The sequence below is a fragment of the Malus sylvestris genome, chromosome 4 (assembly GCF_916048215.2).
Source record: "Malus sylvestris chromosome 4, drMalSylv7.2, whole genome shotgun sequence".
In the NCBI taxonomy this organism is placed as follows: domain Eukaryota; kingdom Viridiplantae; phylum Streptophyta; class Magnoliopsida; order Rosales; family Rosaceae; genus Malus; species Malus sylvestris.
Window position 1 is genome coordinate 10,830,957 of NC_062263.1, and position 72,089 is coordinate 10,903,045.

Consider the following 72,089-nt stretch of genomic DNA (forward strand, 5'->3'; position numbering starts at 1 on the left):
GATAGATTTAGAATAAACAAGAACATCATCAATATAAACAATCGTAAAATGACTATACTGATTAAAAATTTCATTCATAATATTCTGGAATTCAGATGGTGCATTTTTCAAACCAAAAGGCATAACATTCCGTTCATAATGGCCGAAAGGCGTTACAAAAGCAGTTTTATATTTGTCAGATTCATGAACTTGGATTTGCCAAAAACCTGATTTCATATCAAACTTTGAGAAAATAGTTGCTTTACTAAGCCTTTTTATTAAATCTCTTTTGTTGGGAATTGGATATCTAATCCATTCCAAAACTTCATTTAAAGGTTTGTAGTTAATAACTAATCGGGGAGATCCCCTTTCAAGTTCTGCACTCTTCTGAACATAAAATGCAGGACACGACCAAGGTGATTTGCTATTTCGGATAATTCCTTTATTAAGAAGATCTTGTATTTCTGCCTTACAGAAATCCATTACTTTTGGACTCATTTGAATGGGTCTGGCCTTAGTAGGGATTTTTGACTCATTAAATTCCTTGATATAAGGTAATTTAACGATATGTTGTTTGCGGTGCCAAAAGGCATTGGGAATATCAGAACATACTTCTTTAACAAGTTGTTCTTCAAATTTAAAGATTTTTTGAGATATAATCTCTTGTTTGAGTTGTTCTTCAGTTCTTTTGTGATGAATATCATCTTTCAAGAATTGAAGATGCTTAGTCTTATTAGAAATTATGTTTAAGGATCGCGAAGTGCTATCCTTCTGGAGATGCCTAAGTTTTTTTAGGTCTGTTTCCAGGCAGAACTCAAAAATGACTTTCTGTCCTAAGACCTTTGAGGTAATCCTATTATGATGTGTCTTGAAAGGATAGAGGAGTGCTATAAAGGGTAGTCCTAGTATGACAGGGTCAGATAAGTTCTTAATTAGAACAAAAGGTGTTTTAAAACAAACTTCATCTTGGCAAACATGCGCCTTAGGAAGTTCATACTTGATTTCCATTGGAGATTCATTAGCAGCACTAAGGATTTCCTTGGATTTGTGGAAATACCGAGTGGGGATCAGTCCTTCTTGAATACAATTCAAGTCTGCGCCTGAATCAATTAAAGCAATGGTTTCGAAGCGAAAGTCTTCAATTACTATTGTTACTTTAGAATACCATTTTTGGATTCTAATTTTGTGGAGAAGATTCAGAACTAAGCGTTCTGAATGTGTATCAGATTCTGACTCATGGTGACTACTGGAAGAAGAGGAACTGGATAGTTCTTCTTTTAGAGGAGTATTGGCTCTAGTGAGTTGCATACGAATCTCGTAATTATCAGATTTTAGAAGTTTAATTTCTTCTTTTATCTGATTGATTTCTTTTTGGAGGTCACTGACCGTAAGTTCTTTCTTAGGCTTACTAAATTTTGCTAGAGTAGAACTAAGAGAGATTTGTGGTTTTTGAATTTGAGATTGGCTAGTGCCTACTTCTTCTTGAGAAACTAAGTTCTTAAGCTTTTTGAGGTAGAACCTTTTGAGTTCAGTGTCCTCAACATTGCTTATTAGTTATAAGAGTAATTCTTCTTGTTTTTCTTGTTTAGTTAGTACTGATATATTTTTACAACAAGCATCAGGACATCCGAGCTTGATGTTTGGGGTAGAGTGCTTACTAGAGGCAGATTGGTATGAGGATGAAGAGGTGGAACCTAGATCATCTTCAGATGAATGACTACTGTCGGTATTTTGGAGTTCTAGGGCTTGGATAAGTTGAAGCTTTTCTTCCTCAGAAATCTTCAACTGACTTATGGTCTTCTTAACTTTACATTTATTGGCATAGTGGCCTTCTTTGCCACATTTGTAGCATTTTCCCTTATGACTATTGTCTTTAGAATGGAATTTTCCAGAGGATTTTCTCTTTCCTTTCCATCTTTTCTGTTTGGGGTTTTCATAAAATGGGTTTGGTTTGGCATACTTGCCTTTATGATACTTGGAGTAGTTGGTCCGTGGCTTAGAGATCTTAGATCTATTGAAAGTAGTTGATCTCTTTTTAAGATTGGAAGGAGCTATGGGTGGTAAACCATATTGCTCACAGAAGGTTCCTAATTCATATTTGGCGATAGCCTTTTCAGATTGTGCTTGTCTAGATATCTTCATATCTATGCACATTTTTAGGCCTTCTTTTTGGATAGTACTTATGATATGTCCATAAGTAAGATCATTATATGGTATAATACCATCTTCATTAATTAAGGTATTCCTTATTTTGTGTGCAAAAAGGTTTGGTAATCCATTTATAAATTTTTCTTTCCAAAATGGTTGATTACTATCATCTCTAAGCATAACTCTTGACATAAATACATCTTTATACCATCTAAAATCACTTAGGGTTGGACACCTTAAGTTGCTTAGTTGGTCATGGATTCTAGATGTGATGTTGGAAGGGATTCCTATGAAATGTTGTATGATTGTATAAAGTAAAGTATTAACAGCATCTGGGACACCACGTCCTGGATGTTCATCGAAGATAGGTATTCCTTCTTCATCTTGTTTTACTGCATTTCTTATTAGATTTTTGGAGTCTTCAGTGAGATGTTTTTCCCACCAGGAATGAAGCATTCCTGTAAATCCAGAGACAAGGATGTCGACAATTTGAGTCTGACTAAGGTCATGATTAGTGATATAGCTATTTGCTACCATGGAGATGTGTTGGAGTTTGTTTAATAACTCTTGTTCCGATAAACCATCTATATTCCATTCATAGAGTTTATCATATGAGACAGTGAATTGGGATTGGAAATTCCTTTCTTCGAATTGAAGATCAGGAGGTGTTGGTCTGGGATACCAGTTTTTGGTTAAGGATGTAGGATTAGTCCTTTTAGTGTTAAGACGTTTTAATTCTAGACTCTGAAAGGCTTGCTCCATTTGAAAGATGGAATCAATACTTTCATCTTCTGAATCTGGAATTGAGGGAGGTATATTAGAATCATGTGGGTTATTAATCACACGAACTGATTTGTCCTTTTCTAGCTTATGAAGCATTTGTTCTATCTTAATAGATGTTGAGGTTTTTAAAGAGGGTGAGTCTCTAAAACTAGTTAAAGGTATTTCCTTACTAAGCGGTTTAATTGACAAATTGTCAACCTTAGTTTCGATTTTATCCAACTGTTTTCCTATGATATGTAGGCTTTGGTTGGTAAAATTGTTTTGTTCAATAATAGGTTTGACACCTGCATCTTCCTTCGGAAGTTTGAACGGTGAGGCTGGGACCTGCGTATTCGCAGTACTAATAAGTATAGTTTCTTGTGGAGGGTGACTGGAGGAGACAACTATCTTGTCTTCTTTAACCCAATTTTCTTTGGTTATTACCTTTACTTGGTTTTCAGACTCATAATGTTTTTCTACGAAGTCGAAGAAAAATATTTCAAGTCTGTTGGTTTGCATGAAGTCTTTCCATGCCTTATGGATTTCTAATTTCTCTTCAGTAGTATATTTACTTCTGAAGATGTTTCGTCGAGGGACATTTTCTAAGGCTTCGATGTCTCTACAGAGTTTCTTACGATCATACTTAAAAGGTTCTTGTCTGGTTAAAACCAATAGTTGGTGGTGTACTGGTTCTGCATCAAAATCAGAAGCAGTTGGGGATGTTTGTTCTTCCTTAGGAGGAATGGATGGGATATGATAGGTAGGCTGGATTACTTGAGCGTTTGTCTCAAGCGATTGGAGTTTGAAATTTAAAAGGTCATTTATTAATTCTTGTTGGGTGACAGATGAGCCTGTATCTACTGATTTTAATTTCCTATTAGCCAGGGAATTGATTAATTCTTGGTCTCGACCTTGCCTATCGGTTGGCATAGATCCAGAGAAAGAATTCCTATTGGAAGTAAAGGATTTAAGTGATCGATTAGAATCACAGGATTTTCTAGCAGGACGATCAAAATTAATTTTAACCGTACCGTCAAAGTATTGTTCTACATTGTCTAAATTAACTAGACTATTTTGGATGGCTACTGGCCGACTCTCGTTTATCAGACACCAATATGAAGGGAGATTGATTTCTGACCACCTAATGGTTCGAGGTATTTTAATATTGGCATTCTCTTGATCAGTCTGGATCAAGAGAGTATGATCCTTCGGACTTTTGGTTAAAGCCTGAAAGTTCATATTTGTGCCAGTGACCTTATAATAGATTCTATAAATTAAAGCCAAAGGCTGTGTTCCTTCTAGGACTTTATATCCTGAAGTTTTGATATTTAGATATCTATATATATATATATATCTATATCTATATATCTATATCTATATCTATATCTATATATCTATATCTATATATATATATCTATATATCTATATCTATATCTATATATATATATATATATCTATATCTATATATCTATATCTATATATATATAGAGCCCTTTCGGGCAAAGTGAAAGACAAGACAAGACAAAGAGAAAGAAATAATAAAAAAGAAAAAGGAATGAGGGAGGGATTTAGCACCTACTTTCGGGCAAAAGGAAACAGGAGAGAAAGAAAAGGAAAGAGAGAAAGAAAGAAGAAAAGGAAGACAAGGAGTTCCACTTCAGGCAAAAGAGGAAACAACAAAATAAGCCCCACTTGGGCATATTGGTCAAGTCCCTTGATTGCCCAGATATCTCTTAACACTCAAATCTTTTTCTCTTTTTAAAATTGAGTGTAGAGGGATTAGATCCACCATTTAAATTGGTCATACCATATAGCTTGGGAACAATAGGAGGTGGCCATTCATGTTTGATCCCAAGCTTTGCCCTTCTTGAGATCTTGGTATGAATGACATGCTTGTGTTGGCGGAGAAGAGTGTGGGAACTATTTTCTTCTTCTTCGGGCTCCACAAGAGGTGTGGGCTCTAGCCCTCTGAGTGTTGGTGTTTGGCCTACAATAGCCATAAGCTCCATCTTAGTTGTTATCGGTTTCGATATGTTGGCTTGGTCTTTTACAACCATATCCATTTTCATGGATTTTTCATTGGGTGGGGCCATTGTTTGGCCTTCATCAACGTGTATGATTTGTTCTTCTTTGGTTGTAGTAGGGTGAGTGTGCTTTATAGAGGGGATTTGACACATTTGATCTATCAACTTTCTCAAAATTTTTCCAAAAGTTGTATAGCTTTCCTCCACATTTTTAAAACACTTAGTCACCTCTTCACCATATTTGATGCTTGCCACATGGAGTTTGGACACCTTCTCTAATTTGCCCACATCCTCCTTGTAGAGCTTTTTATCCGGATGATCATAAGTTGACATCTCATATATTGGCTCTATGTACACATTGGAAACATTTTGATACTCAAAGCCATTTGTTGGCCTATCATAGTATTCATGAATGTGATTGTCTTCAAAAGAATAATAACTTTCATCATAGCCATAAGTTGGCCAATCTTCAAGATTGTTATTTATTTGATGGCCATTAGTTGGCCGACAATCATGTTCCATGGGACTTGAGTACTCTTCAGCCATGTACCCATAAGTTGGCAACTCATAGGTTGGCGCTATGTGATATCCATAGCTTGGGCGCTCTTCAACACCGTCTTCTTCCTCATACTTCGAAAAAGCATGTTGAGAAAAATCATGAACATAAGGATTGTTCATGATCTAACTCCATATAAGGATCCCACCGGGCGTGCCAAAATATGTTTGCTCCCTAAATCCGCCATGGGCCTCGCGGGCAAGTCGGGGATTTACTTCACATACGAGATTGGTGGGTGCGGGCGTGCCACTATTAGATGCCGCTAGTAGATGGGATTTGAATGATTGAGGTTGCGCCTTTTGACTTCAAATCAAGAGATTGTGCCATTTGAGTGGGAGTCGCTCAAATCAAGGTTATTTCTTTGCCTTAAAAATAAGGACGTTACTTATATGGAGAGATAGAACAATATGTAAATGACAAGGTTATTCAGAAATGTAAATGACAGAGGAAAGTGACTAATATTGCAGATTGCTTGTAATTTAAATGACTGAAGATGAGTTGTACATGAAAACTACAAAGGGGATCGATGCTGTAAGTGAGCAGCAAAGCTAATAAACTAGATAAAAAAGGCTTTTGGTGAAGGTTGATCCTGAAAAGATGAAGACTTGGTGCTGACTACGGCTTCGTATGCAAATCTGGCTTGAGCAGAGTTTGTGTATTTGTTTGTTTGTTTGAGTGTCCATAATCCTTGTGCATCTGCCCCTTTAAATAGAGATATGAAAAGAGCCACATGCTGAGAACCTTGTACTTGCCCGAAAGAAACTTGGGCAGCTTGCATTGCTTTTGCCAACTTGCATGTAGAAATAATATTTAAAAGGGAAACTTGCATTTCCACCACATGTTTTTAGCACATGTCTCCCCAACTTGTAATAAACTAACAATTAAAAGAAGCAAGTTGACTTCTTTCATATTATCCTTATCTGAAAGCTCTCCCATCCACTTGCAATACATGCATGTATCTTGATTAAACAAAGGCTTGACAAACCTCCACCACCCAAACAAATGGGAAAAACAATATTATAGTGCCAAACCCATCCACTTGTAGCCAAATATCTTTCCAAGTTAGCTTTCTTGCATATTAATCATTCAAATACCATATTTTACCTTAATGGCCCAAATAAGTAAAAATAGGCACATTTTGGGTGCAAACGGTAGGGATTTGATTTTGTTGAGTTTTGTAAGCTTGATTTGATTGATTTGACCGCAAAACTCAGTCTGCATAGTGGGTATACTACTTAGACTGTAATATGCAAATAAAAGAGGAAGGACAAAAAATGTCCATTTATAGTTTTCCAAGTTAAGAGTGGGTTTGCGGCTGAATTTATTTGACAAAGTGAGACCCAAATCCCCAAATCAAAGCTCCCAAACTCAAAACTCAAATTGAAGCCCAAAAATATCACTTGGGCCCGCAAAAGGTGCTGCTCATTGTTGCTGTTTGCACCTTTTAGTCGGTTGAGAGAGAGTTCAGACAACGGTTGTATTTCCCGGCCCGAACTTCTTTCTATATACCTTTCTCTGCCACCCCAAAACGGATAACAAATACACACAGCATAAACCAGAGGCTGAGCAGAGCGCTTCAAAAACAATGGCTGCTCTAACTCTAAGCATTGGCATCGCCACCACCAGCTCAGCTCTACTTAAAAGGCCGACGCCGCGTCGTCCGAGGGCCGCAAGAATTTCCTGCATTGGATGGGTACCCCTCAAACTCTGCTTCCCCAAAACTTCATAGAAAATCCGAAGAATAACATTTTTTTTTTATTTACTCAAATTTTGAAGTGTTTTGGAATTTGATTTGTTGTTTAATCTAAGGAAGGACCCGGAGGGTGTATTGGGACCACCGCAGACGGGCCATTTGGCTCGGATAGAGTTCAAGAGGCGGTTGGAAAAAGACGCCGATGCTCGAGAAGAATTCGAACGCCAAGTCATTGAAGAGAAAGAGCGGCGTCGAACTGTTAGAGAAGTAAATTGACAATTGGGTTTTGAATTTTGTTGTAACACTTGTTAAATAATTAGTTTTTGGGTTTGATTGTTTTGTGTTTGTGTTTGTTTGAAGTCCCGGGTTGCGCCAGATACGGCGGAGGAGTTGATAGAGTACTTTCTCAACACTGAAGCTCGGGAGATTGAGTTCGAGATTTCGAGGTTGAGGCCAAGGTTGGTGATTTAAACCCATTTCTGTGTGTAGACTGATTAGAAAGCAAAAAAGTAGGAATGCACGCCAATTGTTTGAGGAGATGCTTCAATGAATAAAAAGTTTGATAGCAGCTCACTTTTTTGTGCGTGGACAATGCGTGTATGTATGGCTTTATGGCCTATGAAATAGTATAGTGGGGGGAAGATTTTCTACTTTTCAATGTGGGATTTTGGGATCCCTCACACTCCATTCTTCCGTGTATGACATCCTCGTTTGCTCATCCCATCTGACGCTGACCTGAGTAGCCCTTTCCACCCTTTCGAGGCGGCTTTCACTATACTATTGTAATGCCAATGTTTTTAAGTTTTTTAAAATCCTTCAATAAGTTGCCCCATCAGTGGACTCTCGCCCAGACGTGTGGTAAAACCAGGTTTTGATACCAATTGGAAACGAAGGTGGCCAAGAGCTCATTTAGACGGATAGACCTCATATAACGAACTGTTAACATTGATATATCACATGAAGTTTAGGTTTTTCAGTTGTATGTGATATACTTTCCAGTTAGTTGCCAACTTACAACGATTAGAAAGCCACTTCATTTGAGCAAATGCAGTTATCAATATGCCAAACATTTACTTTTTATTGTTTTGTTATTTGTTTGGTTTTGCACATTTGATTTTTTCCCCAAGTTAAATTAACTCAAAGTGGCACTAGTGCTTCCCATTTACTCTTTCTTGCACTCCAATTTATCTCTTCTGTATTATTTATGCATATTATAAATATTTTTTATGAAAAGTTTCTCCACAAACCATCCTCGTTTCCCCAATTTTTCCCCTTGCATATGTTATATGCAGATTGGACAAGGAGTTTTTCTCGCACTTACAATATGAGCTAGGTCAGCTTCGGTTTGCTGTTTCAAAAACTCAGGTTCCTTACTGAATCTATAAATTTGGGTTAATTTCTGAAACTATACATTCAGCTTCTTCACCGAAACTATGCATTCGGTTTTGTGATGGTTTTTTCAGGATATAGAAGATAGATTGATTGAGCTGGAAGCATTGCAGAAGGCCCTGCAGGAAGGGACAGGTCTGTTAAGAGTTCACGAACTTTTTTGATAAAGACTTGGTGTTCTTGCCTGCTTACTGAAGTGCTCCATTTTCTGTTACAGAAGCATATGACAAAATGCAAACCGACCTCATTAAAGCAAAGCTAAGTCTGACCAAAGTTCTGTCTTCAAAGGATGTAAAATCAACTGTATGTGCTGCCCTTTTAACTCATTGAGCGTTAACAATTAAGTAGTTTGTATTGCTCAACTAAATAAATCTTGACAATGCAGTTACTAGAGATGGTTGAACACAACGAGCTGAATAGATCCTTCTTGACTCTTCTTGACGAAAACATAGCAAATGCGCACAAGGGTAACCAGGTAAATCGCCTTGGGAAAGCTTCTTTCATATTGCCCGAGATAATTCATTTCATCCTTTGTTTGTATTTCTGGTTTTTTAGCAGAGAATAAAACATACCGTAGTCAACTTTAACATGCTATGCAACATATTTTTTTATTACCAGAAAACTAAAAAGTAGATGTTGTGATATTGGTTAAATATATTATGAATGCAGTAAAAAATGCAAGGAAGTACATTCTCTTAATTGTGTACTCAACCTAAAAAGTGCAACTTAGTTCCTTTTGTCACCACACTGCTCATTGATGAACACAAAGCTCAGTCTTGTACGATGGAAAAAAACTGCCTGGATCCTAATACTACGGTCTATTGGTATTCCTCTTCACTTGTAAGTGAGAAGTCTTAGGTTCGATCTCATGGATCACGAGTTCAAAACTAATTTATTCCTTCCACCCCTTAGTGTAAATATATCATTGTATTCGAAAAGAAAAGAGCACCTATAGATAGAATTAGATGAGTAGTAAAGCTGGAAGAGATTTTGGTTGTAGAACTTGAATCGATGGTAATTATATTTAGGTCACTTCATTTTCAGTGGATGTAATGATCTTCTTTAGATCCAAGTGAAGCAGTAACCCAACAACTTATCTTGTATACCAACTCCTTAAATTAAAGAGTTCTTGAAACAGACACGTAAAACACACAAAAAGTGACCTTTAAATCTAATTCAGTAATTGCATCCGTGGTGAACTAAACTCCGATGATCTATATCAATGTTAATTTATGATTTACAGAAGCAAGCAGCAGAGTTCATGGAAAAGGTTCGTGGGGCTGTTCTCAAGTACATCACAGCTTAGTTCTGCGGAGGTAAATATTAAGTGCTCGATTAGTCTTTAGATGGACGTTCAATAACATTATTGTACTACTACATGCTTTGACAGGCAATAATATATGTAGCGTGACATCCTACATCTTTCTACTATTACGAGAAAATCATAGAATTCATCTTCATCACCAAAAGTATAAGTGATAGTTACAGGAAATTTGTTTCACATGAATGGAAACAAAAAGCTGTCAATATGTGGTAGGATGACACTGATTTATACAACGTTGTAGTAAATTGATATGCATTCTAGTAAACAATGGTTATGGAGTCGATTCATTAATTTTCTTGTTCATTAATCGAAACACTGTTCGAGAGACATGATTCTATTTTATCATCCATCCTATCACCGTTCTTGTTTTTTCTTTTCCTTGTAAATGAATATATCACTTAACACATAGATTCATAGAAATTAGAAACTAACAGTGTATTTCCTTGAAAGCACTTAAGAAGCAGTGATCCGAGAAAGTGTTTACTGATTTGGAAAGCACTTATTGACAAGTATAAAGTAAAATGCAGTAGAATTCAGAAACAGGAGCTTCTGCTTTTTTTACAATCATATGTATGCCAAGTAATATATCAGAGAGATGCTCAACACAAATCCAGCCACAGGAATTTTTTTTTGCCAAAATTTAAGCGCGAAATAGAATATGTCGTTTTTGTGTGGTTATCCGGCTTATTACGGAGGGAGTAGGATTCTCCCCCCTCTATTCTCATCCTCTTCCCTCCCCTCCTCTCACACTTTGTTTTTTTATCTTTTTGTCCCTATAAAAAAAATCGATATAAGATGTTGATGTGGCTGAATTGTAACCATTCAAGTATGAGGGGAGAGAAGGATACTCCTCCATTATGAGTACAGATCAAATGCATGCGTGCTACTATTCAGCTTGGACAGAACCAAGTGTCTCTGATTGGTGCATGTTTGTGTTAAGTTAGTGGCTATGTATCTGGGTTTGTCAACGAGCTCTGGGATTACATAATTTTTCCTTACTTTCTGTGTGTGCTTTTAGATGATGGTGGGTGGTAGGGATTTTTGTATTACTTAATCCAGTTAATTGAGATATTATGCTTAAAGCCTTTAAAGCATAGTTTTTCAAGCCCATTTTTCCCTTCAGGCGCGGGATTATGTGATCAGCCAGTCGATCCACTGGTCGCCTAGAAGTATCCAATCCCGCTTTTGAAGTATTTCGTGTAACTATTAGTACTCTTAAATTAGTTATTGAAGAATTTAGTTTTTGGGTGGAAGATTGCACAAGGTAGGCCAATTAACGGTAACTCAACACTAGACTGACAATGTTGTTTGCCAAATCCTACTTTGATTCTGCTTTTGCCCCACCCTATAAAAATCAATGTAATAAAGTAGATAACTAGGTGCTTTGGGATTAATTAAAATGGTTAGGCTTACATTAACTCCACACGGTAGATGATAAGATGTAGATTTATTTTCTCTAGAAAAGGGCTAGTAGCTTCGCCACCGAGTTCATCTTTTTGGGAATTATGAAGACTCACATAAGCATTTCAGCATTTTATGGCCACCATCAAGTGATTCACCAACTCTAAGAATCGAATTCAGGATTTGGATCTTATATGGATCCTTATTGTGAGGATTGTAGGGATCTTTACATCTATCTGTTCATCGTGTGTGGTCAAAAATTATTTTAAAATTTTTATTTAAAATTATACAAACAATATCTAATGAAAGCTGACCCCACAAAGAAAATTCGGAGAAGATCTTCATCCCGAATTCAGGATAAGATATAGATTTAAAACAAAGGAAAACTGGTGATCTTTAAAATCCTTGCAACCAAACAAAGTTTAAAAAATGTAAACAACAATAAAGAGACTACATAGGTAATAAAAAAAGACGGAAAGTAGTAGAAGAAGATAAAGGAAAAGTAGGCATGTGACCGCTTTTTTTTTTCCTTTGTTACTTTAACTTAATTTAAACTACGAGATGGAAGATTTGAATTTAAAAAGAAAAAGAAAATACATGTGTTCTAGTCAATGTCGAGTTAGGAGAGATTCTGGGCAGGAGTGCCTACTTTTGTCCATGCGAGCACTTCTATTTTCCTTTTATGCAAACAAATATTTTACTACGAACTATTCTAAGTTACGAGAAAATAGATTTAAATTCGAATGAACAAGAGAAACACATCCATTCTAGCCAACATGATTACGTCCATTTCTATGTTTGCTTGCGGTGTTTTTATTTAATCTCCAACAAAGTAAAAAGCCTTGTGAGTTCCCTCTATATTAGCTCTCACAATCATCCAAACCTACCCATCTCTATCCCTACAGACATGGCAAGACTCGGAGATATATTCCTTTCCTTTCTAGTCCTTTTCTTCAATGTTTGTTCCATTGGCACGGCATACTCTGCCGGCGCCGCCATTGCCAGACACTCAAGCTCCACAGATTTCATCAAAGCATCATGCAGAACCACCCAGTACCCTGCCCTCTGTGTCCAAAGCCTTGCAGCCTACGCAAGTGCAATAAGGCAAAGTGAAAGGCAACTAGCTCAAACTGCCTTGACAGTGAGCCTAGCCCGGGTGCGGTCAGCCGCGTCTTTTGTGACAAAACTGACTAGGGTTAGGGGGATCAAGCCTAGGGAGTACAGAGCTGTAAAGGACTGCATAGAAAACATGGGGGATAGCATCGACCGGCTCGGTCAATCGGTCCGGGAACTAGGGCATATGGGGAGAGCGTTTGGGCAGGACTTCATGTGGCACATGAGCAATGTGGAGACATGGGTTAGTGCTGCACTCACTGATGAAGGAACTTGCCTTGATGGATTTTCTGGTCGTTTTATGGATGGGAATATAAAGAATGCTATAAGAAGAAGGGTCAATAATGTTGCTCACGTCACTAGCAATGCATTAGCACTTGTTACTCGCTTTGCTGCAAAACACAAGAACTGATTTTCACAACACTTGTTTTTCTCTTTGCACGTCCCTGTTTATTTAGCGTTTGGATTGAATAAATCAAACGAGAATCAAGAGACTGAAACAATAGAGATGTGCAGATGGAGAAAAGGGGTGTGTGAAAATCGTTTCCCGTAGAGATTATATGTAAATGTTAAATGGAAGAACATCTACCTTGTGTAATATATGGGATATTGTTTGTTTTTTCTTTTTCTGTTGGTTAATTATAATCAGTCATTAGTGAGAACTTTGTTGAGCTCAAAATGCAAGAACATATCCCATCCAGATTGCCCTTTTGGTTATATATATAATTAGTGAAACTAAAAGAAGCAAGATGATTAAAGTTGTCAATCTACTTGATTAGCATTTTCTAATTACCATGTTCTTGTAAGTTTGGCAGTATTGAATTTTGAAACTAAGAATTTTGAAACTTGAATGTTGATACGGTTGAAAATAATCTTATTGGATCTAAACCTTCAAGAAAATTCTTATTAGGGTTGATGACATATTTACTTGCATGGAATGCTTATTGTAATTGTTACGATTTCTAATTCTGTTGCTGCTACTACAAAGTATTTAGAGTACTTCGCTTCTTAACTTATACAATGTTTACTAACACATGAAATAAAAAAAAAATTTGCGAGTGTCATTAAAATTCATAATCCACAAGAGACGTGCGAGATTGATTGTAGGGCAATTGGTCGCATATCCACTTAATTAATTTTGTAGTTTTTTTATTTTTTATTTTTGAAAGAGCTGATTAGATTAAACCAGAAGGGAGCCACAGAGAGGGCAAGAGAGCCAGCAAGGCTAACAGGCCTTAACGGCAACAATAAGAGAGGAAAGATTACAGACAGACACAAACAAGAATTGCATCAACCCATCCTCCCATCAACCAAAAGCTACAATGGGGGGCACGGAAGGCCATCTTTGTCGTTAATAGCAAACAAAAAGTAAAATGGGGAGCTTTGTTACAGAATATGACTGACATATTTTCCCCTTTTTATTTATATGTAAGCGTGACAAACTCTTTCTGAATCCAAAACTTTATTAAAGCTGTCTTGTTCTTTTTCCTATCACTATCAGTATCAAAATCTATTAATCTTAAGATTATCTCCAGATTTTAGGTCATTGTTATCTTATCTGGTAATAGTTGTATAGATAAGCCATGTTTGGTCTACGTTGAGTTAGAGTACTCTTCCTTTTGTTGCTGCATTGCTGCTTGTATATAAAGGAACAATGATGGAGACATTTTCTTTCGAATGATACCACATGATAACTATTTAATAAATTGATAATATCAGTCAAATATTTGACAATTATTTGTTGTGCTATTGAGATAATATACTGGTTGTTCTCCTCCGCTGAATGAGAGGAGAAAAAAAAAAAAATTAAAAACAATATGTTAGTGATGTGGTGAACAGTAGAGAATTAGTTTGGGAAGAAACGTGATACACACATCTTCCCACATTTTTTTTACGAACTCTAAAGTATAAAAGCATTTTCTGGAATCATCTCTTAGGTTTTATCATCAAAAGCCGCGTAACAATGTACACATCTGGAAATATGTAGCTCCTCTGTTCGCTTTCTTGGCTTTAAACATTGATTATATTGGTACTAATTATTCTCGTAGTTCTTATTTATCAAAAAAAAAAAGTACACATCTGAATTTTAATGATACGTGATGATCATACATGTATATTGTAATAAATAAGAATGACATGATCAGACGTTTAGTCTTGTAAGTTTGTGTAACTGACCGTAGTTAGTTTTTATATAAAAACTAATGAGAAGTCAACTAGGCACGAAAACGTCCCTTAAGCTTAGTCTATTTTGTGAAGAAAATGGGAAGAGTTCCCATCTGGATCTCTTTCATCAAAGCTCACCAATCAATTAATTCGGGTCCTTGAAACTTGATCCAACGGCTACAAATATGGGTCCCTTTAAAAGTTATAATAATTTTAACCGTTTGATCAAATTTCAAAAGTCCGAAATAATTGATTGGTGGGTTTTGGTGAGAGAGATCGGGACGGGATCTCTTCCCAAAGAAAATGTCGATTGCAATGTGATTATATTATTTAAATCTGCAGATGACCAAATTAGGTGTGAATTGATTTTACTTGTCACGAATGCAATGCCAAAAGAGAACGAGGATCGTCTCCGAATTCTCTTTGTGAGGATCTTGGAAATTATCCAATCATATCTGTTCATTGTATATCGTGTGACTATAAATTATTCTAAATCTTTATATTTAAAGTTAAATATAAATAGTACATGATAAAAACTGACCACATGATGAACAATGAACATATATAATCGTTAAAAGAGATGAAGCAAAAATCAATATAAAAGTTTGGGTTCCTTGTTTCAAAAGTAATAAGTTTATACTTAAAAAGTTGTAACATTTCTGCCATCTCTCATTGCATTCCAACTAAGCTGTTAAACTAATAAAAGGAGTTTTATACTCATGTAATCAACCAAGTTATTGAGCTAAGATGGGGAATTTAATCTAATGATATTCTCTTCATTTATAAATAAGAGGTTTTAAGTTTGATTCTTACTAAAGAAGAATTTGAATTACATTATTGCTAATCTATTATGAGACTTAACCTACTCTCACACCCCATAATGTAGATAATATCATTTGTTAAAAAAAGGGTAAATCTCAGTTTACTACCCTCGAGTTTCGTGGTTTTCAACGTTTGATACATGAAGTTTTTTTCATCCCTGAGTTATACCTAAAGTGTTAATTTTGGGATAGTCTCATACATCCGTTAGTATGACTGTTAAGTCTCCCGTTAACTGATAATGTGACTCTCATCTGGACAATGACTGGACATCACGTGTCATTAAGGGTCCATGTGGAAATTAAAAATTAATTTTTTTTTTGGGTCATCTTCTACCTCCCCCGACCTTCCCTTCCTCCCTTATTCGTGCATTCTCTCCTCTGCACCAACCCACCAAACCCTCCTCTCCTCTTCTCTTCGACTCATCATACATCCACCATTCCCCCTCCATATTCGATTCCACCCAACTCCTTACCATCTTCCCAAAATCATTTCCTTATCGCCAAAGACAAAAAATTTGGCTCTATCCCATTCGCTAGATTTTCAAGAAAAGATGCATTTGAGTTCTGCAAAATGGCACCCAGATTGCCATTTTTGGAGTTGGAACCTTCGTCAAGACCCAATACGTTCCAAGGCTCTCTGAGATCTCCAACCTCCTTGTTCTTCGCGGCAGGCACCCCCTTCCCTACCGCCGCTTCTTCTCCAGAACCTCGCCAAAACCCACTTCCTCTCTTCCAATAAATCTGTTTCCTAAATCGCTTCCGGACTCCAATGTCTTGCGGGTCAAATATTTCGTGTTGCTGGAGAGCGCTTTTGGAGGGTCGAACTGCAGCTTCAAGAGAAGGTAATATGTGGTTAATCTCTTCAAATCGGTTTCCGGCTTTCTCTAGACCCAACCCTATGCCCTGTGATTTCTGTAAGCTTAGCCTCAATGCCTTGTTTGCAAATATCAAGCTCTCAATGCTATTATCATTCACGGAATGCGCCATTCAAATCCTAAAATCACACAAAAAAAACCCCAAAAATCAAAAGTTGCAAAACTACAAGTCACACACAAATTGGGAGCAAAAAGAAAAAAAACAACTTTAAGCAGCTAAATGCAATAAAATCGAAATTCGTCTTTTCTTATATTCCTTTATAAAGTGATTTTTTTCTCAATTTCTCTAGGAATTATCAAAAAAATCTCATCTGGGTCCTCACCAATAGAAACCCAAAAGCTAAGAAAGAACAGAGAAATCTCACCGAACCCACAAAAGCAAAAGCAAAAACAAAGCAAACCCAAATTTTCATGAGTTAAAGACATACAAGGAACGAATGAGAAGTTATACTCATTTGAAGTTGGAGAGAGATCCAGTTCACCTGGCCGAGTCGATTTTGGGAAGATGGTAATGAGTTAGGGTTGGGTGGGTGGGTGGGTGGAGTTGAAGATGGAGGGGGAATGGTGGATGTATGACGAGTCGAAGAGGAGAGGAGATGAGTGTTTGGTGGGTTGGTGCAGAGGAGAGAATGGAGAGATAAGGGAGGAAGTGAAGGTTGGGGGAGGTAGAAGATGACCAAATCTTTTTTTTTTTTTGAATTTTTAATTTTCACATGGACCCTTAATTAGGGGTGGGTTCGGTTTAAATCGGTTCGGTTTTTTGCCAAAACCGAAACCAAACCGAAATTTCGGTTCGGTTCAAATTTTTTTGGTTTTTTTCAGTTCGGTTTTTTTTCGGTTCGGTTTTCTCCGGTTCGGTTTCGGTTTCGGTTTCGATTTTTTGTTTTTATTTTTTTTCAAAAAATTAAAAACATTGAAATTTTAAATTTTAACATATCCAACACAATTATAACATAAACATTCTAACTAGAATCAAAGACAATGAAAATAAACATTTAAAGTTGAACTAAAATCATCAATCAAGTCTTCCAAAGTCCAAACAAACAACCTCACAACACAAAAATCACACAAAAATCGTACAAATGACTTGAAAAGTTAAATTGTATGATGTTGTTCAAAGATCGGGGTTGTTTGCTTGTAACTGCGTGTTGACAACTTGATTAGTAAAGGTAATGCGTGGGTGAATTTATTTAGTGTGTGTTGGATTCTTTTCCATCACAAATTACCCAAGTAATCTACCCGAAATAAATGTTTATGGATTATGTTACATGTTATATGAGAGTAGATTTGGAAAAGAAAGCTGGCGCAGAAGTAGATAGTGCTATGGAGATGGATGTAGGTACTTCGGGAAGATGTTTGGTTCCGGAACCTTATATGGGGGAGAAATAATAGGTTAGGGTTTAGAGTTTTTATAGGCATTTTTTAAATATTTTTTTAATATGGGGGAGAAATAATAGGTTAGGGTTTAGAGTTTGGTTCCACTTCTATCTCTAGCAAATGTTATCTCACCTTGATTTTTATGCGGAGAAGCTGGGACAAAAGATTAAAACAAAAAATGTGGGGATGGGGTGGTGGGAGGAAGCTATCACACCATCATGTACCTCACCTTGATTTTTATACCAACTTGTTTCTACAGCATGCATCCAAAATCTTACTCGCTCGCTTCATGTTATCAAAGATATTCCAATTCATTATTTGAATCACCAACTGTTTATGGGGTTTTTCCTAGGACTGAATATGCATGTATCAAAAGAATTTTCCACACTTATTTTATGTTTATCCTCCGGTTATTTTGTTCTTATCTCTTAATTATTCTTTGATTATTCAGTCCAATGACTAGAATAAGAAAGATGAGAGCTAAGGAGGAAAAAAGAGTGAGGAAGTTATTTTCCTAATTATAGCTAATTTATACTTTAATGTAATACAAAACCTTATAAAATGAATCTTTTTCTCCTCCACGAGAGTTCTCCTCTCTCTTTTGTGAGAGTCTCCCTCTCCTCCGTGAGAGTTCATCTCTCCATTGGTGAGAGATCAGTTTGCTTCATATAGCCTCTGTTCGAGCATGAATTTCCCTGGAGAAGGCCCCTGGCTCGAGCACACAGCTCCCCGAGGAGTTGGCACTTTGGTTGGTTGTTGGGCTCCTGCTTGTTAATAGGCTACAAGAGGAGGGCAAAGTTAGTTCTGAAAGGTGCCTTTCTTGGGCCTTAGGTGTAGGCCTTGAGGCTTGCAATCAAAACTAACTAAGTGCTTAGGCGTGCCACTACTATCTCAGTATGGCAGATGTAGAACAAGTGTGTTTAAGTCGATTACTTGTGCCCCAAGTTATTCTGACTTCTTGTTATCAAAGGATTATCGTAGATGGGTTAAGTCTACATTAAATTCTTTTCTGTGCCTTGAGATCAATGACTTTTATTATCTTGTAAGCTTTAAAGGTTAGAAGTCCAAATCTGACTAAGTTATCGGTCTAGTTTCCGTTCAATCTTTTATAGCAATAAAACTACTAAATGAACTAGATCTGAGTGCCAATGGAGCCTTTGATCATCAAATGATTGGAAATGACTTGAATATATACTAGATAGTAGATCATAATACTAGATCTACTAATTGAAAGATAAAACAAAGAGAGTTGGGCAAGATTTCACCTTGTCGGGCAAGGGTGAACGTCCTGCAGTTTCTTCTCTTTGTGATTACAGAGGTTTGTATGTTAAAAAAGATAAGTGGTAACAATCTCTAACATCCCACTTCTTTAAGAATTTAGCATTAATTGGATGCTTCTGTAAACTTCCCTCAAAATCTGCCAAGTAATATCCCCCTTTGTCCAATACTTGGTGAATAATGAAAGGACCTTTCCAAGTTTGGCTCCACTTCCTAAAACCTCTAACTTGAGCTCCCAAAGGGAGAATTGTCTTCCATACTAACTCTCATTTTTTGAAGTTCTTCAACTTCACATTTTTATTGTATGCTCGGGCAACAGCTTCTTTCCCCTCTTGAATTTTATTTAGAGCCTCAATTCGGGCTATATCAAGATCTTCAATTCCTTGACACATAGCTTGAATATACTCTTCACTGTGTAGCCTGAATTGATTTTGAATTCTGACAGAACTTACATTAATCTCCATAGGGAGCATGACATCTTGCCCAAAAGTTAAAGCATAAGGAGTAGTTCAAGTTGCTGCCATCTTGGAAGTTCTGTAAGCCCACAAAGTATCTCCTAACTTCTCATGCCATTTTTCTGGACTCTCGGCCACCATTCTCTTAATAATTTTTACCAAAATCTTATTGCTGGCTTTTACTTGGCTGTTTGATTGGGGGTAGTAAGGATTGGACTGAACTATCTTTATTTTGAACTTATTCGCAAACTCCTTTACTTTTTTTGAAATAAAAGATGGCCTGCAGTCTGTGACAATTGTCTCGGGCACCCCAAATCTGTGTAAGATCTTGGTTTCAATGAATTTCTTGACTGCAGTTGAAGTGATAACATTCATAGTTGAAGCTTCTACCCACTTGGCGAAGTAATCCGTCACTACGATTATGAATGTGTGTCATTTGCTAGAGGCTGGGTGAATTTGCCTGATGAAGTCCATTTCCCATCCTCTGAAGGGCCAAGGCTTGACCACGGGGTTTAAGGGTACCGAGGGCACATGTTGGAGAGGTCCATATCTCTAGCATTATTTACATCCTTGGGTATAAGCTTTGCAGTCCATTTCCATCTCGACCTAGAAATAGCCATATCTTCTGAGCAACCACCTCATTTTATTTCTAGCTTGATGTGCACCACAGATTCCCTCATGTACTTCAGCCATTACCCTTATGGATTTCTTGGCCTAAACACTTTAGTAGGAATCCATCTGGAGTCTTTCTCAACATGGTTTTATCCCACATGACATACTTAGTCACTTGTCGTCTATTTTTCTTGCTTGTGGGGAAGGATGGATTGTTTAAATACTGGATAATAGGCGTCCTCCAATCCTCCATCTTCATTTCTTCAGTCATTACATCTAGGATGAATCCCCTTTCAAGGATAGAAGGGAGATTTCTTTTCTTAACTTCTATATTCCTTTCAAAGTTCCTTTCTTGGATTGGTACTCCAGAAGCTAATTGTGCCATTTCATTGGCAATTATATTTGATTCTCTAGGATGTAGCTAACTGATATTTTCATGCCCCAATAACTCAACAACTGAGTGGCCGCTAAGTGATAACCAACCATAGTGATGTGCCTGCATTTGTTTTCTCTATTTAACTGATTGATCACTAGTTCTAAATCACCAAATACCTCAACTCCAGTTGCCCTAACTCTATCAAGATCTCCAGGCCAATTATCAATGCCTCATACTCTGCCCGATTGTTGGTAATCTCTTGATAGTTTAGGAGGAATGAGTAACAATGGTGAGTACCTTTAGGATCAATGATGACAATCCTAGCTCCAACAACATTCTGTGTGCAGGACCCATCAAAATACTGTTTCCAGGGAGTAATCCAAAGGCTGGTTATCCTTTTTATCTCCTGTTGGATCTATTTTTCCTTGCCCGAGAAGGCTTTGTTTGGCGGGATCCTTATGCTGGCCACCTGCAGAGTTCCTAGGACGTTGATAATTTCTTCTTGGGACTCTTGATGCTCAGTTAAGAAGTCTGCGATTTCTTGTCCCTTGATCACTTTTTGAGGCACGTATTAGACACTAAACTCGGATAGTGCTAGGATCCATTTTCCAATCCTCCCAATCAGCATTGGTTTTGACAGCACGTATTTGATCACATCTGTCTTGGCAATAATGTGGGTGTGGCAAGGTAACATATAATGTCTTAACCTGCAGGCAGTGAGTTATAGAGCCAAACACAACCACTCTACTGGAGTATATCACGTTTTTACCTCAATAAGGATTCTGCTGAGGTAATAAATGGCATGTTCCTTTCCACCTTCATTATTTTGAGCCAACAAGCTTCCTATTGACTTCTCAGAGGCGGAAATATAAAGCTTTAAAGGTTTCCTTCTTTGAGGAGGTATGATCACTGGTGGAGAAGGCAAAAAAGCTTTTATTCTGTGAAAAGCCTCTTGGTGGGATGGGCCCCACTCAAATTCTTCCTTATCCTTCAATTTTAACAAAGGAGTTAGCGGCTGAATCTTGCCCACCAAGTTAGCAATGAATCTCTTCAAGAAATTGATCTTTCGCTGTAACCTTTGCAATTACACTTTATTGGTGGGAGAATGTGTTTCCATTATTGCTCGAGCTTTATTTTTGTCGACCTCAGCTCCCCTTTGGTGAATAAGGAATCCCAAAAGTTGCCCGATCTTACCCCAAAAGCACATTTCTTAGGGTTCATTTTTAATTTATGGATCCTCATTCTTGTCAAGGCTTGCCTGAGGTCTATTAAGTGTTGCTCTTCAGTTTTAGACTTCACCATAATGTCGTCAATGTATACTTCCATGCTATGGCCGATTAAGTCATGAAAAATGGCATTCATTGCTCTTTGATAGGTTGCACCGGCATTCTTGAGCCCGAATAACATTACCAAGTACACATATGCTCCGACATGACCTGGGCACTTAAAAGCTATCTTATGTATATCTTTTTTAGCCATTTTTATCTAAACCAGCATTCCTATCCATGAAAGATAGAACTTTGTGTTTGGTAATTGCATCTATGGATAAGTCGGCCATGGGCATGAGATATTCATCCTTAGGCGTGGCTCAATTAATGTTTCTATAGTCAACATAACATCGAGTTGCTTTAGTTATAGCTTTTAATACAGGTACAATGTTGGCCAACCACTCGACATATTTAGCAGGCCTAATAAATCCAGCCTTCACCAGCCTCTCGATCTTTTCTTTGACCTTTTCTTCGATTTCTTTTGACATCCTCCATGATGCTTGCTTGATAGGTTTAAATCCCTCATTAATAGGCATTCTATGTTCTACTAAGGTTAGATCTAAACCTGGCATTTCGGTGTAATGCCAAGCAAAACAGTCATTGAATTCGTGCAAAATGCTGATAATCCTTGCCCAATCCTCGGTTTCCAACAAAACACTGATCTGTATAGGCCTCAAATCCTCCTTAGTTCCCAAACCAATGGTCTCCAAGGGGTCTTGTACTTTTAGGGACGGCTTGTCAGGTTCTGCACACAAAAATTCAACCAACTCTGGATTTTCGGGCAAATCATCTGGCTCATTCAAATGAGGGAAATTTTGTGAAAAACATGTTCATTTGAGCAACATCTATGACATGCAATTAACAATTAAAGGCGGAATCATACTTGTATGCACTCAAAAACAAAACATTACCCATGAAATTCAAAGCCTAGTAGTTATGTGAACCAAGACTCAACTTAAGAACAAAATGAGTTGAAAAATTTTATACCTTTGAATCACCTCTTTGCTTAGCAAAGGTTAATCACCCATGTGATGGCCTTTTTTCCTTTGTCACCTTACTCCTTGGCTCCATGGATATGGATGGAGGAACTTTGCTTCTTGGCTCCATGCCTTCTTGGATATAGATGGAAGAATTGGTTTCTCCAAAAGTCCCCAAAGTTGGAGACCTCTAAGTTCCAACACCAATGATGGTTGAGGAAGAAGATGAGTGGGCATGGAAGAGTTAGATGCTAGTAAACTCTCCCATGGTGGCCGACTATTCTAGAGAGAAAAGAGAGAGAGTTTTTCTCACTATTCATCCTTAGAAAACCCTAATGAGGATGGAGCAAAGATACCCCCTCCTATGCTTTCAACTTTTGTTGCATTTTGGACCAAAAAGCCCTTCCTCTCTTTATGGCCGGTTTTCCCAAGCCTTTGGGCTGTTTTGGGCTTCTTGAATTTTGTTTGTTAAGTTGTCATACAACTTAAGCTAATGGGCTTGACGATTCGAAGCCCAATTTGGGCTTTAAGGCCCAAAACTAACTCAAGGTTTAAAATGAACTTATTTGTTTGATTAATTAACATAGTAATTAATTCTTGCCATAAACAATTAAACCATTCAATTGTCCTTACTCATCTCCGTCAATTCCTTCAAGCATTACCTTACAAGGTGTGCGATCTATTAGGTTCCTTTTAGTGAAGCAGTGGGCGATTAGAACTCTTTCAAATCGATTGTGAATTGAAACTTACTTTCAATTCTCCCTTTAGTGATTATACACGTTTAGGGCTTCCACAAACCATGAGTGACACCTAGCAGTATGTCATGGTTACCCAAGCTAATCAGAAGAGGTGAGCCGTTTTCATGAATGGCCGTCTAAGGAGGATGGGCAATGTAGGGGAGTGATCCGACTCGTCTATTTCAAGCACGTAGAAATCCGCCGGAAAGATTAAGTGATTGACCTGCACTAAAACATCTTCCAAAACTCCCTTTGGATAAGCATTAGAATGATCGACCAATTGTATAATCACACTATCATTTTTCAATTCGCCTAAGTGCATAGATGCATAGGTTGAATAAGGCATGATGTTTATAGATGCACCTAAGTCTAACATGGCCGATTCAAAACGAGTATTACCAATTACACAAGGAATGGTAAAACTTCCTGGATCCTTGCATTTAGTGGGCAGTTTATGTTGTAAAACAGCTGAGACATTTTTACTTACCTTAACAACCTCCTTGCTCGAAATTCTCTTCCTAGTTGTGCAAAGTTCTTTTAAAAACTTAGCATACCTTGGAACTTACTTAATTGCATCCAAAAGTGGTATCTTAACTTGAACTTTTCTAAACGTTTCCAAAATATCCTTTTCAGCCTTCTTCTTCTTTGATTGCATAAACCTACGAGGAAAAGGTACATTTGGAGGAACAACGTTAGAATTAATCAAAATTGGAACTTCCTTACCTTTGCTGGTCGAATTGGATGGTTTAAGAGCTTTTGGGGCCTGCGGCAAAGGTGTTTCCACCCTTTCCGTGGGGGTGTTTTGCTCATCCTCTTCAATTATCAACTCTTCAACCTCATTGGAACGTGAATTAGACGGTTGTGGATCAGATCCAACTTGTTTTCCACTTCGCAAACTTATGGCTTTTGCAGATTCGAATCCTCCCTTTGGGTTGACAACGGTTGAACTAGGCAACTTACCTTGCTCTCTGAACTGTCCTACAAACTCTGCAATTTGCCCAATTTGCTTCTCCATTTGGTCCACCCTTTTTTCTTGATTTTGCATTGCTTTGGCTTGATTTTCTTGCCCCTGAGACAAATTGGTGAGTAACTTAAGAAGTGTCTCATTATCTAAAGATGTACCTGAGGTATTTTGGGCAGGTTGTTGTGGGGTTTGTGTTGGTGCGTATTGCTTGGTATAGAAGCCTCGAGGTTGCTGCCTAAAGCCTCCTTGTTGTTAGGGTTGTTGGGGCTCTCTCCACTTGAAATTTGGATGGTCTCTCCAACCTGGATTGTACGTATTAGAATATGGATCATTCATTGGCTGGTTTTGGCCTTGAAATCCAATTGCATTGGCACTTTCCCATCCACCATTTTCAATCAATTGCGGGCACTTTTCAGAGGCATGTCCTTGGATAGAACACACACCACATACACTTGGTTCTTTCATCCTCATTCCTTCGGCCATCTAAGACACAATGGAAGTAAGATTAGCTAATTGCTACTGAATGTCGGATGTGAAACTTACCTCATTCACTTGCTGCCGTGGGGTGTCCATTTGACCAACGCCTTCATATTGTTGAGCATTCAATGCTCGGTTATCAATTAAGGTCTTGGCAGCCATGGGTGTTCTGTCCACCAAAGCTCCTCCTGCTGAGGCGTCTAGCATTTGGCGTTCAATTGGTAGAAGCCCTTCGTAGAAATATTGAAGAAGAAGTTTCTCCTTCATCTGGTGTTGTGGACATGAAGCAATAAGGGTTTTAAAACACTCATAGTAAGTGGGAAATGATTCACCTTGGTTTTGCTGAATGCCACTAATCCTTTTGTGTAGTAGAATAACTCGAGAGGTTGAGAAAAACTTCTCCAAAAATGCCCATTTCATACTCTCCCATGATGTGACAATTCTGGGGGCTAGCTCATACAACCAATCTTTAGCCTTTTCTAAGAAAGAAAAGGGAAAAGCCTTCATTTTCAAAATGCTCCCATCAACGTTCACAGGGGTCATGCTCGAGCAAACAACCTCAAACTCATTCAAGTGTTTATTAGGATCTTCCATGGACATCCTGTGGAACTTAGGAATATGATGCAACAAACTTGATTTCAATTCGAACTCGTCCGTCTTCCCTAGGGCAGCCATGGGGTATTGGATGCATATGGGAGCGGCATTGTCCAATCCCGAAGTGGAAAGCTCCTTGATTGTTCAATTATCCGCTGCCATGTTGGGATCTTCCTCTACAACCTGTGCTGTGGGCTCCTCTTGCTCTTCTACTTTGTCTTTTCCAAGATCTAGTGCAGGTTGAGATGGTTAGGATTCTTGTTGATTCCTTGCTCGTCTCAAAGTTCGTTCAAAATCGTCGTCAAAGTTACGGATGTGTTTATGAATAGGTTGAGAACTTCAAGTCATAAACCACCTAAAACAAGAAAACAAGTAAAGTCATCAACTAGAACAAAAACACATGAAAATAAAAAAAAAGAAATAACAAGGGATTAGCAAAATTGCTAATCCCTGGCAACGGCGCCAAAAATTTGATGCGAAAATTATCTTAACACACAAATTAAACCCTCTTGTTGTCAATTGTAGTAAAGAATGTAAGTAGGGATCGTTCTAGTCCGGGGATTAGGAGGGATTGCTAAAACACTTGAAATTGACTTAAAAACGTAAAATTAAGTTTAAAACACCAAACTAGACTCAAAAGATGCAATACAAACTAAAAAGACTCAAAACTGCTTAAAACAATGAATTAGACTCTAAACTGACTCTAGGGATGGTTTTGGACGAAATTAAGTTCTAACTTGACTCAAGACACTTAAAAACACAAATCAAAACAGATTTTGACTAATAAAACACTTTAAAGTAAAGGGTGATTTGATTTTGACGAATTTGAAAACAAAACAAACAGATTGTAAACTAAAACAGATTTTGGACGAATTTGGGTAAACTATGGATGATGGGCTAGCTAGAGGGTTCTTCTCCACACATAAACCAATTTTCAATTGTTCTTTCGATAAATCATAAAACTCAACACCCCAGGTTAATTAAGTCCGCTTAAATTAACCTTCAAGTTCTCCTTAAGTTATTGAATTGGATGGGAAAGCGCATACAACAATTCAAGCATTCTTCAAAAGTCCTTTACGTGAACAGCACAATAAAGATACAATCAAAGATCATTAAGCATTATGAAAACTATAAGTATTGACGAGGCATTCGTTACTATGATGAGCATGAAACTATTCCGTTTGTTTAACTGCTTGATTTATAACTTATTCGTGTATGTTTATTAAGAGTGCACACTTAGTTTGCATGCATGAATATGATGCTAGAGTATAAGGGAGTTTCACCTAATAGTTACAAACTTATATTCACAAGTAGTGGAGGTTGCTTATAAACGATCGCGTTAAATGAATTCTTGGCAGGAGTTTCATGCTCATCATAGTAACGAATGCCTCGTCAATACTTATAGTTTTCATAATGCTTAATGCTTAATGATCTTTGATTGTATCTTTATTGTGCTGTTCACGTAAAGGATTTTTGAAGAATGCTTGAATTGTTGTATGCACTTTCCCATCCAATTCAATAACTTAAGGAGAACTTGAAGGTTAATTTAAGTGGACTTAATTAACCTGGGGTATTGAGTTTCATGATTTATCGAAAGAACAACTGAAGGTAATCAATTCATATTGCAAGTATGTTCATGGCTTTGAATTCCCCCTAGCTAAGGGGGTTTAGCTCCTCATACTCACAAAGCAAAGATAAACAAATTTAGATATTGAAAACAAAGAATGAAAACACCTAAAAACACTCAAACAATCCAACTTGAATGGCAAGCACATCCAAGGGTCCTCATTCTTCTCTTTGTTGCAGCACAAGGTGTGGTTTTATGGATGAGTGGTAAATTATGGTGGTGGATGGATATAGGTGAGTTATGGTGAAGGGTGGATGGGTGGATTGTGTTCTCTCGGTCAAGGAATGAAAGTGTAAGTGTATGGAGTTATGAAATGTGAATGTAGTGTCTTTTGATGGATCTTTTTTTTTTCCTCCTTTGGTGTGGTGAATGGTGGATGTATTTATAGGCTAGGGAGAGGACCACCATCTAATTAAGGTGGTAGTGGTGTATGTTGTGGTAATGAGTGTATGTAATGGGTGTAGTGGGTGAGTGTTTGGTAATGAGTGGATGTAATGGGTGTAGTGGGTGAGTGTTTGGTAATGAGTGGATGTAATGGGTGTAGTGGATGGATGTTTGGTAATTGTAGGTCAACACACTTACACACAAACATGCTGATTTCTAGCCTTCAAATCTTCAAAAACGTCCATCCTCCTGTCTCCATGCTTGCACTATCCAATCTTGGCCCAAAAATGCTCCAAAATGCTCCAACTAGCACTTTGTTGCTAACTTTGTTATTTGAACCTACAAACACACGAAAATAGCTTAAAGTACTAAAATAACTAGAATTAAACTAAGTAAATGCCAAGAAACAAGCTAACTAAGTTGCATAAATATGCTCCTATCAGCATCATAGTTGTCTTGTGGTTAGATCCTTGATCTTTGACTCTGTCAAAGGCACTCCATCAAAGGGTGTCAACGACATAGTTGGGGTTAAGCCACTTAACTATATGGGAAGGTGAATGCACAACAAAGGATCTCTAACCTTCAAACCGTTAAGGGAGAATACTCTATGATATGATTAAGAATCTTTGGTCAGAGTATGAATGAGATTTAGGAAGTCGTTCCAAATCACATTTAAGGAAATTATATAAGTAAGAGAATCACATTGGATAGTAGACAAGAATAAACTATCAAACCAAACAATGTGATCAAGAGTATTGTATTAGAGAAAGACTGTATTACATTATAGTCCAAAATGGAATAGGTTCTCTAACCTCTTATGATTAGCTTGGGTAGCCATGACATACTACTAGGTGTCACTCATGACTTGTGGAAACCCTAAAGGTGTATAATCACTAAAGGGAGAATTGAAAGTAAGTTTCAATTCATAATCGATTAATTTGTAAGAGTTCTAATCGCCCACTGCCTCACTAAAAGGAACCTAATGGATCGCATAACATGTAAGGTAATGATTGAAGGATGTAACGAAGATGAGTAAGGACAATTAAATAGTTTAAATGTATATGGTAAGGATTAATTAATAGTTAATTAATCAAGAACGAAAGGTTCGTTTTAGGTTTTAAGTTATTTCGGGTTTTTGGACTAAAAAAGGTTTTGGTCCACAAGGCACATAAGGTTTAAGTTGTGTGACAACTAAAACAAAAATGGGAAATTAACCCACTAACAGTACCATGGCCGGCCATAGAGAGAAAGGATGGTGTTGGTGGACTTATTACAAGTTTGTCACTCATTTGGAATGATTATAAAAGCAACTTTATAACTTCATCCCTCATTAGGGTTTCTTAGAGGAAATATGAGAGAACACAAGTTCTCTCTTTCTCTCTAGAAAGGCTGGCCACCATGGGAGAACATTGCTTTCTCTCTTTCTCTTCTACTTGAATGCTTGATTCCATATTAGTAACTATGTTTTACAATCGTTGTAAAAGTGTAACTAATAAGAAGTAGAAGATTTATGAGAGAAGAGAAAGTACTTCACATTCAGAATGTGAATAAAGATATAGATCTCTGCGAAAGCAGGTAGTTACTTTCTCATATGACCTACCAAAGAAATAGGAAAAACAAAGATTGTCTTTACATTCCAATTTGAATAAGGAACTTAATTCCATCACTATAATTTTAAGAGATTGATGAATGTTTTGTTTGACAAAACATTGTTCTTTATTAATGAATGATTGGATCATTGTAATCCGATTAATTGTCTCTATATCGTAGAGATGATGTGGTAGTGTTAATTATTTAGAATATAACGATGCTTAAAACCCAAAACGTTACAAGGTACAGACTAACCCTACTAAGTTGTGACACCTCTAAAACATAAATTACAAGTTGGTCATGGATGGATGCTTTAGATCGTTAGATCCGGATCCAATGGATTCTTGTTAAACTTGTATAGAGACGAAATGTTCAAATCTTTATTCTTTTGGAAAAAAAGAAAGAATCATAGAGTTGTTGAGGTTAATTCACTTAGATGTTAGTGGCACTTGTCAACAACATAATACTACTCATGTTGTATGACATTCACCAAGGATCTCTCTCAGTTGGACTATCGTGTATTTTGAATAAACACAAGTCTGAATACTTTGCAAAAGGTTTCAAAGAATTCAAGAATGTTAGTTGATAAGTAAGATGTCTAAAGTATTTACCTCCTTAGATTTGATTGAAGTAAAACAACGCTTTAGAAGAGTTTCCTTTAAAAGGTATCAAGGAAAGTAGCATCGTAAGATAATGGATTTCTCCGTTGGGAGAAGAACAAACTCTAGTAAGATGTAGTTCGTTAAATATTATCGAATTACAGTATATAGGATATACACTTCTAAAGACAATATGATTGTCAATTAGAATGTCTTCCAAAATGTTTCATAACTCTATATGATGTAGTTGGAAAGAAGGACAAATCTTAAAGAAGTTAAGATTTAGGGTTGTCATGCATATGGCAATTGACTTAATGCATGTTTGCTAAAAGGGCAATGTTTGTATGAGTATTATCTTGTTGGATATAACTTCTATAAACCAACCAACAAATGTTAACATTGTTTGTTGGATAGTTCATTGTAATCCTACAATAGGATTTGCCTAAGATAGAGCAAAAGAATGAGAGATAGATAGAACTCAAAGAATGGGTTCTTTGAGAGACAAGATGATACTCAATAAATGTAACAACCTAATTCCTACACTACAAGCTCCAAGATAGTCGAGAAGGATCTATAAACCATCTCAGTTGAATGGTTTGAACTTTATGACTATGTCATTAAGTCACACCTCTTAATTTGAATGAAATAAGAATGGAGATCCTTATGACTACAATGAGTGTGTGTATGACATATACTCAAGGAAATGGTATAATACCATTTGACATGAAAAAAATGAAACCTTCAAAGCTTGTTGGTAGCTTAAGGTGACTACAATCAAAGAGATTGGTTGACTTAGAAGAAACCATCTTTGACGTAATCTTGGTTTCGATTAATTCGAAGATTGCTTGCTACAACTAAATGATGATTCAATATTTGGAGATATTATGGGTTTCTGAAACCATTATCAAGATAGTCTTGATAATATATGTCTAAGAATATGAATCACAAGATGTGTAAGTTGTAGAGATCCATCCATCATGAATCTCAGCAAGCTAGTAGGAGCTATAAGCATTTTATGAGAAAAGATCAAATCGTTTGATTTCTCATGAAGATGTAAATGAATCTTTTGTTCACTAGGTTTACAAAAGATTAGTGGGAATTAATCATATTCCTAAATTTAAACATATATATGATATATTAATTTTGGAAATGAAATGAATTCTTCTTCGATAAAGTTATGACTTGAAACGTTCTATAATGATAGAATGTATGTGGCAGACATAGTCTATATACTTGGATTATCTCAATCCCTATTTATAAACGATAGAAGTAGGAAGTTTCTCCAATGATAAACTTCAAATGGAAGGACAATTCCAGTTAGAATGGGAAGTTGATTTTCTAAAAGGGAATGTACCCTTTGACTCCCAAGGAAACATAATCAGTAAATAGAATCCTTTATGCATACGCAGAAAGGTGATTTACATATTTCATATTGTTTGAAAAACATTGATATGAGTTGTACCAAGATTGGTACAAGACGATATCAGTGAAAGCCTAGGATCATAACCATGACAAATGTCAAGTGAGTCCTTACTTATTTAAGAAATACTAAAGGATAGATTCCTCAAGAATGAGGAAGAATTAGAGTACCGAATGGAAGCGTAAACGTATTGGATTATGAATCTAATATCATATCCGTCATTGGCTATCTCTTCATTATGACTGAAGAGATAAATGGATATCTCTTTATTATGACTAAAGAGACATTTGGGTGAAAACACTAAAAGTGTAGTGTGTTCCATCATGCATGCAAAATATATCACCATATAGAAGCTTACAACAATGTTGTTTGGATGGGAAAGTTCATTTATGAACTCTCCATTTAATTCTAACCAAAAAGTGTCACTAGTGTACCCACACTACAACACTAATGGGGCAATAACTCAAGCCAGGGAATCAAGTTCTCATCAAGATCCGAACACAGTTGAGAGATTGAACCACATGATTAAGAATCATGCATAATGGTGATGTTGTTAATCTCAAGGATGCATCTATGGATAACATATAGATATCCACTTTCTAGGCCTACTACTCAGCTATTTTTGAAATGAATTTAGAAAAGGTATCGACACTAATGACATAGTTGATTAGCTCCAGTGCAACCTAAGGCCAACCATATGATGATACTTTACGGACATTTCGTAGGTTAAACTAATCTAGTTTAATATAAAGGCAAAGAATATTGTTTAAAGCCGTCTTATATAAACATTATATTGAACAATAAGTCCAAGGAATATGTAATTGAGAGAATGTGATCTAAATAAGTTAGATTCATACGACCATTCTTTTTCGTATACATATCCTAAACATTCTTGATCAAAGGATTGCTAATTGTCATTAATAGCTCGTTAAGATCAGTACGTGCTATATCTTCTCTTAGAGAGAGTGAGTGGTCTCGAGTCATTGGAGTGAATGACACCAAGACAAGCATGTAGGTGCTCAATAGAGTATGAGTCTAATGAACACGATCAACAAGGAGTTCTTATACGTATGTCACATGAGAACTCAAGGTTGAGATAATGCAAAGTAGTCCTTTGACATGAGGCATCATAGTTTTCTTGTGGTTAGGTCCTTGATCTTTGACTCTGTCAAAGGCATTACATCAAAGGGTGTCAACGACATAGTTGGGGTTAAGCCACTTAACTATATGGGCAGGTGAATGCACAACAAAGGATCTCTAACCTTCAAACTGTTGAGGGAGAATACTCTATGATATGATTAAGAATCTCTGGTCAGAGTATGAATGAGATTTAGGAAGTCGTTCTAAATCACATTCAAGGAAATCATATAAGTAAGAGAATCAGATTGGATAGTAAACAAGAATAAACTATTAAACCAAACACTGTGATCAAGAGTATTGTATTAAAGAAAGACTATATTACATTATAATCCCAAACTAAATAGGTTCTCCAACCTCTTCTGATTAGCTTGGATGCCATGACATACTGTTAAGTGTCACTCATGGCTTGTGAAAGTTGTATAGGTGTATAATCACTAAAGAGAGAATTGAAAGTAAGTTTCAATTCACAATCAATTAATTAGTAAGAGTTCTAATCACCCACTACCTTGGTAAAAGGAACATAATGGATCGCACACAGTGTAAGGAATTGATTAAAGGATGTAACGAAGACGAGTAAGGACACCAAATAGTTTAAATGTATATGGTAAGGATTAATTAAAAGTTGATTAATCAGGAACGAAAGGTTTGTTTTAGGCTTTAAGTTAGTTTCGGGTTTTAGGACTCAGAAAGGTTTTGTTCCACAAGGCACATAAGGTTTAAGTTGTGTGACAACTAAAACAAAAATGGCCAATTAACCCACGAACAATACCATGGCTGGCCATAGAGAGAAATGATGGTGTTGGTGGACATATTATAAGTTTACCACTCATTTAGAATGATTATGAAAGCAATTTTATAACTCCATCCCTCGTTAGGGTTTCTTAGGAATTATGAGAGAACACAAGTTCTCTCTTCCTCTCTACAGAGGTTGGCCAACATGGGAGAACATTGCTAGCATTTTGTTCTTCCGTGGTCACTCATCTTCTTCCTCAACCATCCTTGGTGTCGGAACTTAGAGGTTTCCAACTTCGAGGACTTTTGGAGAACCCATTCTTCCATCCATATTCAAGGAATCATGGAAACAAGAAGCAAAGTTCGTCAATCTACATCCATGGAGCCAAGGAGCAAAGAGACAATGGAAAGAAGGCCCTCACATAGGTGAATATCTTTTGCTAAGCAAAAAGGTGCTTCAAAGGTTACAAGTTTCTCAACTCTTTTCTTTAAGATTTGAGTTGAGTCTTGGTTCACCACAACTACTAGGCTTTGAATTTCATTTTAAGTTTTGTTTTAAAGTGCATAGAAACATGCTTCCGCCATTTAATAGTTAAATGCATGTATTATGTTGCTTAATGAACTTAGTTTCACAAATTTTCCTTCATAAAATTCAGCCGTATGTAGACCAATGTCTAAGATTCTATTCTTCCATCGGGACATCTTCCTCCTGAAAGTAAAAAACCTTCATCTTTGTATTCTCCGATTTATCCACTTGAGCAAAGTTTGATTCAAACTTCTTACGATGAGAACAATGCTCAGCTATGACCTTAGGAGGAGCACGGTAAACATAGGACCAATGGTCTTTCGAACCACAACAGTAGCACATGTTCACATCTATGGTGTTAGGTGTTTTTTATTCTATAAGTTTGAGGCCTTGGGAGCGAGGTTAGAACACTTCGGGCCTTGGATTTCTCCTTTAAATGGGTCTTGGCTTTGTTGACCTTTGTTTGACAGCTTTTGGTCGCTCCTACCACATCTGGAACAGTAGTTCGGGCATCAATTCTCGTTGTTTTGTGCTTCAAGCACATCGGTCGAGCCAGTAGGTTGAGCTTGACGATTCTTCATTAACAACTGATTCTGCTTTTCTACAAGAAGTAAAATAGAGATCAAGTCTGATAATTTAGTGAACTTATAAACCCTATATTGTTGCTACAAGACAATATTGTTAGCAAAGAAGGTCGAATAGGTATTCTTCAAGAGATCCTCTTTGATGAAGTCCTCATTACATAACTTGAGAAGTGATCGGATTCGACAAACTTCAAAATTGTATTCATTCATAGACTTAAAGTCCTGCAAGCGTAAATGCTGCCAGTCATGTCTTGCTTTAGGCAAAAAGATATCTCTTTAGTGATCAAAATGAACCACCAAAGCGACCCATAAAGCTTGTGGATCTTCCTCAGCTAGGTACTTAGTTTGCAATGCATTTTGAATGTATCTTCGGATGAAGATCATGGCAGTGACTTTCTCAGCTTCTCCAACCGAGTTATCCGTCTTAGCTTCTATGGATGCTCTAAGATTCTTAACGGTGATGTGGGACTTCACATCTTGAACCCATTTAAGGTAGTTTGTTCTGGAGACCTCTAAAGCGGTACAGTTGAGTTCATTCAAATTTGGCATATCTTAGTCACAAAGTAAATGGACAAGATTGTGGTTGGTGCAATGGAGACAAAATCAATCTGTTCACATAACAGTATAACATTCGGTTTCTATTAGACATATATTGGTTTAAATTTTCATGAAAAAACTTTGGGTTTTCAAGGCATATTTTTTAAAAACTTCAGGTTTTGAAAAGTTTATGAACTTCAGGTTCATAGGTTCCTGTAAGCAAACGCAAATATATACAGAAAAATATACCACAAATATATGCATGTAAATCTTCAGGGCCTACAATAGTAATTGAATTAATTATTGGACTTCTAGACAAATTTTAAAGTTGGTCGAAAATTATAAACCTAATAAGCCTAAAAAAATAGGCGATAAAACATGGTGGCTCAAAAATTGGACCAAAGCCCACGGAGAGCTTAACAAGTGGGTGTCGCGAGGCCCAAGCCCAAAACTCGGCTGAACAAGAGGCGGGCCGAGTCACAAGAGGAAGGTGGCAAGCCTTCCTAAGCTGCTGAAGGCAGCCTAATGCGCGGGGAATGCTAGAGGCCCAAAACAGGGGGCGCGCTCCGGTGATTCGCATGCACGGGTGTACCATCCACATGGAATGAGATCCAGTACGGCGCAGTGCAGGGAAACCGGCACAACCGTGAGGGCTAGATCCGCTGCTTCAGGCGACTGCGTTTTTGGGTTGGGGACCTAGGTGCCAGTTCGTGGTTCCATGGTGAACCTCGAGAGTGTGGCGGAGAAGCGATATTCTCAATGTTCACACCCAAAAACCCTAGATTAGATTCGAAATCAAAGTTTCGACTTATGGTGAGATTCAAAAGAATGTCGGCCAAATCAGTGTTCTACAATGAATGCAAGTCGGGAAAGTGAGCAGGTGGCGTGGCGTGGCTGTAGGCCAGGCCCTGCCGTGGTTTTGGGGACGGAGACGCCAAAGAATGGTGTAGGGGGGGTTTTGGTTTTGAGGCTTGGAGCCCATGGCTCCGAGGCTGGGTTCTCGGCTTGGTGGCTCGACGGCGCAGCTTCAAGCCGCTACTCTCTATGTTTCAAAAACAGACCTATTTTTTCTTTTCAATTTCATGCATATTCAATGTATATAATCATATCAATTCACTTAATCATAAGTTATGAATATAATGCAGAGACAATTTATGTGGTATTTAAAATTCGTAAATGTAAAGTTGGGTCATGCTTTATGTTAAATGTTCATGTTACTAGGGTTGCAAAATTATCGAGATAAAAATTGTTATTTTGGCAGAGCTTGATTGTAATGATATTGATGAACTGGTTTGTAGCGGTTTGTAGCAGAAAATTTCACGTCAGATTCTTTAGCGCAGCGGATGGGCGTGTTGATAACGTGTTGTGGCCAATTTATTTGACAAGAGGGAGAGATGGTGCGGCAAGAGACAGAGAGAGTGGAGAAAGTGTAAGGATTTCTCTATGTCTATGAGATATGTTATTCCCCCTCTATAGTGTCTTTATTTATAGCAGTAAAAAGGAGATGAAATACTTGTCCCCCAAATAAATACAATCCTAGTAGGAAAAATTTACACCATTACACTTTAATATAATATGTATAACAAGTTACCCCCTCCATCATTTTATGAATCTAAATTAATAAAAACAAACCCCATCGATCACTTTAAATTTTTAGAGGGTCCAACTTCCAAGAGAAAGATGGCTGAAAAGGCAACTCAACCTCCCATAGCGATTATTGACGTGCACGATTCTATTATACGCTAATAATCTTGATTAGGAATAGAAAGCACTTGTGAATGTGATGGATTCGTTGTCTTATTTGGCGATGGTGTTATGTTTGGTCTCCAAATTTAATCCATCTTCCAAATAATTACACATTTTTAGTGATTGATTTATGATCATGTCGAAAGAAAGAACGTATTCTAAACTACATGCATGCCCCATAAATTTTAAAAGAATCCATTCAATCATACAAATTACAATTATACAATACGTGGTTTTATTAGCTAGCATGAGTTAACTTTGGAACAATAGTGTTGTACTACTTTCTCGGAATTTTGACAATCTTTTTGTTTGCTTGTAGTTATGTTTGAAAAAATTTCAGTGTTGAATCCTTGAAATTGACGAGTATCCTTGAAACCCTATCGCAAATCAACGTGATCTCTTCTTCATAATTTTGACAAAAAATTTGTTATATATTGATGTGACACATAACTAAATCCTGCAAATCTAATTAAATAATATAAAATAACAAATTTAATTTTTTTTGATAATTAAAAACTTAAAAAATCTTTTCTTCCCCATGAAACCCCTTCTACCATTCAAATCGCTCTGTCGCACTATCCCTTCAACATAAACCCCACACAGTCCAGAACCACTCCAAAATACTAGTTTGGGCCGAGTTTAGAATTGTTCTCGGCCCAGAGGCCTTGCTTAGGAGTCGTTGGGGGTCATCCGGCTTGTGGGCCGCATAGCCAAGGCCGGTCGTGCCCCATTGGGAATCCATGGGATATGGGTGAGTCTTATTGCGAGATGGAAGGATATGGTAGTTGAATCCTAATATAAGAATGAGTTTTGGCAGGATAAGGATGCTGGCGCTTTGGGATTGAATGCGGCCTGATAATGGGTTGAGTTCAAAGTCCTAATAGGAGTAGGATTAGCCGAGATAAGATTGGATCGGGGGAAGGAGTTCTAATCCGAGTATGGTTTTGATTCGATCAAAAGCAGGCTGGCTCCTATAAATAGAGGGAAGAGTGCATCATTCAAGGTCCCCTCGAATTCAACACACAAACTGCCCTGCACAAACCCTCGCTCTACACGATACCTCTCAATAACCTTGAGATTTTTAGTCTCGTTTTAGCCAACACACCTTCAGTTTGGATAAACAGCATTGTGAAGGCAACCGGCGAACATCTTCAGTTTGGATAAACCGGATTGTCGTCGTAGAATCAGTCGATCGCGAAGCACCTTCAGTTTGGATAAACAGCACTGCGTCGAGGCCAATTGGTTATCTATCCAAGTCTCGGTCGAGAAGGATTTTCGAATCCTTATTGTCAAAGGTCATCTCATTAGCTTTCTCGTCGAAATAAGGTGTTACAGTTTACTAGGGCTCGACACATTGAAAGCCGAGTTATTTTATGATTGGATATTCACAAGTAGGCTTTAGAGTTCAGCATTCTGACTGTCGAACCACATTTACCATCAAGACATATATCTGTTTTGAGTATCTGTGTCCTTATACTCTGGTGTCGATTTGGCATGCTTATACTCTTATAAATACAATCACTATGACCGAATCCGGCTCCGACGATTTGTGAACTTTGCATAACTAAGAGCCTTGTCTTCAGGCTCTAGAACCCGAAGGCCAAGAGTGTTCCTTCCTCGACTGCAATCGCAAGATCGAGAAGTCATCAGTGCATATGATGCAACATTAACATATTTTACTCCTCAACCGAGCTCGGCCGACGAGTTGGCATGCCCGCATACAACCGAATGACCAAGTTAGCTCATTAGTTACTTGGCCTGCGTGCCACACAGGCTTGGTAGTTTTTAGGGTCAACATTTTGGAATGCCCGATGGGACCTATTGCTAAAACTACGAAGTTCATGACCATCAAGACACGATCAGTAAAAAAGAAAACAACCATGGGAAAATCAACGACCGATCTGCCAGTTCAGAGTCTTGGACAAGAAGTGTCACATGCGCGAAATCCTCTCGTTGCTGTGACCTCTGAGGTTGCAAGTGTGACATATCGAGAAAATGAAGTTTACCTCGTTACCCAGCCTCGGAACACATAAGTACCCAATCGAACTGCAGGCATTTTCATTGAAGGAATAGTAAAAGACTGCAATGAAGATGGTGGTGAAGGATATGACCCTCAAACTAGGTCATTTCTACGAAGACGACTTGACAAGCAATCTCGGCAAGTGGAACAGACAATTATCTAAAAAATGAACAATTTGCTCGAGGTAATATGAAGTAATGGTGATACCCATACCAAATTGCTCGAATTATTAGTTAGCAGAGTCTTCGAAGGGAGACCTGCTGATTAGGCTCGACAGCTTCTACTTAAAAGTAATCCGCTACAGGCCGAAGTAGCATCTACTTGGCTTAAAACAATTGACTTGGAAAAAATGGGAGGATCAAGTAGTAGGTTAGATGGATCCGACCAGAGAATGGAAGCAACATCAGTCGATATGACCGAGGTCCAACAGATGATCGATTAGGCTATGAAAAAGGGGTCGAAGTTCCAGAAATTCATCCATCCATATCCAGCTTATGTAAAAAAGTTTGAATATCCTAAAGGCTTCAAGATTCCAGATTATAGCCTTTTTGCTAGAGAGTCATACTTATCCTCGTTAAAACATGTGGCCTGGTTCACTGCGCAATGCAGAGATGTTAATGGTGATTTCCATAAACTACGATTGTTCAACTTTTCGTTGACAGGATCAGCATTCGCATGGTATATCAACCTCTCACCTAATTTCATCCAAAGTTGGGAAGAGCTAGTCGAGAAGTTTCACGAATAGTTTTATCGGTTAGGGATAGAAATGTCAGTTTCTTCATTGGCTAGGATGGCTCAAGCATCTGATAAGTCACCAATGGACTATCTTACAAGGTTTAAATCGGCCAGGAATTGGTGCCGAGTACCTCTGCTCGAAGTCGAATTTGTTAGGCTCGCTCTGAATAGGCTAGACGTGGAGTACAAAAAGAAATTCTTGGGGGTAAACTTTCGAGATATGTATGAATTAGCCCAACATGTCGAGCAATATGATTATTTACTCCGAGAGGAAAAGATCTCGAAGTCCCCATCCCGGGGAACGATTTACAAAAATCCCACAGTCAACTACGCATCGGTCGAAGGTGAAGATTCCTAATACGTCAGTGTGGACGCAGCTGAGATAGTAATAGATAAACCATATGTCTGCAAAGCTTTGACTCAAATTAAATCTAAGGATGCCAAAACCCGCTCGGGCACTGAAGAGACAGTGAAAACGAAAGTTTACACTTTTGATATCACCAAGGCCGATGCAATTTTCGACCAGTTGTTGCTAGCAAATATTATCAAACTTCAGCCAGGACATAACATTCCCAAGGCTAAAGAGCTTAAAGGCAAGATGTATTGCAAGTACCATAACTCGAATAAGTATACCACGAACAACTACGTCGTGTTTCGTGATGATATTCAAAGCTGGATTGATAAAGGCAATCTAAAGTTTCCTGAAAAACAAATGATAGTTGACGTTGATCCATTCCCTTCGGTAACAGTTGGTATGGTAAACGCACACTTGTCTAAGAACAAAGGGAAAGGGAAGTCCGATTTTGTCCCAATACAACACATCTCAAAACAGATGTCTCGGCCACAGATCAAAATTGATCTATTTTCCAACGAACGACCCACATAGCTTTCGGTACGTGCCATAGTTGAATCTATGTCATACTCCGGTGCAAAAAAGACTAACGGGTCGATGGTTTTGTGCAGCAATTGCAAGGCACGCATCGTATTAACCAAACCAAAAGAGAAACCGCCTTAAACTCCAACACCACAACAACCATCTAAGGCCGCGGTGACACCTCTAAAGGAACCAGGTGAATGCCAGCGCCAGAAAGTGTTCGATAGGCTCAGCCCCTAGAAACGGATGGACGGCCCTACCTCGGTCAAACGACATCTTGATTTCGATGCACCATTTTATAACGAGGATTATTACTCGCATAATTCCAACATCTCAAGTTCATCAGCAAATAAAAAAACCTTCAAGCTGCCTAAACCACGTGACCAACGTTGGTACAGTTATAATTCTCCCACTGGCATGTATACAGCATTATCCAAATCTCATAAACGTCGATGTCAGCGTATAAACTACATGGCTCGATGACAGGCAGCACAGGTTACTCCGACTACCAAGTGGAAGCCGAAAGAGGCAACAGGAAACAAAAATGACCGACAACCTCTGACCATCATGGCTGAATTACTTCAAGAGAAAAAGGCAGTTGATCGCGACTTTGAAACCACCATTGAAGAGTCCGAGAAACGCATCAAACTTCTTCTTCGGCCCTGCGAAATGAAAGCTCGTTTCGAGCATTTTAGAAAGGAAGCCGAAAGCAAGCTTCTCCCATTGCCCCCACAAGAGCCATTAATAAAGTTCTGACAGAATCTACACTCTTCATTCCTCTGCGAATCCTTGGAGTACATGCGAGAATTTCACAAGGAACATTGTGCCAATGACTTGTACGGCCTGCCTAAAGCATGTCAAGAAGCCTTCGACTTGGCGCTAACTTGCCCTAATGTTAAACAGATTATCTAGACAACCACCAATCCAACAATGAAGGCCAAGTTCCCGCACATACGAGAAGCTAGGGTCCTTGGCTTTGAGGTCGACCCATACACGGACATTGATATGGTCAAGCTTCATTTTTCTCTTGAAGACCTTCAATATTATTTTGAAATAAAATAGTATGTGAGATATGAAAGTGAAATGTTTTAAAGATGTTGTATAGGGTTGTAATATAGCTCAAACCTAAGGACTTACAATGTAATTTACCCTTATATTTTTTACAATAACCTTCATAGCTTTTACCATAAGAATAATGCTTTCGTTTCCCTTTTAGATAGTGCCTGAGATTATCCACTATCCATGATTTTGGTCATTCCGCTGAAGCTTTTGGCTGGAAGTTTGGGCAATTTTCAAAGCTTCGTAACTCAATCGTTTCTTAACCAAATTCGACCCATAATATATCAAAATGAAGATAGGAAAGTGTAGAATAAGATTATATCTATTTGGAAGCCCAATGATTGCCAGAGATGGTCAGAAAATAGCCTCAAAGTTGACTGGTCCGATTTTTGAAACTCAGGGACCAAAATAAGGAGTTAGATCAATGTCAGGAACCATTTGCGATAAAAACCCTTATTCTGTGTAATCCACGTGTCACAATTTGATTTGATTTATGGGTCCTGCATACAAACTAATAGAATTGTTGATAGAATCTTAACGGAATTACCAAATTGATGTGAGGTATTGAATGTCAAGGACAACATTGATTAATTTTGAAAGTGAATGACAAAAATGATGAGTTTGGTCAATCTCAGGAACCATTTGTGATTCAGTTTTTTGGCCAATAAAAAAGATCGAGTGGCATGTTTGGACGCCTACCTAGACACAAGGGACGCCCGAATCGCCTATGAAAAACGAGCCTGAAAAGCACTGTAGAAGTAAAGTCAAACACCGAAAACGAACAGGCTCGAAGACAACAGTCAGAAGGAAGCAAGGTCGGGTTACATGGCACAAGAGTAAGTACCTGTTGAGACATACGATCATCAGGCCGATGATGCTCTAACGCACGATGCTACAGTCCTCGATTACTCAAAAGACGACGACCAGGATCAGATGGGCCCCTCAGTCCTTGAGAACATGGAAATCAGCATGGTTCATGTTCTTCCTGCTGAATTCCAGCCAACTACACCAACTAAATTTCTTGGATGGTGATGTGGTGGCCGAAGAAGCAACACAAGTTGATTTCGTCACCACCGCCGACGATGGGTAAGCAAATAACGACAACAAACTTAAAACAGCTTTGGCCATACTGTTTCCTTGCTCATCTTCGGCTAATCTTCAACATTTAAAGTTGTTGTATGTCACGACTCACATTAAAGGTTATCCAATCTTCAAAATTTTCATCGATTGTGGGGCGACGATCAATATTATGCCTATATCTGTCATGAAAGCGTTACAACGTTCTAACAACGAACTCATCCCATCAGGAATAACCATGAACAGCTTCATCGGTGAAAAATCCTAAACCAAATGAGTGCTCAATTTAGAGGTAAGCATTGCAGGTCGCAATCACATGACCATATTTTTTATCGTCGACTCCAAGACCGAGTATAATGTTTTGCTCGGTCGAGATTGAATTCATCAAACAAATTGCATTCCTTCTTCTTTATACCAAGTTCTCATTTTTTGGGATGGCAAATCGGTTGTGGTCCACCCAGCCGATAATCAGCAATTCGAAACCAACATGATACAGGCTCGCTATTACGATGATCACGTCAGCTACATTACCCTACAGGGTTTTAATGAAGATGGGTGACTCACTTGGATCTCAGTCCAGAAAGCCATCGAGGTAGGTGCCAAGACTGTACCAGGATTCGACAAGACTCGGCTTGGCAGACTTAATTACCAACACTAATAACTGACGCCAAAATAGAAAGGCGTCGGGCCGCAGTTTCAAGCACTATGGAACGTCTGCTGGCTCATTGGTATGCTATTTCCAAATATCCACATTCGGGCATAAACTTAATCTAATTTTTTGCTGAGGACAATAACAGCCTCGTATTATCATTAGATAAAGTTCAGGCCGTATTGGTCGAACTCAAAGATAGTCGACCCCAAGTTAAAGACCCATTAGAAGAAATAAATATTGGAACGATCGATGACCCTCGGCCGTTATTTATTAGTGCATTGTTACCCCACTCCACGAAAATCAAACTTTGTAAATTACTCAACGAGTTCAAAGATTGTTTTGCTTGGAGTTATCATGAGATGCCGAGCCTTGATCCAACCCTCATTGAGCATGAATTACGCATCAAAGTTGGTTGTAAGCCTTTCCGCCAGCCCCCTCATTGATTCTCTACTGAAGTACAGCTCGACCTAAAAGATGAACTAGTTTGACTTTTAAAAGTCAGGTTTATTCAGACCGCTCGATATGTCAAATGGCTGGCTAATATCATCCTGGTGCTAAAGAAAAATGGCGTCCTACGCATCTGTATCGATTTTTGTAATTTGAATCTGGCGACTCCCAAAGATGAATACCTGATGCCAATCTCAGATTTGTTAATCAACGCCGTAGGCAATCATGTAATGTTGTCCTTCATAGACGACCATGCTGGCTACAACCAGATTTTTATCACTGAAGTTGATGTTCATAAAATCACTTTTTGTTGCCCGGGGGCACTCAACATGTACGAATGGGTCGTCATGCCATTCGGCCTCAAGAACGCCAGTGCCACATACCAACGAGCCATGAACACTATTTTCCATGATTTGATTGGTACCATCATTGAAGTCTTCATCAATGATGTTGTAATCAAATCAGAACGTCGGCAGACACATTTGGATGACCTACATCGGGCCTTTCTACGTATGCACCGGCATAATCTTAAGATGAATCTCGCCAAATATGCTTTCGGCGTATCAACCGGTAATTTTTTAGGATTCCTCGTACATCATCGTGGTATTGAGGTAGATGAAAACAAAGCTTACGCAATCATCAACGCTCTATCCCCGACGACTAAGAAACAACTACAATCGTTGCTCGGCAAGATTAACTTTCTTTGTCGATTTATTGCTAATTTGACTGGGAAAATGAAAGCCTTCTACATGCTTTTGAAGCTCAAAGATTCCGACAACTTCGAATGGCGTGAAGAACACTAAGAGTGAGAACAAGCAATATATATCTCGACAGCCGAAGAATCCATCGGCTACCTTTTTGTTAAAGACAATGACGCTGGGTGAGAACAAGCCATTTTTTATCTTAGCTGAAACCTCAATCCACTAGAGATTAATTACTTCACCGTCGAGAAGCTTTGTCTCGCCCTATTTTTTGCTACATCAAAACTCCGACATTATATGCTCCCGTCAGTCACTTAGGGCATCATTCAAACCGATGTCATTCGTTACATGTTCACTCGGCCAATCGTAAAGGGCTGAATTGGCAAGTGAACGATGGCTCCATCAGAGTTCAACTTGCAATATGTGCCCTAGAAAGCTGTCAAAGGCCAAGCATTGGTCTATTTCTTGGCCCAACACCCTTCCCCGTACGAGTTCAGAAGCAGTGACGTTGAAATCGGCATGGTAGAAACACGTGATAATTACTGGACAATGTACTTTGATGGTTATAGCACTTCGATCTCGGCTGGCATTGGGATTATTATTCAATCCCCAACTCATAGCCACTGATATTTTTCTCTCAAGCTCAACTTTGATTGTACAAATAATCAGACCGAATACGAAGTCCTTATCATCATCCTCGATGTCCTACAAGATTTGCAGGCAACTCGTGTCCTTGTCCTTGGTGACTCCAAACTTGTAATTAATCAACTCAATGAGACTTTTCGGTGCATGAGTTGTACTATGGCTCCCTACCACATGGTTGCCATCTATTTGGCCAAATCTTTCGATGACGTTACTTTCAAACACATTTCATGAGTTTATAACACTGACACCGACGAATTAGCTCAAATATCCTCAAGAGCACAACTCTTGGGGGGTAAATTAGGTCGAGAAGTACCTGTGTCACGACAAGCACATTTGGCCTTGATTAATCAACAAGTTCTCTAATGTGATTGCGTGATCCATACACAAGTCATGTCCTTGCCTTCGTTGTTAGAACGGAAGGATACTATTGAGGTTTGTGCTGTTGAGGCATTACCAGATGATTGGAGAAGGACGATTATGTTATATATTAATAACCCTAACGAAAAATACGACCGACGAACAAGGGTCCATGCCACAAACTACATATTATACCATAATGAGTTGTATCGAAAATGTGAGGATGGGTTATTGTTTATGTGCCTCGACTTGGAGGAAGCTGCTCAAGCAATGGTAGAAGTACACGAAGGAATTTGCGGAGCTCACCAATCTAGATGAAAAATGTGTTGGCTGCATCAGCAGCACGGCTATTTCTGGCTGAGTATTCTGAAGGATTGTATTGAGTACGCAAAGGGAAGTGTGCAGTGTCAAATCAATAGGCCTATACAGAGAGTTCCGACCGAATCACTACATTCAGTCACCAAACCATAGTCATTCAGAGGATGGGCCATGGACGTAATCGGTAAAATCACACCGTTATCTGGTGCTTCCAAACATGCATGGATACTCGTTGCAACGAACTACTTCACCAAATAGGTCAAAGCCAAGTCATATGCTGAGTTAACATCTAAAGAAGTTTGTAATTTCATAGAAGAAAACATTATGACTAGATTCGGCGTGCTAGAAACAATCATAATAGATAATGGTATGATCTTTACATCCGACAGATTTAAGGAATATATGGCAAATCTAAATATTCGACTCGAGCAATTTACGCCATATTATCCGCAGGCGAATGGACAAGCCGAAGCAAGTAATAAGGTTTTAATCGGTATTCTTGAAAAGATGATAAAAGAAAGGTCGGGTATGTGGCATTTAAAGATAAACGAAGCGTTATAGGCTTATCGAACTTCTCTACGGACAGCCACTGGAATGACTCCATACGCGTTAACTTATGGACACGACGCAATGTTGTCAGTCGAGCTAAGTATAAACTCATTACGAGTAATTGAACAAAGTAGTTTGTTCAACACCGAGTACAGTTGGGCCATGAGATAAGAGTTAGAAGATTTAGAAGAAGCTCGGCTTGATGCTTATAACTTATTAATGTCATAAAAGAAGATCACCGAGCTAGCTTATAATCAACAAGTCAGACAAAAACGTTCGACGAAAGAGAGTTTGTTTGGCAAACCGTACTACCCGTAGGAATTAAAGACCCCAGGGTCGACAAATGGTTGCTGAATTGGGATGGGCCATTCATTATTCATAAATTTCTCAGCAAGGGAGCATACCATCTTAGGGATCGAACTGGTGAAGCTCACAAGTTGCCAATCAACGGGAGGTTTTTAAAGAAATATTATCCAGTCACATGGGAGATGCAGGAATAAAAGTTCATTTCATTAAGTTCACAAAAAGGTGTTCAAATAGAGTTGGTCGATCAGTTACAATCAAATAATTCTAGGGTGATGAAGGTAGGAGAGATTCAAGAACGGCCTTCAACTCCAACCACCTCACTTCGCCCATCGTGACCTCAGCTTGCCGTTTCCTTTTATCCATATTCAGCTGCTTAACCTGCTTCATGCTAGCCATATAATTGATTAAGCAAGATTTCTGCTCGACTCAAAATCGTTTGCAAGCTCGGAAGCAACTGCCGACCTTCGATTTTGGAGTTCAACAATTTAACGGTCGAGGTCGGCCAGCGTTTCTTTCTTCGCTTTTAAAACTTTGACCTTTGGATGAAGAGCTTCTTGAACGGCCGTCGCAGCTTTCAAGTCGTCTTCGGCCCAGAGAGTTTTCTCGAAAATGCCAAAGTATTCTCGAGTTTGTTTCAAGATAGAAAACACTCGAATGATGGCTTCAGTGCTCAATTAATCGTCAGCTGCAAGATCATTTAGGCATGCACCCATGGAATCGAGACCCTGGCGTTCAAGAACCTGTGAAGCCGATAGAGACAAGAGCTCTTGCAGCCTAACAAGAGCATTTGATTTGGTCGTCGATATGGAGAACCCAGTAGTAGCTACCGATGGGCCGGCCATTCCCGAGGTATTCAAAAGAAAAACATCGAACTCGACTTCCCATGAAGGCTACACATGAAAAGAATTTAGGCAAAAGGAAAACGTGAAAGAATATAGTAGAGAGAATTTGTTTTTAAACCTGTCGAGAGGAGACTTCGGCCATGTCTCCTCGTTCATTGCTCAAACCTATAGAGCTTAATAGTCGAGCCCAGTGTTTTAGACTGCTTCTCAATTCATGTGGCCGATGAAGGCTATCTACATTCGACGGCCACTGAGGTGGCTAGGAAATATAGATAACATCCTTCAGGGCATAAAATTTTTGGTGAAATGATTAATTGGGCACCTGACATGTAATATTTGTTTTCGGTTCAGACTCGTTATAGTAAAGTTAACAGGAGAAAGTGATCGAGTTTTACAAAAGCCGAACTCACCTCTTGAAGGGGAATGCCGAGGTCTTGATCCTGTGGGTGAATTGGTGTTTCTGTCGTCGCTTCAGGCTCAATTTGAGGCCTTTCTCCACGATCGGCTGCAGAATGATCGACTTGGTTGTCTCCTCAACCACAGGGGGAGGCTCAAAGGAAGAAGGTTTGGTTGGTCGAGGGCGACTCGGTAACGAAATCTCGTCACTCTCATCATCTTGAAACAAAAGAGCTCTTAGTACTTTTAAATTTAATGAGAAAAAAGAGTTACCAACAGCATAATCATACCTCTTCTAAGATGATCGCTGATTGTTTTGGATTCTTGGGGAGATTTTTACTGACCGAATGGGCTGCCTCATCCAGGACTGGTGCTACAGTCACCCCCAGAGCTGCAGGTTTTTCGACTAGCGGTACAGCAACTGGTTTGACCACGACCTCGGGAACCTCAGGGGCCAGGTGAACTTGCGGTGCTGGGCTAGTTGGAGCTGGTCGTTTCTCCATTAAAGCCTGGACAACTGAAGTAGGAGGATAAGCACTAGGAACGATCGCTCTAGTGGTCTGGCTGGAGATAACGTGAATCTCCTGTGCTCATTTCTTCGCCAATTTCTTGACGTGTTTTGTGGGACAAGGGGCTTCACCTGCCATCTTGGTGTTCGGGCAAGGCCGTTTGCTCAGTGTGTTTTGCACGATGGTTTTCGATTTCTTGGAAGAAAGGGCCAATTTTTTCTTGGCCGCAGTCGTGGCGATCACGTCTACCTGTTTCAATACTCGACTGCCTAAGAAAGCGAAATCTAGTTAGTAAAATCGATTAAGTGTTTGAAGTATACCTTGGGGTGTCTCTTTGGATTGAGGGGCATGAGCTTTTTTGGGTTGGTTGCCAAAAATTTTGTTGACCACGTTTTCGACCGAAGCGCCAAAAAATTCGTGGGTATATTCTTCCCACCAGTCGCCGAAGGTGTCAGTGCTGAGAGATTCAGGAACAGTTGCTCGAAGTTGGATTTTTTTGCACCGTTCCTGAAACTCTTTCTGGTGTTTCTGCACTCCTTTTCTGAGGAACCAGAAAAGCGTCCTCAGGTTAGAAGAGAGCGGGAAGTAAGTAGAGGCATCGGGCAACCTTGGAGGTAACCAAGCTGTTGGGCAGCAAAATGGGGGTGGTAGACTTCCCTGCTTGCTCGGTGAGCATCGTAACCAAGGGGAAGGTCACAAGTTAACACAAACGACCCCCAATTTTGACTAAGACCAGCATATTCACTTTCACTCCAAGTTGATGTGGGAATCCTGATGGAGTGGGGGTATTCTTGACGGCGGCATATTAAAAATTCATTTTCGAAAAGGACGTCTAGGCCAAAGAAGTGTTTGAAGACTTCTTCAGCTCGGTGAGGAAGCACTGATCGAGAAGCCAACTGAAGGCCGAGCGCTGCAGTGGATTGAAGGTTGGGGATTTTTGGCTGAAATGTTGAATAATAGACCTGCAGCCAGAGTTAGAATACCTAAAGAGGTCCGTTCTGGTACGGGTTGATCTTGTTGATGGTCGTTTTAGCCAAGTAGCACAGAAGGTTGGCGATGATAATTGGATTGAGATCCAGAGAGTGACCACTAGCCAAGGCTTCAGCTATCGGCATATTTTTAACCAAGCACTTATTTGACTTGGTACAACAGATAAACTTGTTGTACCAGTAAAATAGGAAGGCCTCGTGTTCTCACTTCCGTAGACTCACCTCCCCTCGGCCAGTAAAATGAAGGATGAGGGTGTTGTAGTTGAGAAAATTCTTATGCAACTTTTGAACTTCCTCCTTTAAAGGTTCTTGACTTTTTTGGCTCAGCGTCTCAACGGCCCGTTCGTCAAATAGTACCTTAAAGTCGAGGTTCGACGAACATCCAATAAGGGCATCATCTATTGGAATGCCAGAAAAAGAAGTCCCGAGGATAGCTTAGATGTCGATGATGGTGGGGGTGATAGGGCTGAAGGGAAGGATCATGGTGTTAGTGGCCGAGCACCAGAGGCTTAGAGCTGCCATAAGAAGTTCTTTATCCATGGCAATCTCTATGGTCGAAAGTTTAATGGAGTCATGCATGTCGAGAGTCTACTATTCTTTACCAAAGAATTTTTCCATCTGTACGACCCAGGCCGCCCAGTTTGCGTTGGTCGAAGGCCAGGCTCCTTGAAGCTTTAACAGGCACCATTTCGACCAATCAAATCCTTGCAGCAAATGTGCTATGCAGTGTTCTTTGAAGAGGTTGGTGATGGACGATGGCACTGCATCTTTAAATAGTGGTCCCAGGATTTGATGAGTATTGTTTACATCACTCTCGAAGAGCATAGTCTTGACAGCGCTCCAATTGATGAAGTCCTTCCACTTGCTGCACTCGTTGGAGAGCTGGGAGATGAAAAAGGCCATTAATGAAGGCTTGAGATTTTTTGAGATTTTGGATTTTAGGTTTTCTAGGATTTTAAGAGAAAAATGGCGAGAAGGTCTCAAGGATTTTGGAAAGCATAAAGTACGAATGGAAAGGGTTCAAGTATATATAGGCATTTTGGAAGGAAGGTTAAACGTTTGATTTTCAAAGTTGGTGGAAGGATCAAGCGGGAAAGTTGTTAATCATTGTGGATATTAAGATAATCTAGTTGAAAAGACCAAGGTTTTCACGGTTTGAGGATACACGATTGCGTGTTGCAACAGATTTAATGTAGAAGAGACGTTTTAGCTGTCGCATATTTTCGAGGGTTATGATTAAGGGCTGCTAGGATAACCAAATGATCGACATGTGGTAGGACGGTTGGGAGAATCGAGGTCGTGAGATCATGTCTCTTAAGTACGCGTGGTGGTATTTCTCGATGGGTTTAATGTTTGTTTTAGGTCAGTTTCGCTTCTTCAAGGTTGAGGCTCTACCAAGGAATGTAGATCAACCGCAGAAGTGAAAGGGCAATGGTTGGGCCCAAATTACTGGTTTGGGCTGAGTTTAGAATTGTTCTCGGCCCAGAGGCCTTGCTTAGGAGCACTTGGGTCATCTAGTTTGTGGGCCGCATAGCTAAGGCCGGTCGTGTCCCATTGGGAATCCATGGGATGCAGGTGAGTCCTATTGCAAGATGGACGGATAGGGTAGTTGAATCCTGATACAAGAATGAGTTTCGGCAGGATAAGGATGCTGGCGTTTGGGATTGAATGCGGCCTGATAAGGGGTTGAGTTCAAAGTCCTAATAGAAGTAGGATTGGCCGAGATAAGATTGGATCGGGGGAAGGATTCCTAATCCGAGTATGGTTTTGATTTGATCAGAAGTAGGCTAGCTACTATAAATAGAGGGAGGAGTGCATCATTCAAGGCCCCTTCCAATTTAACACACAAACTGCCCTGCGCAAACCTTTGCTATACGTGAAACCTCTCAATAACCTTGAGATTTTTAGTTTCCTTTTAGCCAACACACCTTCAGTTTGGATAAACAGCACTGTGAAGGCAATCAGTGAACATCTTCAGTTTGGATAAAGAGCACTGTCGCTGTAGAATCAGCCGATCGCGAAACACCTTCAGTTTGGATAAACAACACTGCGTCGAGGCTGATTGGTTATCTATCCAAGTCTCGGTCGAGAAGGATTTTTTAATCCTTATTAGTAGAGGTCATCTCATTAGCCTTCTCGTCGAAGTAAGGTGTTACAATTTATTAAGGCTCGGCACATAGAATGCCGAGTTGTTTTATGATTGGATATTCACAAGTAGGCTTTAGAGTTCGGCATTCTGACGGCCAAACCACGTTTACCATCAAGACATATATCTGTTTTGAGTATCTGTGTCCCTATACTCTGGTGTTGATTCAGCGTGCTTATACTTTTACAAATACAATCACTGTGACCGAATCCAGCGTCGACAATTTGTGAACTTCGCATAACTAGTAGCCTTGTCTTCATGCTTTATAACTCGAAGGCCAAGAGTGTTCCTTCCTCGGTTGAAATCACAAGATCGAGAAGTCATCAACGTATTCGACGCAACATCAACATATTTTACTCCTCGACTGAGCTCGTCCGACAAGTTGGCACACCCGCATACAACCGAATGACGTAGTTAGCTTATTAGTTACTCGGCCTGCGTGCCATGCAAGCTTGGTAGTTTTTAGGGTCAACACCTTCAAACACAAAATTCCAAATTCCTCAATTCCGCAGCTAGTTATACACCGATGATGCTAGAGAAATATCAAAAAAAACAAATGCATCTGCATATGATCTACTGTATTAAAAAAAATTGCAGTTCTTCTCGCACATAATACACCACAAAAGTTTTGCATTTCCACTTTGGTATGGAATTTGGAAGTAATCATCGACAATTAGTAGACTTTTATATAGAAAGATTTAAAGGTGTTGGAATTTGGAGTGGTTCTGGATGTGGGGTTTATATTGAAGGAAGGGAGGGTTCGACGGTGCGACGGGGGGGGGCGACTTGATTGGTACAAGGGTTTCACGGGGAAGAAGAACCTTTTTTATTTTTAGCTACCCTTAAAAGAACTCGAACTTAATCTTTATTTGCTTGTTGTAACTCAAAAGCCGCCGCTTTAATCTCTGAAACTTAAAACTCGCTTCAATTTGCATCTTGGAACTCGAATTTGATCCCATTTTGTCCTGAAACTTGAAAAGTCATCTCTACAAAACTCAAAAATCGTTCCACATTATCTTAAATATGTTAATCTCTTATATGAGTTTAATTTGGGTGCACCATGCTAATCAATTTATTTATTTATTTATTTTTCAACTCTTCAATTTCTTTTAAATTTAATACTCTCTGACTATTAAATATTAACACATAATAGAGATCCATAATCAAATTTTATTGCACATGTGACATGACACACCCCGACCTCGATCGAGGCACGCTGGCCATCACGTGAGAGTGAGTAACCATGTGCACAGTGTGAAAGCAATAGAGATATAAGAAATTACGGATAATAAAAACCAAATCAACTAGAGAACTAGCTAAGATAGAGTGCTAGAGAGATATTAAGTGTGAATTACACAACCAAAGCATAAACATCCTAAGTGCAGTCAAGCAGGACAAGTACTAATTATTCACCATCCAAAAGTGATCCTACATTAATGATATTCTTTCAGAACCACCGTGGAAATCCTCGTGATCCACAAAGCACTTCTACCTAAAACCTAGAGGGGCGTAAAACAGAAAGTGTGAGTGGGCAAAAACAAAACTTTTCAAAATCATTTCATTTCTCAAAAGTTCTAACCCCTAGCCATAAAACCTGTATAATTTCCCAAAAAATAATAGTAATAATAAGCTGTATTAGAAATCATACTTAAGATGAAAATCCATAAAAATATACCATGCCAAAGTATCTTAATGCAATACTATAAGTAATCCAGGCAAAAATATATAAATTTCAAATTTCGCATCAGCCAAATCTCTCTAACATAAACTGCACTGCTGAATATATAGCTCATAACCAATCTCAATCGTATCAAATCAAATCCTGCACACGAGTCAGAACCACCTAAAGTGGTATGTACGACAAGACTAGGTGTAAAGTAAATATGCTCTAGTGCTACGATCACGTGAAGGCTGTGCGAATAATCGCAGGTCACCTAAGAGTCAGAACCACCTAAAGTGGTATGTACAACAAGCCTGTGCACCTAACTTGCATCCAAGGTGACCATATGGTGCGGGAGGTGAACATCACGTGAAGGATTGTGCCCTAACTCTAGAAAGGAGCACTAACACCAAGGTGCAGGTTTATGAGCTCTCAATACATCACATCATATCTCACATAACTGAAGTAACCACATATCTTTAATTATGAACTTACCTGCCACTTACCTATGCGTCTGCAACACCAATCATAAATATATGCAACTACTAATGCATAATAAAATAGACATATACTTTGCATGGCATTTCAAAACGTATAATCATTCAAATTCATTTTCTAGGAAAAACTCAAGTATATAGGTATATACAAAAAACCAAAAGCCCATTCACTGATATGTCGAAGGGTCGTAGCCCCAAACCTCGATTGATGGCGCTCATCCTCAAGATAGGTCTCACTTATATGCGAAATAACTGAATAAATGTTATTTAAGGCACATACACAAAACTATGAAATAACTTCTCATACAAAGCTCAAATGGGGTATTTTAATATACCACCATGATCTACTCAACCTTAGACACATCCCCATATTTTTAGAAAAAATTTTCGACCTCCCACGCGCTGGCCAAGGCACGGCCAGACGCGTCCCCATGCACGGCCAAACCCTAACTGAAGCTTAACTACAATTAGGAATATTCCATTAAATCTTAACAGAAGTTAATGGCATTACTGAAGCCGTTAGAATATTTCGTCAGACTTGACGAAATATTCTTCTTCGTCTTCCTTGGATCGCCGGAGATCGTCGCTGGTGCCGGTTTTTGGAAAAACAATCAAACCTTCATATCTTCTTTTATTCTCAACCAAAATACACAAAATCTGTACCAATTTGAAGCTTAGGATGAAAGGACCAAAACCTTACCACTTCCACGCCTTGAAATCCATGGGATTTTGCCGAAGAAACCTCGATAATCCGGCCAAACTTAAAACTTGCCAAACTCAACTTCCCAACGTCCAATTCACTTTGTTTTTCTTCTCCGAGCTCCATGAAGATGTCCTAAAGCTCACTAGCAACTTAAAATCTTCAAAAAACTTCAAAATCACAACTGCATGAACAATGCTCAAATCGGAGATTATGGTTTTTTGAGATTTTCACGTCTAACCATCACTACCATTCAACTCTTAAGCTTGCAAGGAGTCTAAAAACATCGATCACAACCTCGATCTGTGACGTTTGAAAGGGTTTTGAGGGTTGTTCGTACATGTTGTACGAAAATGGCAAGAAATCCGAGGGAGGGAAGAGAGAGAGAGAAGTCAACGGGAGTGGTGTGTGTGAGTGTGAGTGTGTGGTCCAGTTTTGGGCTACTAACAACCACAAAACCATAATTTTTAAGTTCTAAAAACTTAGGAACGAATTAGATTAGTCTAACACCCAAACTCAAACCACAACACTACCCAATATACTGAACATCCAAGGGTATTCTAGTCAATTCACACTATCAAAAAATATATTTCGGGATGGGCTGTCACAACCTACCCCCTTAAGAAAATTTCATCCTCGAAATTTCTACACAACAATTACAATCCATTAATAATCATAAAACAACCTTGGATACATATCTCTCATCCGGTCCTTTATCTCCCAATTGGCTTCTTCCATCGAGTGATTTCTCCACAAAACCTTCACTAGGCACACTGTCTTATTTCTCAGAACCTTGTCTTTCCAATCCAAAATAGTCACTGGGTCTTCATCATAAGTCAAATCTGAATTAATTTCCAAAGGTTAGAAAGGTATCACATGAGAAGGATCTGAGACATAATGATAAAGCATAGAGACATGAAAAACATTGTGTACTTTGGATAACTCTTGAGGCAACTCAAGCCTGTAAGCAACCTCACCGACTCGCTCGGTGATCATATACTGTCCAATGTACCTTGGACTCAGCTTGCCTTTCTTTCCAAACCACATAACACATTTCCATGGTGATAGCTTCAGAAATACCCAATCACCTACATTATACATCTGGTCAGTGGCATGTTTGTCTGCTAGACTCTTCTGTTGATCCTGGGCTACTTTCAGGTTAGACTTAATCACCTAAATATTCTAAGTAGTCTCCTCCACTATCTCAGGACCCACCAAAACTCTTTCACCAACCTTTAACCAACATAAGGGTGTTCGACAAGATTTGCCATAGAGAGCCGTGAAAAGTGACATACCAATACTGGAATGAAAGTTGTTGTTGTAGGCAAATTCCATTAAATCCAACAGCTTATGCCAAGCGTCACCAAACTGCAACACTAAAGATCTCAGCATATCTTCCAACATCTGAATGGTCCTCTCTAACTGTCCATCTGTTTGAGGATGATATGTTGTACTATAAAATAATCTCGAACCAAGAGCTTCCTGGAATGCTATCCAAAATTTGAAAGTGAATCTAGGATCCCGTTCCGAGATAATACTAACTGGAATCCCATGGTACTTCATGATCTTCGACACAAATAATTCAGCTAATCGGCTTAAAGAATACTTCTCCCTCACAGGAATAAAATGTGCTGACTTAGTAAGCCGATCAATTATCACCCAAATACCATCATAACAATTCTGTGTACGAGGAAGCTTGTACACAAAATCTATAGTAATATTTTCCCATTTCCACTGCGGAACGGGAAGTGGCTGCATCAATCCAAAAGGCTTTTTTCTTTTTTCTTTGACTTGCTGACAAATGACACACCTACTCACATATTTAGCAATTTCTCTTTTCATACCTGGCCAATAATAAAATGGTCGAATGGTATGATACATTTTAGTGCCTCCGAGATGCATTGCATACTGAAATATGTGCTTCATCTAGAATTGCCTTCTTGAATTCTATATTATTTGGCACATACAATTTACTCTCCTGCATAAGCATGCCATCAGTTTCTCGAATTATGAAGTCCTTCTTCTTTCCCCGATTCCTTGCTTGAATTATTTCCTAGGTCTCCTCATCATCCATCTAGGCTTCAAGTACACGATCAATTAAAATTGGCCTAACTTGAAAATTAGCATGTAAGGCTTCCCCTCAATCTTCCACTCCTAACATCACTCCAGTGGACCTCAAATCCGCAAGAAGAGGAACGTGACAAGCATACAAAGCATTAAGTCTAACTGGAGTTTTCCTACTAAAAGCATCCGCCATTGCATTTGTACGACCAGGGTGATACTCAATCGTGCAATCATAATCACTAAGTAACTCAATCCACATTCGCTGCCGAAGATTAAGATCCCTCTGAGTAAAAAGATACTGAAGACTCTTATGATCTGTGAAGATCTTACATTTCTCACCATAAAGATAATGTCTCCAAACCTCTAAAGCAAATATAATAGCTACTAACTCTAGATCATAAGTAGGGTAATTCTTCTCATGAGGTTTCAATTGCCTTGAAGCATAAGCAATCACCCTACCATGCTGCATCAACACACAACCCAAGCCATTCAAAGAAGCATCACTGTAAATCTCAAAATTACCACTATCATTTGGGAGTGCCAAAACAGGTGTGTGAGTGAGATAATATTTCAACTGCTAAAAACTTTGCTCACATTTATCATCCCACTCAAACTTAACTTCTTTCCTAGTCAACCTCGTTAATGGTAAAGCAATGACTGAAAAATCGTTAACAAACCTTCTATAATAGCCTGCTAGGCCAAAAAAACTTCGTACCTCAATGACGGTTCGAGGTTGTTCCCAACTCTCCATAGCTGCTACCTTATGAGAATCCACTTGAATACCTTGAGCAGAAATGACATGTCCCAAAAATGCCACTTGATTAAACCAAAATTGACATTTGCTAAACTTAGCATACAACTGATGTTCCCTTAATGGCTGGAATACTCGATTCATAAAATCGATGAAAGCTGTTGGCGCATTCTTTAATCCGAATGGCATCACAAGAAAATCATAATGACCATAACGAGTCCTGAAAGTAGTATTAGGGACATCCTCATGCTGATCTTCAACTGGTAATAACCAGACCTCAAATCAATCTTAGAAAACACACAAGCACCTCGAAGCTGATCAAACAAATCGTCTATGCACGACAATGGATAACGATTTTTAATTGTTACCCGATTTAATTGCCTATAATCAATACATAACCTCAAAGTCCCATCTTTCTTCCTTACAAACAAAACTGGAGCCTCTAGGGTGAAGTACTAGGCTGAATAAAACCTTTATCAACTAATTCCTGCAACTGGACTTTCAATTCCCTCAATTCAGCAGGAGCCATTCTATATGGAGTCAAAGATATATGATCCGTACTTGGAAGCAAATTAATGATGAACTCCACATCTCGATCTGGTAGTAATCTAGGTAAATCATCAGTGAATACATCAGGAAAATGCCTAACTACTCGAACATCCTCCACACTACTAAAAGCAACATCATTCAGCACTACATAAGCTAAATATCCCAAGCAACCTTTCGATAACAACCTTTTTGCTCTTACAGTAGAAATAACACCGTGCCTCACCCTACTGCGTTCACCCATAAAAGTGACTTCAGATAATCCAGGACGATGGAAAGTAACTGTTTTCCCATAGCAATCTATCTTGGCACGATTATAATGCAACCAATATGTGCCTAAAATCACATCAAAATCGACAATATCTAACGGGATAAGATTAGCTGGCATAACTACCTCCTCCACCATCACTGGACACCCTGGATATACATAATCAACATAATATCTCTCCCCTCTAGGCATAGGAAACTCTAAATCATACCCTAGAGGTGTAGGATGAGGTTGTGTCACTTGAACAAATGTATGAGAAATGTCAGAATGCGTAGCTCTACAATCAATTAAAACTCTAGCAAAGTGACCAAGAATGTTTAACGTACCTATGATCAAGTCCGGATGATTCTGAGCATCTTGCAGAGAGATATTATTAATACGTCCCTGAGCTTGCTGTTATCCCCCACGACCTCTACTAGCTTGATTACCTCGCCCCTGCAAACCTCATCCCTGACTCTGCTGCCCAGATTGCCTAGAAGATCCTGCACTACTGGAAGCAATGTCTACTTGCTGGGGCTGTCCTCCCTGACACCACTGAGATCCACCAGCTGGAATAGAAGGATACAGCTTATACCTTCCAGGATACTGAGAATACCCACTCTGGTAATAGGGATCCTACGAATACTGATACTGCCCTGAAGCATAAGGAGAGGCATCACCATGATAATGGTAAGCACCACCTCGACCCATCTGACCATAACTACCAGACCCTGGAACTTAATGGATTGGTGCTGGTGGTGGCATAGGAGGCTGCTGAGGCCTCTGCTGATTCTGGGGATAATTCATAACTCTATGTCCCATCTGCCCACAAGTAAAACATCCACAACTGCTTCTCCTGCACTCTCCAAAATGCCTATTATTACATATGCGGCACAAATGAGCAGTTCCTCTTCCGACATCTCCCTGCCTCTGGAATCTAGGACCTCCTTCAAATCTGCCACCTCTCCTCTGACCAGTGGCACTAAAACCTCCATTAGAAGAGCTGGAACAAGTTTCACTCCTCTTAAAGCTCTGAGTCTTGCGAGGTCGTTGAGAAGATTGACCTTTACCTTTATCATCTCACCTCTGATTCCCATTCTTTTCTTCTTCTTCTTCACTTTCACTGGACATATTTTCTGAGTCCTCAATCCTCAACAAAATCTCATATAATACTCATTTGCAATCATCTTCCCCTGTTTTAATTGAGTAAACTCTTGCTTTTTGCGATCAATATACTCAGAGGGAATAAACCTTTTATGAAACAACTGCTTAAATACTTCCCAATCTGCAATTTTCTCTGGGGTCAACTAATAAGACTCCTGTCTCCACTAAGATGTAGGTTCTGAACCCAAAAACTAGGTAGTCGTCTCGACCCACCTATCAGGAGGAAGATTCCCCTGACTTTGCATTACACAGAAAGTCTTCTCAAGATGATTGATCCATTTCTCCACTCTTCATGTCCTTTATTCCCCATAAAATGATTCAGCTTCAGATTATACACAGTCTCAAGAGGTGTTCTTTGGGGAGGACGAAGCGAAGACTGAATGGCATTAGCTATAACTTCCCTTAATTGAGCTATATCGGGGAAACTAGGCTCAACAAAATGACGTGGATCTCTACGAGGCGGCATAGTTCTGACAGAAGACATCAAAATAATTAGAAATTCTTAAGATATGCAGGACTACAAACCTAATGCTCTGATACCAAACAGACACACCCCGACCTTGATCGAGGCTTGGTGGCCGTCACGTGAGAGTGATGTAACCATGTGCACAATGCGGAAGCAATAGAGATATAAGGAATTATGGATAATAAAAACCAAATCAACTAAAGAACTAGCTAAGATAGAGTGCTAGAGAGATATTAAGTGTGAATTACACAACCAAAGCATAAATATCCTAAGTCCAGTCAAGCAGGACAAGTACTAATTATTCAACATCCAAAAGTGATCCTACATTAATGATATTCTGTCAGAACCACCGTTGAAATCCTCGTGATCCACCAAGCACTTCTACCTAAAACCTGGAGGGGCACAAAACAGAAAATGTGAGTGGGCAAAAACAAAGCTTTTCAAAATCATTTTATTTCTCAAAATTTCTAACCCCTTGCCGTAAAACCTGTATTACTCAGAAAATAATAGTAATAATAAGCTGTATCAGAAATCATACTCAAGATGAAAATCCATAAAATATACCATGCCAAAGTATCTCAATCCAATGCTATAAGTAATCCAGGCAAAAATATATCAATGTCAAATTTCGCATCAGCCAAATCTCTATAACTTAAACTGCACTGCTGAATATATAGCTCATAACCAATCTCAATCATATCAAATCAAATCCTGCACACGAGTCAGAACCTGATGCGTAAAATAACTAAACACACAAATTAAACCCTCTTTTTATCAATTGTAGCAAAGTATGTAAGTAGGGATCGTTCTAAACCGGGGATTAGGAGGGATTGCTAAACACTTGAAAACTGACTTAAAAACATAAAAACAAAGTTTAAAACACTAAACTAGACTCAAAGAATGCAAAACTAAAATTTAAAATACTAAAACAAACCAAAAACTCAAAACAACAACTAAAAGACTCAAAACTGCCTTAAAAACACTTTCTGGGCAGTTTTGAACTCTAACACAAATCTGAACGAATTTGAGTTGTAACTTGAATCAAAACACTTAAAAACACAAACCAAAACACTTTCTAACTAATCTAGGACTTCAAAATAAAGGGGAGATTGATTTTGATGAAATTTAAACAAAACACAAACTTTGTAATTAAAACAGATTGTAAAACGAATTGGGAGTTTAAATGGATGATGGATTAGTTAGAGGTTCTTTCTCCACACATGACATATATGCAAACGATTCGATTTCCAATTATTCCTTCATAGAATTATGAATGACATTGCCCCAAATTAACCGTGACGTCACTAGCTAACTCTCAGATTTTCCTTGTATTATTGGATTGGATGGCATCATTCGACAACCCAAAACATTCTTCAAAGGTCCCCTACATGACATCATAATAGAGATACGATCAAAGATCATTACGTTCAATGAAAACCATAAGCAATGACAAAGCACTTGCAACTATGACATCATGTTACTCATGCTAGGAATTGAACTTAACGCGATTGTGACTAGCAACCTTCACTACATATGAATATAAGTTTGCAACGATTATGTGAAACATCCTTATACTCTAGCATCATATTTATGCAAGCCAATAAAGTGTCGACCCCTAATTAACAAAAACAAATACGTTATTAATCAAATAGTTAAGCCAATTGCATTCACGATTCAAGAACTCATAATTGGAATTTATCAAATCAAATTGCACATATAGTCATGGCTTTGAAATCACCCCTAACCAATAGGGGTTTAGCCACTCATGTTCATAGCAAAACGAAAGGAAAAGAAATTACACAATGAAATCATAAAACGAATTACACCTAGAATGCACCAACAATGAAGCTTGAACATCCAAGGATCCTTCCTTCTTCCTTCTTGCTGCGGCACACAAGTGGGTGAGTGTATGGATTGGGTTTTGGGGGTTATGGATGGTGTAGAAGGGTGGAATAGTGTTTAGGATGGATGTATGGTGCGGCTAGGAGTGTTTTTGGGAAGAAACTCTGGAGATTGGTGAAGGATGGGTGCGGCAAAGGTTGTGGATGATTTCTGGCGTGAATGGGAGTGATTGGGGATGTTTGTGGCTGCACAAGGAAGTTTATTTAAAGGGATTTAGGAAATAAAACCCTAGGTTAATTAGGTAAACAGAAATTAAGTCTAAAGCTTCTAGAATTAAGGAAACAAATTAGAAACTTCAGGGAAATTGACTAAGAGGTGCGGCTAGGGTATGAAACACAAAAGGAATGTGTTTTAATTCAGAAAATAGGAAAGAATCAATCCCCCTTGCACGGCAAGGAAGAGGAAAGGTTAAGGGATGCGGTTGTGATGTAGGAAAGGTTTAGGGAAAGGTTTAAATGTCCTAAAACTGAAGGGAAAGGGTTCCCTTGCACGGCAAGGGAAAGGGAAGGTGGGAAAGGTGCGGCAAGGATGCAATAAGGGTTCTAGGCTTTTGTTTTGTGTCCTAGAATGCTTAGGAAGTCTTCATAATTGCTGGAACTTTAGGGACATTTAGGAAAAATCAAACCAAAGTCGGAAACCTTGGCTTAACTTTCCTACTTCAAGTAGGAATCCTTGTTGGAGTAGGAATCCTCATGTGATTAGGAATCCATCTTCAATTAGGAATCCTTCGTTCTTCAAATCTTCAATTACGTCCATTCCTTGTGCTCCGAGCATGTGATAATCATTCCAAGCTCCATTTTGCTTCAAAAGGCTCCAAAATGCATCTTCTTGCATCCATTGACCTTAAAACCTGAAAACACACAAAAGTGACTTTAAACACTAAAATAACTAAAGAAACACAAAGTAAAAGAACGAGAACAAGCCAATTAAGTCGCATAAATATGCTCCTATCAGAACCACCTAAAGTGGTTTGTACGACAAGATTAGGTGTAAAGTAAATATGCTCTAGTGGTAACATCACGTGAAGGACTATGCCCTAACTCTGGGCGGGAGCACTAATGCCGAGGTGCAGATTTATGATCTCTCAATACATCACATCATATCTCACATAACTGAACTAGCCTCGTATCTTTAATTTATGAACTTACCTGGCACTTACTTGTGCGTCCACAACACCAATCATAAATATATGCAACTACTAATGCATAGTAAAATAAACAGATACTTTGCATGGCATTTCAAAACGTATAATCATTCAAATTCATTTTCTGGGAAAAACTCAAGTATATAGGTATATACGGAAAACCAAAAGCCCACTCATTCATATGTCGAAGGGTCATAGCCCCCGAGCCTCGATTGATGGCGTTCGTCCTCAGGATAGGTCTCACCTATATGCAAAATAACTGAATAATCATTATTTAAAGCACATACACTAAACTAGGAAATAACTTCTCATACAAAGCTCAAATGGGGTATTTGTATATACCACCATGATCTAATCAACCTCAGGAACATCCCCATATTTTTAGAAAAAATTTCTGACCTCCCAAGTGCTGCCACGTGCCGGCCAAGGCACTGCTAGACGAGCCCCCACGCGCGACCAAACCCTAATTGAAGCTTAACTGCAGTTAGGAATATTCCGTTAAATCTTAACAGAAGTTAACGGCGGTACCTGACGCCGTTAGAATATTCCATCAGACTTGACAGAATATTCTTCTTCGTCTTCCTTGGATCGCTAGAGATCGTCGTCGGTGCTGGTTTCTGGAAAAACAATCAAACCTTCATATCTTCTTCGATTCTCAACCAAAATTCACAAAATTTGTACCAATTTGAAGCTTAGGATGAGAGGAACAAAACCTTACCACTTTCAAGCCTTGAAATCCACGGGATTTCGCTGGAGGGACCTCGATAATCCGGCCAAACTTGAAACTCGCCAAACTCAGCTTCTCGACGTCCAATTCACTTTGTTTTTCTTCTCCGAGCTCCATGAAGATGTCCTAAAGCTCACTAGCAGCTTAAAATCTTCTAAAAACTTCAAAATCACGAGTGCATGAACAGTGCTCAAATCGGAGATTATGGTTTCTCGAGTTTTTCGGGATTTTCACGTCCAACCATCACTACCATTCGACTCCTAAGCTTGCAAAGAGTCCAAAAACATCGTCACAACCTTGATCTGTGAAGTTTGAAAGGGTTTTGAGGGTTGTCCGTATAGGTTGTAAAGAAATGGCAAGAAATTCGAGGGAGGGAGGAGAGAGAAAAGTCAACGGGAGTGGTGTGTGTGAGTGTGAGTGTGTGGTCCAATTTTGGGCTACTAACAACCACAAAACCATAATTTTTAAGTTCTAAAAACTTAGGAACTAATTAGATTAGTCTAACACCTAAACTCAAACCACAATACTACTACACCATATACTCAACATCCAAGGGTATTCTAGTCAATTCACACCATCGAAAAATATATTTCGTGATGGGCTGTCACATGACATGTCTTATATGGTGTTGGATATGTTTTAGGAGGCTCCCTATATGTTTCATGTAAAAGAGAGAGTTCACAATTCAAAGTGGAGTGAATTTTGAGTTTCAGAGAATAAAATTGTGACTTTTGAATTACAGGAGGCAATGTGAGATCAAAATAGAGTTTCATGAAACGTAGATAAAAATAAGCCTGTTAGGTATACAAAAATAAAAATTGGCTTGTATTATTTAAATATTTTTAATTAATTAGACTTGTGGGACTCAATTATGTACTACATCACCACAAACAAAAATTTTGACAAAATTGTGACAGAAGTACCACATTGATTTGCGACATTTATTGTACATTGAATCGATTTTGAATTTTAAAAACCATCTTGATAGGGTGAGTCAATTTCCAATTTTCAACGACCGATTGTGATAAAAACTCTTCTTTTGCTTCCTAAAAAATGGAAACCTCATAGCTTTGGCTTCTTTATATATATATATATATATGGAAGGCCATCATCTTATTCCTTTAGTACTACTATTAGCTCTGCTTACTCTCCAATTATGCAGTGCTAATGAGCTTCCCAGCAAATCCAACACTCAGTACATAAAAAGATCTTGCAGCGTCACAACTTATCCGAAATTGTGCTACAACTCGCTCTCAATCTACGCCGGAAAAATCTAGCACAAACTGCTCTCAATGTGACCATTGCAGCAACCCAAGAAACATATGTGATCATGAAAAGGTTGTCGAAAACCCACGGTTTGAATCCCATAGAGGCAGCAGCGCTCGACTGTGTGGAGGAGAGTGGACATGCTGTTGACGAGGTCCAAAAATCGATCGATGAACTTGGTCATGTAGCTAGAGGATCAAATTTCTGGGTTCAAATGAGTGACATTCAAACATGGGTTAGTGCTGCATTAACAGATGAGGACACCTGCATGGATGCCTTTGATGAACATCACATGAGTGGAAGAGTGGAGAGTCTTGGCCCTAGGTACATAGTGAACGTTGCACATCTTACTAGCAATGCTTTGGCACTCATCAACAGTTATGCCTCCGTGTCGAATGAAGCCGTAGATTCTGTGTGGTTTTCAGGAAAGGTATGACGGTCGTAGAAAATAAATTCTACGACCGAAACGGGTTACTTGGTACTCAAGAAAGAAAGAAAAAACCCAATATTTGGTAAGTGAGAAATTGCTTTTGGTTTTTGTGTGTGAGTGAGTGTTATAGTAAAGAAGCCCAACTCTGTTTTTTATGATTTTTTTTTTATTTTTTATTTTTGGTTGGGAGTATGAAATATTGGAATGTAAATAGCCAGATGTATACTACGCCAAGATGAATATCAAGCCATAATTATTTTATAGGTCTTTCTTCTTGTTTTATTTATATATTTAATTGTATTTTTATTTATATATTTTAGTTATATTTTTATAGACATAGTGCAATAAAGAAACCCAATTAGAAGAATTTACACATGAAAGAAAACATAATAATATAGTGTGTGTGTGTGTGTGTGTGTGTGTATTTTAAATACAGATTAGTAAAATAAGGTTATTGCAACTCAATACCATTAGATGCGGATGAAGTTTTATTTAAATTCAATGTCATGTAATGCTACCGTTTTTGAATAATTTGTAGTGGAATCGGTATTTAATAACTCCTCCCGGCCCATGATGGCATTGACTAACTGTTCCTGGTTTGATTCTTATGATCTGAGGGAGTGGATTTAGCAGTTATTCACAGATTGTTTCCTTGTATGCTGTTTTTCCAATTTCTGTTTCTTCTGTTAGTCAGTTTTCTGTTCCTTAGCAGTGGTGCTGCTTGGATCTCTCTCTCTCTCTCTCTCTCTACAAAACTCCCGTATCAACTCAAACCAAAAGGGAACAGGAGAGGGAGTGAAATGGAAGGTTATCTTCTGCATGCAGTAGTGGCTCTGTCCATTCTCCAATTATTCAACATTATTTCCTCCAACAGAAGCAAACACCGACTACATAAAAACATCATGCAAAGTCGCAATGTATCCTAGGTTGTGCTACAACTCCCTCTCAATCTCCGCGGGCAAAATCCAGACCAACCCAAAACAACTAGTTCATACCTCTCTCAACGTCACCCTTGCGTTCACCCAAGCAACTTCTGTGACCATGAAAAGGTCATTGAAATCTACAGTTTGAACCACAACGCATCTGCAGCTTTGGTTGACTGCGCGGAGGAGCTTGGTGACACGGTCGAGATGCTCCAACAGTCGATAGAAGAACTGGGTCGTGTAGATGGAGCCTCCAGCTCCAGGTTTCAGTTGAGTAATATCCAAACCTGGGTTAGTGCTGCATTTACGAACGAGGATACCTGTGAGGATGGCTTTGCCAATCTTCCTTTGAATGGCAAAGTGGAGACTACTGCTCACAGGCACGTAACAAAAGCTGCGCATCTGACAAGCAATGCCTTGGCACTTGTCAACGCCTATGCCTCAGCTAAAACTGCCTCGCCTTAGATCAAATTAGATCAAACAATGACAAGGGCATGCCAATAAATAGAAATTAACTGCTGTGTTCTATTAATAATTCATATGAATATTGTAGAATTTTAATAAATAAAACCTGTAATGACGTAAATGGCAACAGATTGTTGGTAACAGATTTTTACCAACAATCGAATTCTTTACAACTATTTAACCATGGTATGTCGGAAAACATAATAATGGTTTATGAGTTTGAAAGGACCTTAGTCAGGGTGCTCTGCAGAGATGCAACCGAATCTATAGCAGATTTTGTGAGCCAGCTGATTCCTACTTTAAGCCTATGCTCATCCGTTGGTAATCTAATCAAGTAAGCTAATTTCCTTGCCGTATGGCCGATAGGACCTTCTAAAGTTAGCCCCTCAATGAAACTTGGAGAAATAGCAGCATCATTTCTTCCCAGAGTTATCATTTCACCTAAATTCTGAAACTTAAACGGCAAAAGAGGGCGGTCATTGATTGCAGCCCACAGATTCCAACCAGCAAAGTCTGCTTGCTGAAAAGCAACCTGTGCAGTGGCAGGAAGAAGCCTTCCATTTGATTCCCTTAGAGCACAAGAGTCACCAACTGCAAATATGCGTGGATGGCCTTTAACGCGAAGATTTTCATCTGTTTCTGCTTGTCCACGAGCATTTAGGGGAAGCTCATGGGGCCTGTCCTCGGGTTCCAGCTTAGGAAGAAGAGATTTGTTCCCAACAGTCCATAATACAAGATCTGCTTCCACAGTTTGACTTTGTGATCCCCTTTGAGCAGGTTGAAGTTCCAATATATATTTCTCGGAATCATGTTCTGCATCAACAGCTTTACGAATACAGCGGACAACATAACCCAACAGAAGTTCAACTTTTCTCGATGTGAGTACTTTAATTGCAGCTTCCCTATTGCCAGGCGGGGCATTCGGGCAGATTGTGGTTTCCACATTAATTGCTTGTACTATACCTCTATCCTGCAGTCTCTCTGATACAGTGGCAGCTAACTCAACTCCAGAGTAACCACAACCAACAACAACCACACGAATCAAAGATTCCTTACGGAAGTTCTTCCTCTCCAATGTTCTTAACTTACGATCAACCTTATGAGCATCCTCCAGGGTGGAGAATGGCAATGCAAATTCTACTGCTCCTGGTACAACATCAAGCTTTGATTCAGCTCCCAAAGCAAGAACCAGCCAGTCGTATTCAACAAGGAGTCCACTCTCAAGTAGCACAGTTCCCCCAAGGCTGGATTGTGTAGGTCCATAATGGTCAGAGGGATATAATAGTTTGGCCTTATCTTGATAGAACAGCACACTTGTATTTGCCAGTAAGTCTAAGAAACGAGGAGCTATCTCCCATGCATCTACTTCTCCTGTAAGAAGCTCATACAGCATTGGCTTGAAAACAAAGCGTTCGGACTGGTCAACAAGGAGGACCTGAGGTTTCTTGTCATCAGGCCACTCCAAGGATTCTAGTCGTAATGCAGTATATAGACCTCCGAATCCACCACCTAGTATACATATTCTTGGTTTCTTCTTATCCGGCCAAGAATACAATTGAGGTGCAGTTTCAGCTTCAGATAAATCCTTAACACTACCATTCGACCCAGGCGCACTGGAAGCAATCGCAAATCGAAATCCTATCTGTTGAGAACTGGCAGATAATGTTATCTTGGTCCCACATTTTCTCAAGAAACTAGGAAACAGCCCAGCACAGTGCTTTGCCCTACAATTGAATGGTAAAAGACTTGATGAAGCAGCTAATGCGGGCGATGACATCATTCGGGGTTTATCTGTATATATCAAAAAAGAGAGGAGCCAACTGAAACTTCACATTTCCTATTGGCGTAATTTTATAAACAAAAGATCCACTGACATCTCTATAGAATATCAAAGCACACACACACACAAACTTATACAATCATGAACATGAAATCCTTTGTTCTGCAAAAGGAAACAATAATGCCCCATCTGATAACCATTTCATTTTTTTACTTTGGTTTTCAATTCTTGTGCTTTAAATATGTGAAAGTATATAAAGAAGGGATGACGAAGGGCATTACTATTGGCCAGTCTTGAGAGCGAAAACAACTTAAAATAGTTTTTGGTTTTCTTTTCGTTTTTAGTTTCCAATTCGTGTATCCTCCCTTATAAATTTCTTACATTTCTCCCAAAATCCCTCATCCCTTCTCCTATGTCCCCTATTTTTCCCATGTATCTACCTTCTATCTCTAACACAAAAAAACAACAAACTAAGAACGAAATGGTCATCAAACGGGCGCTAAATTGTCAGATTAAACAGTAAACAAGAACAAATGGGGTGAGCCAGGATCCAATTCGGAGTGGACTAAACCGAAAACCAATTCATCATACATCACCCAAATGCACCACATTTACCTTAATAAAAGCAGAATTAGTAAATTAACATGCTATCAGTAAGAAATTAAACATAAACAGATAATTCACAAAATAATTATCAAATAAAAGCAAATGCACCCTAGTATTTTCAACATCAAATTTCAAATTAAACCAATATACAATATTTGTAGCAGAAAGGACACTGAAAAACCAGAAACTCAACAAACAAGAAAACTGTGGAAACAAATTTAAAAAAAAAAGAAAAGAAAAAGGGAAATTGGAAAGTACCTTTTTGAGTGATGGGTTAAGTCATCACTGATAGGGAACTGAAGAGGCACATGAGCAGGTAGGTAGCTACTGGATAGACACCAACGAAGAAGAAGAAGAAGAAGAAGAAGAAGAAGAAAAGTGCGTTTACGGGCTGGGCTTAGAGGTGAGATAGATTATGGGCTTGCTGGAACAACCCGAACCGACTATTATTTGTGAGGATGTAAATTTGAGATACGTGGCGGCTTGACGTCCCTTTTTATTCTTCATCACCAAAACTCTTACACAAAATTTTCTCTCCATTTTATTTATTTATTTATTTATTTTTTGGTTTTGTTTTGGGAGCAATTTGATTATGGTCACAACATTTTTTTTTTTTGTCTAATGGTCACTACATATTTCAAAATTAGAAGTTTTCAAGGAGAGGCCACAGGAGAAATTTTATTTTAGGCAGAGAGGGAATTGTATTTATTGACCTTAATTCAAGAGGAGAATTGTTTCAATTAACCTATGCTAAAAAATGAAATGACGGTTAACCTATGTTGAGATATGAAATTATTGATGTAGATGAGTTTTTACAACAGTGATGGAAAATGTTAATGCTAGCATGGTGCAGGTTCGATCTTTTTCCTTAACATTTAACAAATTAATCTACTAATGCTATCGTATGTCAAAACAAAATATATGAAAATATTGGTTAACCTAAATTAAATTTTCTTTGTTCTTGATGGCCAAGATATATGAAATTACACCAATGCAATGGGAGGTTCCCTAGAGAGTCACTTCTATCATCATCAATGATGTTTGTGACTTGTCTCAGTCTTCAATCATATTGATTGGAAGCACATTTTTAAGGAGACAAATTTTGTTGCAAATACTTTAGCTCATCTTGGTCTTTCCATTTCAAATCCTCATGTTTGAGATTTATGTTTACATGATGTGGCTCTACTTGCTTTTTAGTATGTTCTATTATGTGAAAAATTATACTTAGAGGAGTCTAAATGATTGATTTAGAGTGTCAACAATCCTATCTAAAGTCAAAATTATATTTAATATTATTCAACACACGTGTTATAATTTGAATGAATTCAATGCATCATATAAGTATTTTCACGTTGTATGTTATATGCACCTAATAACTTACCCCAAAACATACTGCTCACGTACCAGTTACCACATGTTATAATCCTAATTTAATCGAAATTTCAGAATTCAAATGTGGAATTTATGTAAATAGTAAAAACATTTCTCAACCTCCAGATTGATGCATGGAAAAATAGCCTCTTGGTTTTTCGTTATCCCCAACACTCCACGCTTCCACAACCCTTACCCCATCCATACGGATTTGGATTCCCTTCCGATTCTGATTGTGAGGATTCAAGGGATTAAGTCACCATAGCCGTTCATCACCCATTTTACGACTACAAATCTAAATTTTTAAATTTTATCTACATAGTATTATGATTTGTAGTCGTATAATGTGTGGTGGACGGCCATGATAACTTGATCCTTGATCCCACGATGAGGAGGTTTCGGAGGAGATCCAAATCCCATCCATACAATACCATACGGGCCATATCACAATCAGATAGGGCGCCAACAACTCTCTCTCTCCCTCTCTCTCTCTCTCTCTCTCTGGGATAAGAAGAAACAATGGCTACAGAGTCAGTGAGAGTGTACAGTTTTAGCTTCAATGGAGGTTCTCAGACTCGGCCGGCCATGTCTCCCTCCCCAGCTCGCTTTCTCGGTCTTCGCCATCGACCCTCTTCTTCCCTCACTTCGTCTTCGCTTTCCCACTTCTTTGGGAATGTTCGTATCAGCTCCCACTCCTCAAGGCTCTCGAATTTGCGCCAGCAGAGCCGAAGAAACCTCTCTGTTTTTGCCATGGCCGCAGAGGGTAGTTTTCTCCTCCTGTTCTTTGTGTTCCTACTGTTTATCCGCCACTTCCTTGCTGAATTATTGCTCTCTGAATTGTTGTGTGGATTCCCAAATTGTTCAATTTTTGGTTATTTAGTGAGATCTATGTGCATTTTGGTTCAGCCCTTATTTGAAATGAATCGATTTTAATATTTATAACAAAAAATAATTGATTTTTCTAATTGGGATGATTGTGCCTCTTTTTTTATTTAGGACTTTGATGTTCAAAGTTATTCTGGATAAGAAATCGATTTTTGCAGTCAATAGTTATCGTATACGGGTACTTGGGATCGAGTAGAGCATATAAACTTCACTAAACATTCACTGTGAATTTGCAACCACGGCAGAAGTAGCTTAGCTTTCTGTGTTCTTAATATACTCAACTTAATTCTGGTTTATCGGAATAAGGTAATCGAATGTTCTGTGGTATCGATGTCGTTGTCTAGAACACTTGTATTGATACGAATTCTATCTTTTGGCATGTTGATGAGTGATGTTGTTCTCGACAGTTCAAGGAGATAGCCTCTCCATGGCCATGTAGCTACTTTGTTGCCGGATGAAAACACAATGCTTCTTTGTCTTTCGAATGAAATCATATATAACTGAACGGTGCTCCATTTTAATATATTTCTTCGGGGTTTCTTTAACTGGATATATAATTAAACCTAGAAACTCTTTATACTTGTTTCAGTTTACTAATAATATTGGTAGTAGTGTTTGTTTATCAGCTGATATAGCAGATATGTATTTATTCTATTTGTTTGTTCATTGTGCCAGATGGAAAACGTGCAGTAGCTTTAGAAGATTATCGCAACATAGGAATTATGGCTCACATAGATGCAGGGAAGACAACTACAACTGAAAGAATCTTGTTTTATACTGGAAGAAACTATAAAATAGGGGAGGTACATGAAGGAACAGCAACTATGGACTGGATGGAGCAGGAACAAGAAAGAGGCATTACCATAACTTCTGCTGCAACTACAACATTTTGGGACAATCACAGGATTAACATCATCGACACTCCTGGCCACGTTGACTTCACCCTTGAAGTGGAGCGGGCTCTAAGGGTGCTTGATGGTGCTATATGCTTGTTTGATAGTGTTGCTGGTGTGGAACCTCAATCTGAAACTGTGTGGAGGCAAGCTGATAGATATGGAGTGCCCAGGATTTGCTTTGTCAATAAAATGGATCGTCTTGGAGCAAACTTCTTCCGAACAAGAGACATGATAGTGACAAATTTGGGTGCCAAACCACTTGTACTTCAAATTCCAGTTGGTGCAGAAGATAATTTTAAAGGAGTTATTGATCTTGTGAAGATGAGAGCTATACTTTGGTCTGGAGAAGAGTTGGGTGCTAAATTTGTTTACGAGGAGATTCCATCTGATCTTCTGGAGCTGGCTCAAGAATACAGGGCTGAGATGATAGAAACCATAGTTGAGTTGGATGATCAAGCAATGGAGGGCTATCTAGAAGGAGTTGAACCTGATGAGGAAACCATTAAGAAATTAATTAGGAAGGGAACCATCGCAATTAGTTTTGTGCCAGTATTATGTGGTTCGGCTTTTAAAAATAAGGGGGTTCAACCATTGCTTGATGCAGTTGTGGATTATTTGCCTTCACCACTTGACGTGCCACCAATGAAGGGGACTGATGCAGACAACCCTGAAATCACGATTGAAAGGGCTGCAAGTGATGAGGAACCATTTGCTGGGCTAGCATTCAAG

The 72,089-nt window shown here is 38.7% G+C and overlaps 6 protein-coding genes and 1 pseudogene across 6 annotated transcripts in view; 5 read left to right on the forward strand and 2 right to left on the reverse strand.

The window, feature by feature from the left end:
* The first annotated feature begins 6,980 nt into the window (after nt 1-6,980).
* LOC126619804 (uncharacterized) lies at nt 6,981-10,166 on the forward strand. Its single transcript, XM_050288220.1, has 8 exons — nt 6,981-7,162; nt 7,283-7,429; nt 7,523-7,620; nt 8,455-8,527; nt 8,626-8,686; nt 8,769-8,854; nt 8,937-9,026; nt 9,795-10,166. The coding sequence occupies exons 1-8, from the start codon at nt 7,055-7,057 to the stop codon at nt 9,855-9,857; spliced, it is 726 nt and encodes a 241-aa protein (XP_050144177.1). The 5' UTR covers nt 6,981-7,054; the 3' UTR covers nt 9,858-10,166.
* Nucleotides 10,167-10,297: 131 nt separating this feature from the next.
* On the forward strand, nt 10,298-13,155 carry LOC126619803 (21 kDa protein-like). Its single transcript, XM_050288219.1, has one exon. The coding sequence runs from the start codon at nt 11,959-11,961 to the stop codon at nt 12,799-12,801; it is 843 nt and encodes a 280-aa protein (XP_050144176.1). The 5' UTR covers nt 10,298-11,958; the 3' UTR covers nt 12,802-13,155.
* Nucleotides 13,156-15,431: 2,276 nt separating this feature from the next.
* LOC126619672 (uncharacterized) lies at nt 15,432-16,916 on the reverse strand. The gene is made up of 2 exons (XM_050288092.1): nt 16,677-16,916; nt 15,432-16,367 (listed from the first exon to the last, which is right to left on the reverse strand). Exon 2 carries the CDS (start codon nt 16,358-16,360, stop codon nt 15,860-15,862), a length of 501 nt encoding a protein of 166 aa, XP_050144049.1. The 5' UTR covers nt 16,361-16,367; nt 16,677-16,916; the 3' UTR covers nt 15,432-15,859.
* A 46,925-nt stretch (nt 16,917-63,841) lies between these two features.
* LOC126617746 (21 kDa protein-like) lies at nt 63,842-64,792 on the forward strand (annotated as a pseudogene).
* A 143-nt stretch (nt 64,793-64,935) lies between these two features.
* On the forward strand, nt 64,936-65,822 carry LOC126618112 (21 kDa protein). The gene is given in 4 exon segments (XM_050286207.1): nt 64,936-64,942; nt 65,052-65,119; nt 65,263-65,482; nt 65,485-65,822. Coding segments are annotated over 4 exon segments (633 nt in total).
* A 40-nt stretch (nt 65,823-65,862) lies between these two features.
* Nucleotides 65,863-68,649, reverse strand: LOC126617742 (alternative NAD(P)H-ubiquinone oxidoreductase C1, chloroplastic/mitochondrial). The gene is made up of 2 exons (XM_050285794.1): nt 68,467-68,649; nt 65,863-67,613 (listed from the first exon to the last, which is right to left on the reverse strand). The coding sequence occupies exon 2, from the start codon at nt 67,600-67,602 to the stop codon at nt 66,034-66,036; it is 1,569 nt and encodes a 522-aa protein (XP_050141751.1). The 5' UTR covers nt 67,603-67,613; nt 68,467-68,649; the 3' UTR covers nt 65,863-66,033.
* A 1,360-nt stretch (nt 68,650-70,009) lies between these two features.
* LOC126617740 (elongation factor G-2, chloroplastic) overlaps nt 70,010-72,089 on the forward strand; it is a 3,774-nt gene continuing 1,694 nt past the window's right edge. Inside the window, exons 1-2 of the mRNA XM_050285792.1 lie at nt 70,010-70,342; nt 71,140-72,089. The exon at nt 71,140-72,089 is cut by the window's right edge and continues 465 nt beyond it. Coding sequence (XP_050141749.1) covers nt 70,099-70,342; nt 71,140-72,089 — 1,194 coding nt within the window. The 5' untranslated portion in view covers nt 70,010-70,098. The remainder of the gene's footprint in view (nt 70,343-71,139) is intronic.

Bases quoted from the DNA above. Each gene is read 5' to 3' on its own strand.
- LOC126619672 (XM_050288092.1), bottom strand. From the start codon at position 16,360: ATGGCGCATTCCGTGAATGATAATAGCATTGAGAGCTTGATATTTGCA.
- LOC126619803 (XM_050288219.1), top strand. From the start codon at position 11,959: ATGCAAACAAATATTTTACTACGAACTATTCTAAGTTACGAGAAAATA.
- LOC126619804 (XM_050288220.1), top strand. From the start codon at position 7,055: ATGGCTGCTCTAACTCTAAGCATTGGCATCGCCACCACCAGCTCAGCT. The intron at 7,430-7,522 runs GTAAATTGACAA...GTTTGTTTGAAG, and splicing joins GGCGTCGAACTGTTAGAGAA to TCCCGGGTTGCGCCAGATAC. The intron at 8,528-8,625 runs GTTCCTTACTGA...TGGTTTTTTCAG, and splicing joins TTGCTGTTTCAAAAACTCAG to GATATAGAAGATAGATTGAT.
- LOC126617742 (XM_050285794.1), bottom strand. From the start codon at position 67,602: ATGATGTCATCGCCCGCATTAGCTGCTTCATCAAGTCTTTTACCATTC.